Raw genomic sequence first — 72,089 nt, forward strand, 5'->3', positions numbered from 1 at the left:
CACCACGGCCTGAATACGATTAGAAACCCATCCATGGGCCAGGATTCAGGCCCGCAGAAGGCCCAGTAGGCCCACAGGCATGTACAGAGAGGTTAGGCACGTAAGCCTGCTTTAGAGAGGAGCTCGACAGCTCAGGCGCACCGCACCTTATAAACAGGTGCGGCTCTCTCTCAGCTAGCGAGGTGGGACTAAACTCACCACCACGCCGCTGTGCAAGGCCATTGGTCCCGGTTGGTGGCACGAACCGGGACCAATTCCACCCTTTGGTCCCTGTTGGTGCCACGAACCGGTACTAATGAGGCTGTGGCCCCACGAGCACCTTTAGTACCGGTTCGTGGCACGAACCGGTACTAGAGTTTCTTACTAAGCAGTTTTTTAGTCCCACCTCACTAGCTGAGAGGCACTAGGAGCGGTTTATAAGCCCTGAGTGCAGAGAAGATGAAGAAGAGGCGCAATGCTCACGTTGCTTAGCTTCAAGCCTTGAGGAATAAGGTAGACTGCATGGAGCTATGTGTTGTGCAGTCTACACTATTCCGAAAGGCTTGAAGCAAATCAACGAGCATTGCGCCTCTTTTTTATTTTTAATAACTTATTACAACTCCGGACTTCTTGTGTTCCGACAAAATAAAATAAACTTTAATAAAATTTATGAAACTAAAATTAACAAAGTATTTTCTGTTCAAAACATTATAAGAAACCTCTATTATTATTGAAACTAAAATCATATAAAATTGATGCAACTAAAATTATCGAAGTATTTTCTGTTCAATATCATTAAAAGCAAAAAGAATTTTCATAAAGAACTTTTTTTGATAGAAACTTTAATAGCAAAAAGAATTATCATAAAGTAAAATAAATAAGTAATTAGAAACAAAATAAAATAAAATAAATAAGTTTTTTGTTGTAAGTAGAAACAAAACAAAATAAATAAAGCAAAAAAGAAAACAAAAAAACAGGCAAAAAATAAAAAATATGCCATCTACTGGGCCACCACGGCCTGAATACGACTAGAAACCCACCAATGGGCCAGGATTCAGGCCCGCAGAAGGCCCAGTAGGCCCATCAGGCATAGCAGTAACAATTAGGCCCGTAAGCCTGCAATGGAGAGGAGCTCGAGAGTGGTGCGGCAGTGGGGCTTATAAACCACTGCGCGCCCCTCTCGAGCTCCTCTCAACTAGCGAGGTGGGACTAAACTCCCACCACCACCCCGCTGTGCAAGGCCTTTGGTCCCGGTTGGTGGCACCAACCGGGACCAATGCCCCCCTTTTAGTCCTGGTTGGTGCCACCAACCGGGACCAAAGGCCGCCGCTTCCCGCCCTTTGCGCTCCTGAAAAGAGGGCTTTGGTCCCGGTTGGTGGCACCAACCGGGACTAATGCCTACCTTTAGTCCCGGTTGGTGCCACGAACCGGGACTAAAGGCTTTGCTATATAAGCAAACACTTAGGAAATTTTTCAGAGTTCATCTGCAGTTTGCCCCGACGACGCCGACGCCGCCAGGCTGCCCCGACGCCGCCCGCCGCCCCGACGCCGCCAGCCGCCCCCGCCGTCGCCCGTGCCCGTCGTCGCCGTCGCCGTTGCCCGCGCCCTTGCCATCAGCCGCGCCCCCGCCCCGACGCGCGCCGCCCCGGCCCGTCCCCGTCGTCGCCGTCGCCCTGCCCCACCCTTCGCCGCCGTCGCCCCCTACCCCGAGCGCGCGCCCACTGCCCCGTCGCCATCCTCGCCGCCGACCCCGCGGTCCTCCTCACCTTGGTCCGGCCGGCGCCCTTTTTTCATATATATGCTTGTTTTTTTCATATATATGCTTGTTTTTTCATATATATGATGATATGTTCATGTATGAGTATATGCATGTATATATGTTCTCTGTGTATATATATGTTCATGTATATATGCAAAAGATAGATTTTTAGAAAAGTTAGGATTTTTTTCTATTCATAGATTTTTTTGGTGATATTAATTATTGTAGAATATGCAAATGTTTGTATATTCATATGAACAATGCATTAGGCAAAACCTTTACTTTTTTTTTGAAATTTTCTATTTGAACATTTTTTATGAATGAGAGGAAAAAGGAAAATAAGAAGAGGAAGAAAGGAGAAGAAGAGGAGAAATAAATAAGAAGAGGAAAAAAGAAGAAAAAGAAGTGGAGAAGAAGAAAGGAATAGAAGAGAAGAAGAAAAAATAGAAAAAATTCTATTTTTTCTTCTTCTCTCCTCTATTCCTTTCTTCTTCTCCTCTTTTTTTTCTTCTTTTTTTTCTTCGATCTTCTCCTCTATTCCTTTTCTTCTTCTCCTCTTTTTATTTCTTCTTCGTTTTCTTATGTTTTATCGGGTCTGTCGTTGTCGATATACTCCTCTCCCGATAACTTCAACACGAGGGGGGGTCGATATACCCCCTCCCCGATAATATTATTTTCCCATGTACGTATGTCGTCGTTGTCGATATAACCCCCTCCCGATAACTTCAACACGTGGGGGGGGGTCGATATACCCCCTCCCCGATAACATTATTTTCCCATGTATGTATGTCGTCGTTGTCGATATATATAACTCCCTCCCAGATAACTTCGACATGATGGACGGTCGATATTTATACCCCCTCTCGACCGTGATAACTTATACCACGGGAGCACCCCCCGGCCCTCTCGCTCGACCAAAACTCTCGAGGACACCCAAACCCTAGAAAAAACGATGTCGGTCTCCTACCCCCTCCCACCGCGCCCCTACCCTTGAAGCGTTGCCGAGGCCACCCCAAACCCGGAATAAGCTAGGTCTACGTTTGCACTAATATATCCACCTGCTGTCATGTTTGTGTAATAATTGCCATGTTGTAATATTTGCAGAAACAATGGAGCACGGACGAGACGAGCAAGCAGAAGAGGTGTTGGGGGACATAATCTTAGCCGTAGGTGATATCTTGTCGTATCTTAACGACAATGATGGTCTGGAAGAACAGGGTGAAGAAGCAGGCTACGGTGATCAAAGAGTGGAGGAGGAAAGACATGATTATGATGGCTCCGGTGACCCAATGCTGGTGCAAGAAGGAGCCCGTGGTGACGGCTCCGGTGACCAAACAGAGTCCGGCCAGGTAAATATATTAGTTAAGCCTGTGCTGACTAGCTAATTGATGCATTCATTGTTTTGGTATGTACACATATTAATTAACACTCGTCTTTCTTCTTTTTTCTAGCCCTCCGGATCGAGCACAACTGCGGTAAAGAGACGAGGCCCGAAGAGAAAGTTGCGCTCGGATGAAAGGTTTGAGATCACAGCAATCGCGCGCGATGGCCAACCGATTGAACCCATCCGGACAAAGGATGCATTTGCTGCTCAGTGTGGGGTTCTAGTTAGGGACAAGATCCCGATCAGCATCCACCAATGGTATAAGCCTAAGAAGGAAGACCCTAAGGTGTCTTATGTCAATGATATGCAGAAAGATGGTCTTTGGACTGAGCTGAAGGCAAATTTCACCCTACCGCCAGAGGAGGATCCGGAGAAGCCAGTTAAAGAGCAATTAATCAAGTCTCATGCTCTTAAGAAGATGGCAGACCTATTCAGGAGGTGGAAGAATGAGCTGAAAACGTTTGTCGACAAAGAAGAGACACCAGAATTCATCGGCCGGTATGAGAAGATCAGAGATCACTGGCCCACATTTGTGGCCCACAAGACATCGGAAAAGAGTAAGAAGATGTGAGCGACAAACAAGAAGAATGCTGCGAAGAAGAAGCTTCACCATCGCACGGGGTCAGGTGGCTACCTCAAAGCCCGACCTAAGTGGGCCAAGGCTGAGAATGATCTGCTTGAAAAAGGGATCGAACCACAGACAATGAACTGGACAGACCGTTGCCGGACTTGGTTCTTCGGGGCTGGCGGAACCTTGGACCCTGTATCAGGGAGGTGCGTTTGGACGAACGAGCTTTTGAGAATACCAGTCAAGAAGATTCAGCAATATATCGATGCAGCGCAGGAAGGGACGTTCGTTCCAGACAGAGAGAACGACGAGCTCACAATGGCCCTCGGGAATCCTGAGCACCCTGGACGGACACGAGGCACGCCAGGCTCCGTTCCATGGAAGGCTGGTTTTTCGGACGCGGGCGGTTACAAAATCCAGGAGAGGAGGAAAAAAGTGGAGCAGATCCAAATTCAGAAGCTGCACGAAAGGGTTCAAGCGCTAGAGGAACGAGACGGCAATCGACATGCCGAAACTGCCCCCGAAGCTACACCGCCATCTCAGCGGAGAAGCAGCGTGGCTTCCACCGAGCTGCTTCAGCTGGAGCATGCGGCTCCTGGTAGCTACCCCGTGGATGCTATCACGGAGTCTCAACATTGCCACCTTATGGCGGAATGGCAGAACTTCAAAGTCAAGGCGGCTGTTGGCTCTGTTTTACCTCCTGAACCCGGCGCAACCTACCACTGCCGGCCGATTCCAGAAGGATATGCTAGGGTGATGGTGGATGAAATAACGGAGGGATTTGAGGAGCTCCAGCTTGACCACCCTACCGGTGAAGGGGAGACTCGGCTGGGTTCTGCTCTGAAGACTCCATGCCTATGGCGAAAGGAGCTCATCAAGCTTCCGAACTGGACGGCTCCGGCGAGTAAGGGCACTCCGCCTCCTCCTCCGCCTCCTCCTCCGGCGAGTGATCAGGGCACTCAGCCTCCTTCTCCGGCGCGTGGCGGCACTCCGCCTCCTCCTCCGCATCCTCCTCCGGCGAGTGATCAGGGCACTCAGCCTCCTTCTCGGGCGCGTGGCGGCACTCCGCCTCCTTCTCCGCCTGCGCCGGCGCGCCAGAGCAGCCAGCCTCCTCCTTCTCCGCCTTGTCAGCAAGGGCGGAAGAGACCCACCGCCGCTGCGGCTGCTCCGGCGCGTCGTAGTCCTTCTCCTCCGCCTCGTAAGCAAGGAAAGAAGACAGCCGCAGCCGCTCCGTCTGCTCTGCCGGCGTCTAGCAGTACAGCTGCCAGAGGCGGGAGGCAATACAGATTCGGTCCTTCTCTGAAGACTCCAGAGAAGTTACCATACGAGAGGACCGAGGAGGAAACCAGGAAGATCATGCGAGCCGAAGTGACAAACTTCTTTGAAGGGGTGAAAGCAAAGAAACATCCACCTCCGGAGGAGAAGGTAGATCCGGTGAAAGCAAAGCGCACACTGGCTGCCCTGACAAAACCACCAAAGTCTCCGCCGAGAGGCAACTATGAGCGCATTCTTGCAAAGACATATGCCGAAGCGGAGCGGTCGGGAAGTACTGTCAGTGATCAAAGGTTAAAAGAACGACGAGCTGGGAAAAAAATTGCCCAGCTCGGCGAACAAGCGAACCAATCGTGCCCCCCGCTCAAGGTGTCAAAAGACATCGTCGCTAATGATCCGAGGATGGTGCCCGGTTATAGCAATCTTGGAGATTACCTGCCCGACGATGTACATTATGAAATCATGGAGGTGGACGAACACAAATACCATTACGGGAATCCTCTCGTCAAAGATGAAAGATCTCTAACAACGATGATGCGAAGATTACATGATTGGTACATGAAAACCTGCAGAGAGTCTGATGGGACGAGTACTTTGACGCTGAGAGTTAAACCGGAGCATGACCTCGTTGGAATTGAACTGCTGAATGTTCCATTTGAGGATTTCTTCCAGTTTTACAATCAAAAGGCCCTCGATAAAACAACGATCACTTGCTACTGTCTGTAAGTAGTACTACTTCTGTCATTAAGTCTCTCTATATAGGTCAACTCTTTCATTGCATGTATTTATAATTACCCTCACTATATTATGCAGATTGAAGATCGCCGAATTGAAGAAAAGACAAATCTGTGATATTGGGTTCATTAACACAAATCTCATAGATGCATATACGGTTGAAAAACATCCCAAAGAAGCCAAGGCCAACTTGCTACAATTGTTGGTATTAAATCAAAACAAAGATATAATACTCTTTCCTTACAACTTCAAGTGAGTGTTACTGTCTTGTGCATATTCGGTTTCCCTTATTAGTCCAGGTTATGGTAATGTAATTGATGACTTATGCATGCATGCGCAGCTTCCACTATATTCTCCTAGAGATTAAGCTTGAGCAGGGAGTAGTAACCGTCTTAGACTCGAGACGAAAAGATCCCCAGGACTATGCGAACATGACTCAAATGCTCGAGAAGTTAAATCGATCATTATCCACCATATCAGCAACTTTGTTCATTTCCTGATATCAAGTAATTGTTTTCTTTGTCTGGCAGGGTTTGGAGAAAATTCACCACAAAAGCTCCGGGACTGCCGAAGAAGCTGCAATTTAAACACCCGAAAGTAAGTACTATAGTAGCATGTTCCGCGCATCTCCTAGTGATTCAAGCGCTAGTTTCATCAATACCATTTAGCATGCTTGCTTATCAGTTTGATTGACCTCTATTTCTTGTAAAGTGGTTGTGGCAGGAACCCGGGAATAATTACTGTGGATACTACGTTTGCGAGTCCATCCGCTACACGACCTGTGAGCGGGGCTACACTGAAGAACAATATGAAGTGCGTAAGCAATAATATTCACAATTTTATTTTATTACCATCATTTGTGTTGAGTTTCATTTATTCATATATATATGTATTGACCCCCTTCTTCAAATTAGATGTTTCGGAAGCGGGATGAACTCCTAACACCAGATCGTATGCGAGGAATTCAAGAGGAATTAGCGGCATTCTTCCTTGACCATGTGATCGCTGAAAATGGAGAATACTATGTGGACCCTGTGTTCTTACAATTTAATTAGGAGATTCTATTGTAAAAGATAATTATTGTATATATGTAGCCGGTAGTGTCGGATAGATATACGAGAACTTGTTGTTCGACCAATCTCTCGGAGAAGGAGAGGTGGTCGATATCACTTCTCTCTGTATGCATATGTTCATGACGATCTTCTGTTTCCTTCATTTGATTACTAGCTAGCGTGTCTAGTCCTCTCCATACGTATATAGTACGTAGCGTCGACCAAGCACGGAGATAAGAAAGGACACTTCTCTCTATTAATTAGCTAGCTAACACAATATATGAAACACCTAAATTAACCCCCCAAAACCCCTAAACCACCCCCTTTCAAAAAAACAAAAACCTCAGCTCCTGCCAGCTGCTGACGCGTGGATTCCTATTGGCCCCGGTTGGTGACACCAACCGGGACAAAAGGCCCTGCTGGCAGCAGCGGCCACATGGAGGACCTTCTGTCCCGGTTCGTGTAAGAACCGGGACTAAAGGGTTAGGGCTTTAGTAACGACCCTTTAGTCCCGGTTCAAAAACCGGGACAAAAGGCCCTTACAAACCGGGGTAAAAGCCCCTTTTCCTACTAGTGATTGATCATGGGGCAGATGTGTTGACTACTGAAGCTTTGGCAATGCGTGATGGGCTTGTATTTGCAAACTCCCTAGGGTTATATCGAGTAGAGGCGGAATCGGAATGTTATGAATTTATGTGATGGTCAATTCAGATCTAATTTTTTTTAAATAATACTTTTTTATTAAATTACAGAAATATTACGCTGAAAAAAGAATTTTCAAAAATAATACACCGTCGGCCCACTGCAGGCCGACTGAGCCCAGTCAGCCCACAGCAGGCCGACTGGTGGCCCATCAGCTTGCTGCTGGCCGATTGGGCTGTCGGCCACCAGATGAAGCCCAGTCGGCCTGCAGTTGGCCGACGGGGTCCAGTCGGCCTGCAGTGGGCCGACTATGCTCAGTTGGCCTGCTGTGGGCCGACTGGTGCATGCCTATTTTTAATAATACATAATGATATTTTTTAAAAGTATATATTTTAACACGTTATGAATACATGGTAACATTTCTTCAAATACATTTTTAACGGAAATACCATTTTTTTAAACCACACAACATTTTTTAAAATTGTATAGCTTTTCTGAAATTTTCACAAACTTTTTTTAGAAACACGCGAATATTTTCTTAAAATGTCATGATCTATCTAAACATTTTTTAACCCACGTGATATGTGAGTATATTGATTGTAATATCATCTTATATTATGGGATGAAGGGAGTACCATTTTTTACAATGTCATGGATATTTTTTGGAAAGACGAGAATATTTCGAGCAAAGGTGACGTACATTCTTTTAGTGGCACGAACCATTTCTTTTACATTATGCAAACATTGTTTAACATTCTTTTCATATTTTCCAAAAAAATTGCATGCATTTTTTGAAAGGCGGGAACCTTTTTCCATTGTGATGAACATTTGTTTTGAAAGTTATCGACATTTCCAAACTGCGCTTTTCCCACCACCCATTTCCCGCCAACCCTTTCCCGCCACCCATTTCCCGCCACCCATTTCCCGCCAACCCTTTCCCGCCACCCGATTCCCGCCACCCGTTTCCCTCCTCCCATTTCCCGCCAACCTTTCCCGCCATACCGCAGTCGTTCTTTCCCGCCATTTTCTCCTCTCTGCCTATAAAACCCCCTTCAGACAGAGGTGGATAAGCATTGCAGTGTAGTGTAGTTGAGATGTCCCATTATCCTTTCGATCGTAGTTTTCACCCTGGGATGAGCAGGACTCTTCTGAGGCTAGCTACCGATTTCAGGATGGATAATAGGATAGTTCCATGGGACGAACTCACCGGTAGTGACACCATAATGAATGAGTTGGCTCACCAATTACGTAGGTCTGGTGGCCTGAAAGGACCTATGAGGAGGTACGTAAAGAACTTCTTAGGTTGCATGACAGGTGGAAGAAGGTAGTGGTGCCGAAGAGTGAAACTTTTAGAAGGATTGCAGCAAATAATCCATGTTTATGGACTGAGGAGAGCGAGGACGAAGATGATATCTTCATGCCGCCGCTTCCGGGTTCTGCATCGTCGAAGAGCAAGAGTTCTTCATCATCGAAGGGCAAGGTTTCTGCATCGTCGAAGGGCAAGAGTTCTTCATCATCGAAGGGCAAGGTTTGTGCATCGTCGAAGGGCAAGAGTTCTTCATCGTCGAAGGGCAAGAGTTCTGCATCGATCGAGGATGACGATGATGACTTCATGTAGTTTTTATGTTGTATGTTGTGAGTTCAGTTACGTGCCATTTAATTTAGATGTAGTTCTATCTAGTTGTTTGTAATGTCTCGTTGTATGAATATTATGTTCTATCTAAATATGATCTTGTAGTTCCGATAACAGAGTACTAAAATAGAGTAGGCATATGTCTCGTACATAAGTACATAGTCATTTGTCTCATACATAGAATAGACATAAGTCTCACACGGAAATAGATGGTAATGTCTCTACTGATAGATAGGAGCGTCAATGACGACGTCTGGCCTGCCGGGGAGGCGGATCTCGAATGACAAATTCATCACATATAACTCGGTTTCCTGTAGCAATGCAACTCAACAACCCTTTTCCATTCCCATTCGCTCAGCATTTCTTGAATCTTGCCATCATCAGTTATGTCAATCAATTTTCTTTCCCCAGGGCCATCTGACTGCTTCCTGCTGACGTAGTACACAAAATCGTCTTCCTTCAACCCTTGCTTCAACATGAATTTAGTCTTCAACCAATCAAAAGTGAGGCCCACTTCATTAACTTGCACAACACTTGGAGAAAAGCCTTGGACATGAACAATAGGGCTAAGCACCCACTGAGTACCCTCAGCCATCTGCAACACACAAATCGCATTGAGTACCTAACCTACCCCTTAATATCCCCACTAATTAGTTGACATCTAAATATATTAACAAATACTACCGGAGCACCTACGAAAAATAAAATGTGGGCTGAAATATACCCTTGAAGCGTGCGTGTGAAGGAAGAACGACGAACGGCGGCCACCAAACTGCCGGTGCTCCGGCTCCAACGAAGAACGACGAACAACAGCTTCACCTCCACCACAGTGCCCCAACTTCACCAGCAGCACACTGCAATACTTATCCAGCTCCGTCTGAAGGGGGTTTTAGAGGTAGAGAGGAGAAAATGGCGGGAAAGAACGGCTGCGGTATGGCGGGAAAGGGTTGGCGGGAAACGGGTGGCGGGAAACGGGTGGCGGGAAACGGGGCGGGAAATGGGAGGAGGGAAACGGGTGGCGGGAAATGGGTGGCGGGAAAAAGTTGGCGCGAACATATGGTGGGAAAAAGTTGGCGCGAACATATGACGATGATGACTTCATGTAGTTTTTATGCTGTATGTTGTGAGTTCAGTTACGTACCATTTAATTTAGATGTAGTTCTATCTAATTGTTTGCAATGTCTCGTTGTATGAATATTATGTTCTATCTAAATATGATCTTGTAGTTCCGATAACAGAGTACTAAAATAGAGTAGGCATATGTCTCGTACATAAGTACATAGTCATTTGTCTCATACATAGAATAGACATAGGTCTTACACAGAAATAGATGGTAATGTCTCTACTGATAGATAGAAGCGTCAGTGACGACGTCTGGCCTGGCGGGGAGGCGGATCTGGAATCGGGGACCATCCCAACCTGTCGGGTGCCCTAATGTGACGAGGAGGAATCTCAGACTCTCCCTGGTCATGCTGTGTATCCTGTGTGGGGCCTGGTGGAGGAGTCGAAAACATGTTCATCCACTGGGTGTGCTGCGACATCTGAGCCTGTATGTTGTCCTCGGGATGTTGATCACTCCCCCACGTATCATGTGATGCCGACATAGACGCCTGATATCCATAGGCTCCTACGCGATGGAACGTTTCATCATGAAGAATGAGGTCGCGTCAATTAATATTGAAAACAATAAATATGAAGACACATACCTGCTGGGTGTGACGTCTGCTCTGGCTGAAACACGAAACTGGACGAGGGACCGTGCTGCTGTGGCTGTGGAGATAACACGAAGCTCGACGAGGGACCGTGTTGCTGTGGCTGTGGAGAAAACACGAAGCTCGACGTGGGACCATAGTGCTGCGGGTGCCATGTAGAACTGCCAGGTTGGTCAGGATGGGGTGGCCTGGTTGTCGGCTGCTGTGCTAGACGTGGACGTGGTTGATGTCGGTGCATGGAGTGACGCGGCTGCTCCTGCTGGTGCTGAACAACATCGGTTCTCCGGGTGCACGTGATAGCCTCGTACACAGTCCGTATCTTATTCTGAATTCTTTCCAAGAAGGGCTGTACCACTGGACGATGATGAAGAAGAGGTCCAGACGATAGTGATCGTCCAAAGGTGGTCACGTCGTCGTAGAGTTCGCGTGTCAAGGTAGCCTGCAAATTTCCATGACGATTAATAATGTCTGTCTCTTGCACGTCAAAGTATGTGACAACATTACGTAAAGAAAATATATCTTACCGCGTACTGCCTAGAGCCGGAAGTATCATAGCTCGGGTACATATCCGACGGAGTAGGATCCGGTATCTCCTCTGGGTGGGAGTACTCAACAATGCGTAACCGTGTTCCAGTCATGTAGCGCCGCAAATAGAGATTGAATTCATCGAGATCGAAATTGTGATTCTCGTGCCATAGATTTGTGTTTGCTGTCTCCCATTCTATAACATACGGCTCTAGTCTAACTAGCCAGTCAGCAGTTGTCCTGTTCATGCCCTTCCTTGTCGTCCTAAAATTGTGGTGTGTGTTCAAAAATTACCTAAAGCTTCGAATGGAGTACTATGAAAGATAATGCAACATTGAAAAACTGGTTAATACCTGTGGATGTGTGCTGGCACCGGGTTCTCTATAGGGGGAGGTAGCTCCAATTGCAGAAGACCAAATTGCCTCATAACCCTCTATTGTGCCATCTCCTCGACGAAGACATCGAAGATGATCTTAGATTTTGTCATCCAGTAATCTCGGTCCCTTGTGCATAGCACAGACAAACCAGCAGGGTATCTCGCTTGTATGGCTGCTTCCGTGTAGGGCTGCCAGATGACCCCGGTGTATGCATCGAACTGCTCGTTCAATGCTGTGTATACCTTCCTGGTCTGATCACTAGCAAAGCGTCTCTGCAGAGAAGAAAAGTTAGTAGCCGCTAGCATCGAACTATCTCTTGTGCAGAAAAAGTTGCATTAAACTACAACACGGTGCATACCTCGCGACGAGTCCAACACAGACCGAAAGTAGGCATGTCGATGCCGTCAACATCAAACATGGCGTCTATAGGCTCATGAACACGTACATCTGGTCGCCCTATAGAGAACCTCTCCCACGACCACAGCTGTAGGAATAGAGGGCATCCAAGAAGGGCTGGCTTTCTCGATGTAAGCTGGCAACCGTTGCACATACCTCGGTATGTAGCCGCTAAGACCGCCGAACCCCAACTCCTCTGTCTGATCTGATCCACCGTCTAAGCGCTCGCTATCTCGAGTGCCATAGGGATGTAGAGGGCGCTAATAGTGGTGACATGGTTCTCCGTGAACATCACCTTGCCGAAAAGCCACAGTAAGTAGGCCTCCAGCCTCCGAGTGATCTGTTCCGCAGTCAACGGCGCCCGGAAGTTCTGGATCTGCATTAAGCGAAGAGAAAGTTTTAGTAAGCCGCAATTATTTTCTGTAAAACTTTATGCACGATCACTTGAAGATAATAGGTAGGGGAAATTACCCGGAAATTTAGCAACCACTCATACTTAGGTCCGTGATGCTCCCATACCGGATCCGGAGCATCCGGAAAAACACCATGAAAACGTTCTGTAAGAGCTCGCTCCCAACCAGCCGGTGCGTCCAATGGTCCTACGGCATGACCTGCCAACGGTAGTCCGAGCAAAAGTGACACATCCTCCAGAGTAGGAGCCATCTCTCCCCATCTGAAGTGAAACGAGTGGGTCTCTGGCCTCCAACGGTCCACTAAGCAGCTCAGCAAAGACCCATCGATGGCGAGGCGTTTCTCACCCGGGATAGACTCAACCAGACGCGCGAAAGGTAAAAGGCCGGCCCATTTCAACCTTCATCAGAGAACTTTTCAGTTAGTGTCTCCCATTTCAACCATTAATATGCATGTCAGTGTGCAAATTAATAAAGCACGTACCGCTGAAGCCATCCTGAGTGTATCTTCCAGTTTTCCTTAGGAGTGCGAGTGACCAGAGGCTCAAGCTTGCGCTCATACCATATCGCAGCACGATGACCCCTATCAATGTCCCCATTCAGCAACCACAATCCCGACATTCCTGCACATACAAAATTCAGAACATAGTGTCACACTTAATAAAAATTCAGAACATAGTGCCACACTTAATAAAAATTCAGAACATAGTGCCACACTTAATAAAAATTCAGAACATAGTGCCACACTTAATAAAAATTCAGAACATAGTGTCACACTTATTACAAATTCAGAACATAGTGCCACACTTAATAAAAATTCAGAACATAGTGCCACACTTAATACAAATTCAGAACATAGTGCCACACCACACTTAATACAAATTCAGAAGAAACTAGTGCTAGCTTAGCTTCTTCCTCTCGCCCTTACTCCTCTACTGCCTCTACCTCCTCTTCTTCCCCGGTTGCCTCGTCCACGCCCAGTGACGAAAGTGGGACAATTAGTGTCCCTATGGCCAAATTCATTGCATAGAATGCATTGCCTAGTCGGACCTCCTGCTTCAGATTCATCCATATCATTTCGGATGCGCTGACACTGCCGTCTGCCTCTACTTGTACGCATATGCTCTGGGTTTGGAATGTAACGCCTTTCGGCGGGGTTGACGCTGTTGAAATTACCCATTGATCGAAAACCCATCGGCTCACCTGTCCAGGTATTGAGGACAGCCTCTTTCAGAAAATATGGAGACACAAACGATATTGCGTCCATTCCAAGCTGCCCGCAAGTAGCAAGTACATGTGAGCAAGGTAGGTGAAGCAATTTCGGTTTATTGCATGTGCACTCACACGTTGGCCAGGCTTCATTGCCAATTTTCACCTCATGCGTCCTCAACTCATTTGCACATCCGAATTTGTTGTTGGCTAAGCGGACCTCAAACCTTCTTTCTTGATTACCGATGGCGACTACAGTGTGTGACCTAGCTTTTTGCATCTTGTTGTCCATGTACTTCGTGACTCTTTCACAGTACCGTGTATTTGGGTTGTTCAAGATATGCTGCTCTGCTATTTGACGTCTGTCTCTGAAATACTTGACGGTGCCATAGAAAATACCCTCAACGATGGCTGTAAGTGGCAATGCCCGGTTTCCTCTGAGGACAAAGTTGTATGTTTCCGCGAGGTTCGTTGTCATGACACCGTACCTTGCTCCATGTGTGTCATGTAGCAAAGACCACCTCTCCAGAGGCTCATGCTCTATCCACTGCTCGAAGGTTTTAATGGACCTCCCGAGCCTTTTCCTAGTACCAGGTGGGTCAAAGCCTGGCAGGTCACATAGCCCAACAGCCTCCTCCTCCACGGCCGCTGTTCCTGTTGCCAACTGTGCAGCTACTGCTTCAACATGTGCCCTCACCGCTGCATCTCTTGCAGCTTTCCTGTCCCTCACGTGTCTCTGCGTGCACACATTAAGTCTGTCGCGTATCAAATTGTACTTCCATAACTGGTTCTGCTTGCAGAGTTTTTTGAACAGATTCATCAGGTTCTTATTTCTAAACTGCGAGAAGAAATTAGCCCCGAGATGGCGCATGCACCAACGGCTCTGCAAGTCCTGCCATGGAACTTGTTCCTCAGGGCCTAGGTTTGTTAGTGTCCTTATCGCACTGAGTATACCTGCATGCCTCTCATGAAGGATGCACACATTGGGCTTCTCCTTCACAACTGATATTTTCAACTGCCTGAAGAACCATGTCCAACTTTCAATGTTCTCACTCTCCACAAAAGCAAATGCCAGTGGGACGACTTGATTTTGGCCGTCTTGACCTATGGCTGTCAGGATCTGACCCTTGTACTTGCCTATGAGAAAAGTACCGTCAACACATATCACCGGTCGGCAATGCCTGAAAGCTTCGATGCATACACCGAAAGAGAAGAAGAGACGATGCAACACCCTCACAGTTGGGAACTCTGGCATCAACATGTCTTGGATATCGATATAGGTGCCTGGATTCCGCTGCTGCAGGGTGTGGAGGAGGTGGACAACAGAGTCATATGCATCAAAATAAGAACCAAATCTCCTCTCAAGCGCTGCATGCTTAGCCCTCCAAGCCTTGCTATAAGAAATTTTGTACTTCAACCTCGCGAAGACTTTTGTCTGGACTGCCTTCACTTCCATAGCTTTGCCTTGCACTATCTCATCGTAAAACAATCGAGCAATAAGCGTGGATGAAAGGTTGGCATGATCTTGAGGGATGCTGGGAATAAGACAAGTGTGATTAACTAAGTCACTTATCACCCAACTTGTGCCATACTTAGGGAGAAAGCCGTGCACCCTTGCGGGACAATCTGCGTTCTTGCATACCATTGTCAGGAATTTCTGACTGGACACCTCAGTTTTGAAAACCCTTTGCGTGGACATTGCCCAATTAATTATTGCATCCTTCAGGGCTTGCTTGTTCGGATACATAGCACCCGTCGCAATATTGTTCTGGTGATATTGCCAGGCTGAATCATGTCCATCATTCACGGTCATTGCAGATGAGAAGTCATGATTCCACCATGCAGGATTCGGGACCTCCTCTGCATTTTCTTCTTCATCTGACTCGTCAGAATCATCGGCATGACCCCTTTCAACATCGGTGTCTTCTTCTTCCATCTGGTTCTGCATGTGCCCATCTACCTCGTCAGCGTCCACCTCGCCATTGTAATCACCATCGGCATTTCCTCCTTCTACCTGACTACTCTGCCCTGGTTCATAACCATAAGCATTTCCTCCTTCTACCTGACTGCTCTGTCCTTGTTCGTAACCATAAGCATTTCCTCCTTCTACCTGACTGCTCTGTCCTTCGTAGCCACCCTCGCCTTCATGTGCAGTGACCTCCTTCACGACGGGAAGCACTAAAGCAACAGGATTGCATCCCCTTCGTTCACAACCTTGTAACCACCGCACCCAATCGGAGTCTCCCTCTATTGGCCTCAAATAAAAGTAAATTTTTGAACTTGACCGTGTCCACAATGCATGAACACCGACGGTGTGTGTTTCAGTATCAAGACCTAAACTTGTCGCAATCCATTCTTTCAACTGACTAACAGACCATGTTTGTGGTGTGCTGATTGCCACCTCTATGTGAGTAAATTCACCCAGATCTGATCCCAACTCATTTGTTTGGACAGTACCAGGACCATAGTAAAATCTCAACTTCACTACATCGGACATCTCGACTCACCTATTTTTTTTCAACAACGAAATACAAGTATTAGACATGTCTATATATTACCAGGACCATAGTAAATTTCACGATCAATGTAATTTAATCTATGTGGACGATTGTGATGAGTTGCTTGACTCTTGTTTTAATAATAATATAATAAATAGGCCCATGTTTACTAATAATAAATAGGCCTCAAATAATAATAATAATATAACCGACAAATATGATAATTCAGTTTATTTGAATTATATGGCCCATGTTGATGTATTTTTAATTTTAATCAATTTTAAAAAAAATTGTCTCTTCTTTCGAACTTTTTATTCATGTTTCCAACTTCTTATCACGCACCTGTGTACGTGTCAACTATTAAGCAACAACTTATTATCCCCACTAACAACTAATACAATTCACACACCTAAAACTATATTACGAAAATTTGCCGTAGCAACTACAAATATTTACGTATACTACCGGGGCAAATAACAATAATCGCACACAAATTTAATTTCACATCGAACGAAGCGTGTGTGCAAACGAATAATATTTACGTATACTACCGGGGCAAATAACAATATTTACGTATACTACCGGGCCAAATAAAAATATTTACGTATACTACCGGGTCAAATAACAATAATCGCACACAAATATTTACTTATACTACCGGGGCAAAAGACAATATTTACGTATACTACCGGAGCACCTACAAAAAAAATGTGGGCTGAAATATACCCTTGAAGCGTGCGTGCGAACGAAGAACGACGAATGACGAACGACGAACGACGAACGAAAAACTGCCGGTGCTCCGGCTCCAACGAAGAACGACGAACAACAGCTTCACCTCGACCACACTGCCCCAACTTCACCACCACCACACTGCCCCAACTTCACCACCATCACCTCCACCAAAATGCTCACCACGACCACCACGAGCTACCCCGTCAGTAGATCGACACCTCTTTTGGCTGCCCTAAATGAGTTGAACCCATTCACGGTGCCAAAATCGCGAAAATGTTGCTCATTTAGGTGCACAAATGGGTGCCATTTTTCTGTAGAGAGAGGAGAAGGAAGAACACAGAAGAAAGGAGCAACGTGAGAAGAAGAATGGAGGAAGGAGAGAAAGGAAGGAGAGGATAAGGCCGGGCCGGCCAGCGTGTCAGGTGGCAGCCCCCTGTCGGCCAACAGCTGGCCGATCGGCGGGCGGTAGGCCGACAGGGGCGCACAAGCCGACAGCCCACTGCCTCCCCCTCGCGCGACGTGGCCCGACCAACCACAGGCCGCCGCGTGCCAGCCGGGCCTGCAGTCGGCCTGCTGCTAGCCGATCGGCCTTCTGTGGGCCGATTAGGCCTGCTGCTAGCCGATCGGCCTGCAGCGGGCCGACGGTGTATTATTTTTGAAATTTCTTTTTCCCGCGTAATATTTCTGTAATTTAAAAAAATGTATTATTTAAAAAAAATTAGCCAATTCAGATAGTGGGATGCATCAGCGGCAATATTCGTGGAGTCCGTGGATGTTGTGTCTTCAATTGGAAACGTTGTCTTCAAACATTGTTTTGGTTCTAGTAACAAGGGGGCGCTTGTGCTAGCCAATTTTAGTTTTTGTAATAAGATTTCTTTTAGCTAGTCAGACAACCCTTGTGGACGATGTAGTTCCTTCTAAGTAATAGAACTAGCCATGATGACCTTCCCTAAAAAAGGGATTCTTTCTTAAATAACACTTCGATTTTTGAATGAATTGAAATCTCGCATATAGAAAACTTAAGATGGAATAAGGTTCTCTTCGCCTAGCCCCCGTTTTGATGGTGCGTCTAGCATCGTCGGTGGATGTGTGGAGGTGTGTCTTTGATGGATCTGTACTTAGTGGATTTGCTCGGATCTGGTCGTAGTTCATCTACGTTCGTGTATTTTCAAGTTGGATTCTTTTGATATACGCTACTCTTCAACGGCGGCAGTTGATGTCCTGGCATGATAGTCCTATGGGGTCTTAGCAAAATGACTTCCTGACTCTCTACTACAACAAGTTTTGCCTAGGTAGTCGTTGCTAGGTTGTCTACAGATTTGGATGTAATTTTTATTATTTCTGGTTTTCATTGTACTGCATGATTGAAAAGAAATAGGTCAGAAGTTTTTCGGTAAAAAGATATATAATTTATTTTAAAGTACAAATTGCCATATTTGATACTACTACTCCAAAAGTTTTCCACGAAATTTACTACACACCAGCTAGTTTGATCTTTGTTCTTAGAGGGGAGATCAAATAATTGGGAACATCATCTGTCTGGGATCCGTGCGGTCAAAGGTGGGGCCATAGAGAATCGGGCAGACAAACGGCCCCCGTGGTTGGCCGTGCACCACAGCCGCACACCATCCAGCGTCACGTGCATCGCCAGCTTCACGCGCTCTCTCCGCCGCCGCTGGCTCTGCATGCGGTCGTACAGCTCGTTGGGCAGCCCCAGCCCCTCGCTGGTGGCGACGATGGGCACCGAGCTGATGACCTCCCCCGGCACGGTGAACTCGGCAAGGTCAGCGTGGGCGAGCGGCACGCCCGCGTACGCCACCACGACGCGGCCCGGCCCCTTGAAGTGCCAGGGCTCGCTGTCTCGGTTGTTGACGCGGAGGGTGATGTTGAAGGTGGGGGGCCGCGACGCGCCGGTGCCCCGTTCGAGCCCCTCAACGGCGGGCAGTTTCACCCAGAACTCCGGCAAGTATTCGGGCCGTTTCATGTCGTGCATTGTGAAGCCGAAGAGCAATAGGCACAGAATCGCCGCGAACGCCACCACGCATGGATGCTCCTCCAGATTGCCGTATTCCTTGTCGATGGCTCCCATGGATATTAGCGCTTGATGATAAGACGGCCGCTATCGATGAAATAGCTAGCGAATTAACGACGGGTTTCCCCGACTTTGTTTTCCGCAGCCAGTTCTGATCGCATCGCTCGCGTGCGACTGTTGGATATATATACCTGCCTCGTGGACTAGATTTCAGAGAGGAAATCGATCCATATATATATAGATACAGAACTTAGGGTCCTTGTTAGAATCTGAACGATATTAGAATCCAAGACAGTTTAGAATCTGAACTTTGGAGAAGGATAAGGACTCTCCTTATAAGTTCGAACAAGAAAAGGCCTCGTTTTTTTCCTTCTCAAATTCCGTGTCCTCTTTCTCCCATGTCTACTTGTTGTTCCAGGGAGTTGTCTTGACTATCTAGAAGCTGGGGCATATGGGTCAAGTCAGCGACGATCTAGAAGCTGGGGCGGCCGCCAAACCCTACCGTCGCAGCGAGGAGTCGTCTTTCGTCACGCTCCTAGTATCTGCACTGATTTCTGTCTTGTTGATGGTAGCATTGTCCACGGTCATGGACCGTCGAATCCCCTCCGTCGTCTCCGTCCACCTCACGGGCTACGACGGCATCGACCCTGGCGCCGCCGGCCGCGTGGTCTCGCCGGCTTTCAACATCACGCTCCGTCTGAACGGCACCTGCGTCCACCGCGCGGACGTGGCCGTCATGTACTCCGGCGTCGCGCTCGGCTGGGCGCGCGTGGACCCGCGGGACTGCGCCAAGAGGCGGTGGGCCAAGGACGTGGAGGTGGCGGCCCGGGGAGCCGGGGTGGGGCTGTCGCAGCGCCTCCGCGACCGCATGGCGTCGGACTGGCGCTCGGGCGCGGTGGAGCTCGACGTCGACGTCACGACGTACATGGAAGACCCGCCCTCTACTGACACTGAGTTTCCCCAACACATGATCGTGAAGAAGGTAAGGATTTTTAACGAGAAAGAAGAACAGGCTACAGCCGACGCCTCCTCTCGCAAATGTTCTGGTCCGCGTGATTACAGATTTGAGTATCTCTTAGGCTGTTGCCGATGCAAGAAAGTTTGCAACTGCTGTATATCTATGCAAAAGTTTGTACAAGTTGAACTCTAACCTTGTTTTTCCTACGTGTAATGGTACAATCTTGTTTATTTACTTTTTTGAGCGGGATTTTGTTTATCTATTACTTTTTTAAACACAATAATAGACGCAATCGTTCATACTCCATATTGCACAATAATGGATGGTGAGCAAGCCCAAACATGCCTTGCAGTAAAAAAATCATCGTAACCATGCCACAACGTCTGACCACTTCTATTTGTATCTAATTTGGACTCCGGTGCGGCGGATCTTGGTGCTTCTTCTTCGTTGATGGGCAGCTCCGATGGTGGTGCTGGTTGGTGGGCTTGCCGATGCCGGTGCGGGATGATGTGCGACTGAGGTGGTGTGGGAGCTTGGGTGCAGACTCTATCTCGACTTTGTGTCGTGATCAACGATGGCGGCGGCTATGGCCACCGTTTACCTTCTTGGAGGCATCGTTGCTTTGCTGTCGCACCCCTCCCGCATGGATCCGGCCATCTCGGCCTCTCCAGGGGAAGCCCTTGACCTGTGACCGGACGATGGCGGCGCCTCAGTGTCGTATTCCCTCTTAGGGGCTTCATCTTGGGAGCTCTGCATCGGCTAGCGGGGCCGTTGGATGACAGTGGGTTGTGATGTCCAGGCTTTTGTGGCAACAATGATGGTGGGGGCAATGTGCCGGCGACGCGGCAATGGTTGAGGTAGTCAGCTCTTCTCTAGTGTGTCCACGAGTTTGCCTCGGTTTGTCTGTTGCTGTGAAGTCGAAATTGCGGCGGCGGGGCCCTGTGGTGTATGATGACTGGCTGTAGGTGGCCCGTCCGGCGATCTTCTATGGCGCCACCCGTGCCTGATTTCGTCCTTTGTAGCTCTACATCAGAGTCTGAGCTGCGTTGTTTGATCGTGGGTGGCTGAGTTTTGGCGCTGATCTTCATGCAACCCCTCACGACTGTTGGGGATCGTAGCAGAAATTAAAAAATTTCTACGCATCACCAAGATCAATCTATGGAGTAACTAGCAACGAGAGAGAGGAGAGTGCATCTTCATACCGTTGAAGATCGCGAGACGGAAGCGTTGCAAGAACGCGGATGAGGGAGTCGTACTCGTAGCGATTCAGATCGCGGTAGATTCCGATCCTAGCGCCAAACAACGGCACCTCCGCGTTCAACACACGTGCAGCCCGGTGACGTCTCCCGCGCCTTGATCCAGTAAGGAGGAGGGAGAGGTTGAGGAAGAAGGCTCCAACAGCAGCACGACGACGTGGTGGTGGTGGAGTGACAGTTCTCCGGCAGGGCTTCGCAAAGCACACGCGAAGGAGGAGAGGTGTTGGGGAGGGGAGGGGTTGTGCCTTGGATGTGTGTTGCAGCCCTCCCCTCAGCCCTCTATTTATAGGGGCAAGGGAGAGGGGGCCGGCCCCTCCAGATGGATCTAGAGGGGGGCGGCGGCCAAAGGGGGAGGCTTGCCCCCCAAGCCAAGGGGGGCGCCCCCTCCAGGGTTTCCCCCAACCCTAGGTGCATGGGCCCAGGGGGGGTTTAGCGCCCAGCCCACCTAGGGGCTGGTTCCCCTCTATATTCAGCCCATAGGGCCCTCCGGGGAAGGTGGACCCCCGGAACCCTTTCGGTGGTCCCGGTACAATACAGATATACCCCCGAACACTTCCGGTGACCGAATAAGGACTTCCCATATATGAATCTTCGTCTCCGGACCATTCCAGAACTCCTCGTGTCGTCCGGGGTCTCATCCGGGACTCCGAACAACATTCGGTAATCACATACAAACCTTCCTTATAACCCTAGCGTCATCAAACCTTAAGTGTGTAGACCCCACGGGTTCGGGAATCATGCAGACATGACCGAGACACCTCTCTAGCCAATAACCAACAACGGGATCTGGATACCCATGTTGGCTCCCACATGTTCCACGATGATCTCATCGGATGAACCACGATGTCGAGGATTCAAGCAATCCCGTATACAATTCCCTTTATCAATCGGTACGTTACTTGCCCGAGATTCGATCGTCGGTATCCCAATACCTCGTTCAATCTCGTTACCGGCAAGTCACTTTACTCGTTCTGTAATGCATGATCCCTTGACTAACTACTTAGTCACATATTGAGCTCATTATGATGATGCATTACCGAGTGGGCCCAGAGATACCTCTCCGTCATACGGAGTGACAAATCCCAGTCTCGATCCGTGCCAACCCAACAGACACTTTCAGAGATGCCTGTAGTGCACCTTTATAGCCACCCAGTTACGTTGTGACGTTTGGTACACCCAAAGCATTCCTACGGTATCCGGGAGTTGCACGATCTCATGGTCTAAGGAAATGATACTTGACATTAGAAAAGCTTTAGCAAACGAACTACACGATCTAGTGCTATGCTTAGGATTGGGTCTTGTCCATCACATCATTCTCCTAATGATGTGATCCCGTTATCAATGACATCCAATGTCCATGGTCAGGAAATCGTAACCATCTATTGATCAACAAGCTAGTCAACTAGAGGCTCACTAGGGACATGTTATGGTCTATGTGTTCACACATGTATTACGATTTCCGGATAACACAATTATAGCATGAACAATAGACAATTATCATGAACAAGGAAATATAATAATAACCATTTTATTATTGCCTCTAGGGCATATTTCCAACAGTCTCCCACTTGCACTAGAGTCAATAATCTAGTTACATTGTGATGAATCGTACACCCATAGAGTTCTGGTGTTGATCATGTTTCGCCCGCGGAAGAGGTTTAGTCAACGGATCTACGACATTCAAATCTGTATGCACTTTACAAATATCTATGTCTCCATTTTGAAGATTCTCATGAATGAAGTTGAAGCGACGCTCGATGTGCCTGGTCTTCTTGTGAAACCTGGGCTCCTTGGCAAGGGCAATAGCTCCAGTGTTGTCACAGAAGAGAGTCATCGGCCCCGATGCATTGGGAATAACTCCTAGGTCGGCAATGAACTCCTTCATCCAGATTGCTTCATGTGCTGCCTCCGAGGCTGCCATGTACTCCACTTCACATGTAGATCCTGCCACAACGCTTTGCTTGCAACTTCACCAGCTGACTGCCCCACCATTCAAAATATACACGTATCCGTTTTGTGACTTAGAGTCATCCAGATCTGTGTCGAAGCTAGCATCGACGTAACCCTTTACGACGAGATCTTCGTCACCTCCATAAACGAGAAACATATCCTTAGTCCTTTTCAGGTACTTCAGGATGTTCTTGACCGTTGTCCAGTGTTCCATGCCGGGATTACTTTGGTACCTTCCTACCATACTTACGGCAAGGTCTACATCAGGTCTGGTACACAGCATGGCATACATGATAGACCCTGTGGCCGAGGCATAGGGGACGACACTCATGTTTTCTCTATCTTCTGCCGTGGTCGGGCATTGAGCCGTGCTCAATTTCACACCTTGCAATACAGGCAAGAACCCCTTCTTGGACTGATCCATATTGAACTTCTTCAATATCTTGTCAAGGTATGTGCTTTGTGAAAGACCTATGAGGCGTCTCGATCTATCTCTATAGATCTTGATGCCTAATATGTAAGCAGCTTCTCCAAGGTCCTTCATTGAAAAACACTTATTCAAGTAGGCCTTTATGCTTTCCAAGAATTCTATATCATTTCCCATCAATAGTATGGCATCCACATATAATATGAGAAATGCTACAGAGCTCCCACTCACTTTCTTGTAAACACAGGCTTCTCCATAAGTCTGTGTAAACCCAAACGCTTTGATCATCTCATCAAAGCGAATGTTCCAACTCCGAGATGCCTGCACCAGCCCATAGATTGAGCGCTGGAGCTTGCATACCTTGCCAGCATTCTTAGGATCGACAAAACCTTCCAGCTGCATCATATACAATTCTTCCTTAAGGAAGCCATTAAGGAATGCCGTTTTGACGTCCATTTGCCATATTTCATAATCGTAGAATGCGGCAATTGCTAACATGATTCAGACGGACTTCAGCTTCGCTACGGGTGAGAAGGTCTCATCATAGTCAACTCCTTGAACTGGTCGATAACCCTTAGCGACGAGTCAAGCTTTATAGATGGTAACATTTCCATCCGCGTCCGTCTTCTTCTTAAAGATCCATTTATTTTCTATCGCTCGCCGATCATCAGGCAAGTCTGTCAAAGTCCATACTTTGTTTTCATACATGGATCCTATCTCGGATTGCATGGCTTCAAGCCATTTGTTGGAATCTAGGCCCGCCATTGCTTCTTCATAGTTCGAAGGTTCACCGTTGTCCAACAACATGATTTCCAGGACAGGGTTGCCGTACCACTCTGGTGCGGAACGTGTCCTTGTGGACCTACGAATTTCAGTGGTAACTTGATCATGATCGTCATCATTAACTTCCTCTCTAGTCGGTGCAGGCACCACAGAAACATTTTCTTGTGCCGCGCTACTTTTTGGTTCGAGAGGGGTCATCTCATCAAGTTCCACTTTCCTCCCACTTACTTCTTTCGAGAGAAACTCTTTCTCCAGAAAGGACCCGTTCTTAGCAACGAATATCTTGCCTTCAGATCTGAGATAGAAGGTATACCCAATGGTTTCCTTAGGGTATCCTATGAATACGCATTTTTCCGACTTGGGTTCGAGCTTTTCAGGTTGAAGTTTCTTGACATAAGCATCGCATCCCCAAACTTTAAGAAACGACAGCTTAGGTTTCTTTCCAACCCATAATTCATACGGTGTCGTCTCAATGGATTTCGACGGAGCCCTATTTAAAGTGAATGCGGCAGTCTCTAAAGCATAACCCCAAAATGATAGCGGTAGATCGGTAAGAGACATGATAGATCGCATCATATCCAATAGAGTGCGATTACGACGTTCGGACACACCATTATGCTGAGGTGTTCCAGGCGGCGTGAGTTGTGAAACAATTCCACATTTCCTTAAGTGTGTGCCAAATTCGTGACTCAAATATTCCCCTCCACGATCTGATCGTAAGAACTTTATTTTCCTGTCACGTTGATTTTCAACCTCACTCTGAAATTCCTTGAACTTCTCAAAGGTCTCAGACTTGTGTTTCATTAAGTAGACATACCCATATCTACTCAAGTCATCAGTGAGGGTGAGAACATAACGATAGCCACCGGGAGCCTCAATGCTCATTGGACCGCACACATCAGTATGTATGATTTCCAATAAGTTGGTTGCTCGCTCCATTGTTCCGGAGAACGGAGTCTTGGTCATTTTGCCCATGAGGCATGGTTCGCACATGTCAAATGATTCATAATCAAGAGACTCCAAAAGTCCATCTGCATGGAGTTTCTTCATGCGTTTGACACCAATGTGACCAAGGCGGCAGTGCCACAAGTATGTGGGACTATCATTATCAACCTTACATTTCTTGGCATTCACACTATGAATATGTGTAACATCACGTTCGAGATTCATTAAGAATAAACCATTGACCAGCGGGGCATGACCATAAAACATATCTCTCATATAAATAGAACAACCATTATTCTCGAATTTAAATGAGTAGCCATCTCGCATCAAACGAGATCCAGATACAATGTTCATGCTCAAAGCTGGCACTAAATAACAATTATTGAGGTTTAAAACTAATCCCATAGGTAAATGTAGAGGTAGCGTGCCGACGGCGATCACATCGACCTTGGAACCATTCCCGACGCGCATCGTCACCTCGTCCTTCGCCAGTCTCCGCTTATTCCGCAGCTCCTACTTTGAGTTACAAATATGAGCAACCGCACCGGTATCAAATACCTAGGAGCTACTACGAGCGCTGGTTAGGTACACATCAATAACATGTATATCACATATACCTTTGGTATTGCCGGCCTTTTTATCCGCTAAGTACTTGGGGCAGTTCCACTTCCAGTGACCGTTTCCCTTGCAATAAAAGCACTCAGTCTCAGGCTTGGGTCCATTCTTTGTCTTCTTCCCAGCAGCTTGCTTACCGGGCGCGGCAACTCCCTTGCCGTCTTTCTTGAAGTTCTTCTTACCCTTGCCTTTCTTGAACTTAGTGGTTTTATTCACCATCAACACTTGATGTTCCTTTTTGATCTCCACCTCCGCTGATTTCAGCATTGAATATACCTCAGGAATGGTCTTTTCCATCCCCTGCATGTTGAAGTTCATCACAAAGCTCTTGTAGCTAGGTGGGAGCGACTGAAGGATTCTGTCAACGACCGCGTCATCCGGGAGATTAACTCCCAGCTGAGACAAGCGGTTGTGTAACCCAGACATTTGGAGTATGTGCTCGCTGACAGAACTATTCTCCTCCATCTTACAACTGTAGAACTTGTCGGAGACTTCATATCTCTCGACCCGGGCATGAGCTTGGAAAACCATTTTCAGCTCTTGGAACATCTCATATGCTCCGTGTTGCTCGAAACGCTTTTGGAGCCCCGGTTCTAAGCTGTAAAGCATGCCGCACTGAACCAGGGAGTAATCATCAACATGTGTTTGCCAAGCGTTCATAACGTCTTGGTTTGCTGGGACGGGTGCTTCACCTAGCGGTACTTCAAGGACATATGCTTTCTTGGCAGCTATGAGGATGATCCTCAAGTTCCGGACCCAGTCCGTATAGTTGCTACCATCGTCTTTCGGCTTGGTTTTCTCTAGGAACGCGTTGAAGTTGAGGTTGACATTAGCGTGGGCCCTTTAATCTACAAGACATATTGTAAAGATTTTAGACTAAGTTCATGATAATTAAGTCCATCTAATCAAATTATTAATGAACTCCCACTCAGACAGACATCCCTCTAGTCATCTAAGTGATACATGATCTGAGTCAACTAGGCCGTGTCCGATCATCACGTGAGACGGACTAGTCATCATCGGTGAAATCTTCATGTTGATCGTATCTTCTATACGACTCATGTTCGACCTTTCGGTCTTCCGTGTTCCGAGGACATGTATGTACATGATAGGCTCGTCAATTCAACCTAAGTGTATTGCGTGTGTAAATCTGGCTTACACCCGTTGTATGCGAACGTTAGGACCTATCACACCCGATCATCACGTGGTGCTTCAGAACAACGGACTTTAGCAACGGTGCACGGTTAGGGGGAACACAATTCTTGAAATTTTAGTGAGAGATCATCTTATTTATGCTACCGTCGTTCTAAGCAAATAAGATGTAAAACATGATAAACATCACATGCAATCAAATAGTGACATGATATGGCCAATATCATTTTACTCCTTTTGATCTCCATCTTCGGGCGCCATGATCATCATCGTCACCGGCATGACACCATGATCTCCATCATCGTGTCTTCATGAAGTTGTCTCGCCAACTATTACTTCTACTACTATGGCTAACAGTTAGCAATAAAGAAAAGTGATTACATGACGTTTCAGTTGACACGCAGGTCATAAATAAATTAAGACAACTCCTATGGCTCCTGCCGGTTGTCATACTCATCGACATGCAAGTCGTGATTCCTATTACAAGAACATGACCAATCTCATACATCACATATATCATTCATCACATCCTTCTGGCCATATCACATCACATGACACTCGCTGCAAAAACAAGTTAGACGTCCTCTAATTGTTGTTGCAAATTTTTACGTGGCTGCTATAGGTTTCTAGCAAGAACATTTCTTACCTACGCCAAAACCACAACGTGATATGCCAATTTCTATTTACCCTTCATAAGGACCCTTTTCATCGAATCCGATCCGACTAAAGTGGGAGAGACAGACACCCGCTAGCCACCTTATGCAACTAGTGCATGTCAGTCGGTGGAACCTGTCTCACGTAAGCGTACGTGTAAGGTCGGTCCGGGCCGCTTCATCCCACGATGCCGCCGAATCAAGATAAGACTAGTAACAGCAAGTAAATTGACAAAATCGACGCCCACAACAACTTGTGTTCTACTCGTGCATAGAAACTACGCATAGACCTAGCTCATGATGCCACTGTTGGGGATCGTAGCAGAAATTAAAATTTTTCTACGCATCACCAAGATCAATCTATGGAGTAACTAGCAACGAGAGAGAGGAGAGTGCATCTTCATACCGTTGAAGATCGCGAGACGGAAGCGTTGCAAGAACGCGGATGAGGGAGTCGTACTCATAGAGATTCAGATCGCGGTAGATTCCGATCCTAGCGCCGAACAACGGCATCTCCGCGTTCAACACACGTGCAGCCCGGTGACGTCTCCCGCGTCTTGATCCAGCAAGGAGGAGGGAGAGGTTGAGGAAGAAAGCTCCAACAACAGCACGACGGCGTGGTGGTGGTGGAGTGACAGTTCTCCGGCAGGGCTTCGCCAAGCACACGCGGAGGAGGAGAGGTGTTGGGGAGGGGAGGGGCTGCGCCTTGGATGTGGTGCTGCAGCCCTCCCCTCAACCCTCTATTTATAGGGGCAAGGGAGAGGGGGCCGGCCCCCTCCAGATGGATCTAGAGGGGGCGGGGGGGGGCCAAAGGGGGAGGCTTGCCCCCCCAAGCCAAGGGGGGCGCCCCCTCCAGGGTTTCCCCCAACCCTAGGCGCATGGGCCCTAGGGGGGTTTGGCGCCCAGCCCACCTAGGGGTTGGTTCCCCTCTATATTCAGCCCATAGGGCCCTCCGGGGAAGGTGGACCCTCCCGGTGGACCCCCAGAACCCTTTCGGTGGTCCTGGTACAATACCGATATACCCCCGAACACTTGCGGCGACCGAATAAGGACTTACCATATATAAATCTTCGTCTCCGGACCATTCCGGAACTCCTCGGGACGTCCGGGATCTCATCCGGGACTCCGAACAACATTCGGTAATCACATACAAACCTTCTTTATAACCCTAGCGTCATCGAACCTTAAGTGTCTAGACCCTACGGGTTCGGGAATCATGCAGACATGACCGAGACACCTCTCTAGCCAATAACCAACAGCGGGATCTGGATACCATGTTGGCTCCCACATGTTCCACGATGATCTCATCGGATGAACCACGATGTCGAGGATTCAAGCAATCCCGTATACAATTCCCTTTATCAATCGGTCGTTACTTGCCCGAGATTCGATCGTCGGTATCCCAATACCTCGTTCAATCTCGTTACCGGCAAGTCACTTTACTCGTTCTGTAATGCATGATCCCGTGACTAACTACTTAGTCACATATTGAGCTCATTATGATGATGCATTACCGAGTGGGCCCAGAGATACCTCTCTGTCATACGGAGTGACAAATTCCAGTCTCGATCTGTGCCAACCCAACAGACACTTTCAGAGATACCTGTAGTGCACCTTTATAGCCACCCAGTTACGTTGTGACGTTTGGTACACCCAAAGCATTCCTACGGTATCCGGGAGTTGCACGATCTCATGATCTAAGGAAATGATACTTGACATTAGAAAAGCTTTAGCAAACGAACTACACGATCTAGTGCTATGCTTAGGATTGGGTCTTGTCCATCACATCATTCTCCTAATGATGTGATCCCGTTATCAATGACATCCAATGTCCATGGTCAGGAAACCGTAACCATCTATTGATCAACGAGCTAGTCAACTAGAGGCTCACTAGGGACATGTTATGGTCTATGTGTTCACACATGTATTACGATTTCCGGATAACACAATTATAGCATGAACAATAGACAATTATCATGAATAAGGAAATATAATAATAACCATTTTATTATTGCCTCTAGGGCATATTTCCAACAATGACCTCTGGAGTGTGGGTTGAGTCGACGATCAGAATCGTTTGCTCCGAGTGTAAGGATGGCGATGACACCTCTAGGAGAGGAGTGATGATGATGACACTTGCGTGCTGTCTCGCCAAGGCTCTCTTTGGAGCGGTGTGTGGGGTTTCTTATGTGTGCCGCTCAGCGGTTGTGATGTTTTTCACCCGGTTCTCCATAATTAACTGGGCAATCTGGTTTTCGCCCGGTTTTCCCTAACTAACTGAGCAACTCTTTTCTTTTTAATGAATACATGATAACCTATTTTGAAAGAAAAAAATTGAACCTGGAAAATTTGGGACCGTAAGAGCAACTCCAATAACTCCTGTTTACGGGAAGTTGAGGGTAAAATAGGCCCCCAACAGCTCATGTAAACCCGTTTTTTATGGGATCCCGTATAATCGTCTCCCTCGCGTCTCATTTACGGGAAGATGGTACACGTCGCACGAGCCCCCCCCTCCCGGTCCCCGTCATCAAATAAAAATCAACAAGTGCCAAGTAAAAATGGCTGATAAAAGGTCCAACTTTTGCACCATAAAAACTAGGCCTTAAAAAGCTAATATTTTGCACCCAACTTAATTAGGTAAAAATCATACAAAAGTTGCCATTCTTTTTGAAATAAAACTACCATGCAACCCGGGATTCAAAAATACACATAATGTGTAATTTGGCATGTTTATGATAAAAATACCCGGTCTTACATTTGTTTACAGAGGGAGTAATAAACTACCATGTATTCATGATTTTATCATGCATATAAAAAGCATATGTGGTTCCAGAAATCATGCCATGTTGTACATACTCATTTTTCCATGGCTCGTAAACTTTCATTTGCCAAAGCTCTGAAATATGCCATGGATGTAAAACTAGCCCATGGTACAGCAAAGCAATTTGCCATGGCCCGAAAAAACTTGTCATGTTCTAGGAAAGTATTTTGCTATGGTTCTGAAATTAAATTTGCCATGGGATCTGAATTTTAGTAAGAAGGACATTTTCACAACTTGTCATGTCCAGCACAACACATGCTCACAAAAATTGCCATGTGACTTATTTTTTTCTATTTTTTGCCATGGTGTAAGAAACGAAATAATTCAAAAAATTGCCATGTTGTGACCCCCCCCCCCCCCCCCCCCGAACTGCCATGTGATCAATCCAAACATATTCACAACTTGCCATGCAAACTTGGACCAAATTTATATTAATGAATATCAACATCTACAATACTGAAGTTATACAATATGAAATTAATTTCATACGCATCTAATGATATTGATTTCATATTGTGAATGTTGTTTTTTGTTGGTCAAACTGTATAAAAATTGACTTCAGATAAATTTTATAGGCAAAGTAAAGAAAAAAAAAGGGATTACGTGACACGGATCTTTGGAACATGGAGGCCTATGCACCCGAAATGGAAAACGTTTTTTTAAATAAAAAGTGTCAAGAATTTCTTTTTTTTAACATATATGGTCTAGCGTAATACTCGGGTGAAAGGTTTCACGGAGAAATGACTCCCATGGTATTCTGTGCGAAGAAAAACAAAACCGGCACCATATTAGAGTTACTATTCACTTCTTCTTTTTTGTAATCTCAAATTTGTTTTCTTGGCCCTGGAGTCGGTCGACGATATTCCTTCGTCAAACTTTTCACACCGGTGGAATGCCTAATCATGTTTGATTTCAAAAAGTTTCAGACTTTTTTACTTTTTTTCTATTCTCTAAATTATTTTTTCAAGTCGGGTACAGTGAGACCCGAGACCCATTGGCTATTTCCGAGGGTGTACCTGTTTATTTTACGGTCCAATTTTTAGACATGAAAGAAGCTTCCTCGGGGAAACCCTTGCGCCGCATGGTCGTTGGTCAAATCTGGAATTAGGCGAGCACACGCAAGTACGCAACCGCCGTCCACCGGCCCGCCCGGGCATGATACTCGTGCCGCCGCCCGTACCGATCATCCGACGGCACAGCCTCGACGAGTCTTCGCCAGCTCCGACGTTTTCTTTTCTTTTCTGGTCGCGCCAGATCTTAGGCACCAACCACAGCCAGCCACGCATCCCCCCACCCCACGCGCGCCCGCCCGCCCCGCTGTCCTCCCTCCCCATACCGCCCGCTCCACCTCTCCCCAAATCCGATTGCCCCCGCAACCTAGGAGCTCCGCTCCCCCACGCCTCTCGCCCCACCTCCGATCCCTCCACGGCCTCCTCCGGCGACGCCGCCAACCGCACCACCGGTCCCCGAATCTAGGGTTCCCCCGCGGCCGGATCACGCCTGGAGGCCTCCGACGATGCTGCCGTGCGCGCGGTCGGTGCTGCGGAGGAGGGGGCTGGCCCTCCTGCGCGGGTTCGCCGAGGGCGACTGCGGCAGGGGGGAGGCGCTCGCCAATGCCAGGTGCGCGGCCACGCTGGCCGGGCTAGGTGGCAGGGTCGGGCGCTGGGCCGATCCGCCGGCGCGCGGCGAGCCGCGCCGGTTGGGCGCGGGCTGGCCCGCGGGCGCGCAGACGAGGAGCTTCCTCGGGTGCGGCGACGGGGAGGAGGGGAGCGTCCTCTCCAAGGTCTACGAGGAGAGGCGCGTGATGGGGTAATATATCAACGATGGCCCGCTTGCTCGGGGTGCTCTCCAGGTGACTTGACTTCTGAAATGGGAATGATTGATTGTGGTGGCTGTGTCGTCCTAGGTACTCGCCGGAGCAGATGTATGCCGTCGTCGCGGCTGTGGACCTCTACGAGGATTTTGTGCCCTGGTGCCAGCGGTCCAGGGTTATTAGGCGGTATGACGACGGCTCGTTTGACGCCGAGCTCGAAATTGGATTCAAGTTCTTTGTCGAAAGCTATGTCTCTCATGTGGAGATGGAGAAGCCCAAATATATCAAGGTGAGACTTGTGTAATGCACCAGTCACCCCTCTCATGGGGTAATGTAGTATGATATGAAGGCAGACAATTCAATTCGTATCACCTAATTAGATCATTGGTTCACAAAATATTCTAGAATAAGAAACCTATCAGGGATGAAAGTTGTTCTAGAATGAGCTGTATTGCAAATTCAATCATATTCATGACATATGCGGTAGCTATTTATTCCTTTTGTAATTGCAAAACCACCATCATGATTTATATCATTCATCACAGTGAGCTGCAAATGGATGTACTATTCCAAGGGAGTATTGTTGTCACTTGTAAAAATTTGATTCATCGCTTTCTTCGATGGTTTATTGTTGGATCTGCTGATTATAACACTTTAACCTGGTTTAGTATCGGCAGTATTATTTTTTCCATGAGCTTATCCTAGGTTATTTGTTTATATTCATATTGTTAATACGCCCAGATTCTTATGTGGCCGGACATGATATTATTGTAGCTGAACTATAAGTAGCGAACACTTATTATGTTGGAGATAGTGTTGGTAGGTTCTTCAAATACAGTTTCCCCAACACGACACAATTGCCGCATACCTTCAAATACGATATCTAACTAGCTTTAGCGCTTGGATCCCAGGCAGAGAAAGAAAATGAACTATCTGCTGTTTGCCGGTTTTGGTTGGGATAGAATTAACCTGCTTTTGAGAAAACTTAAGCATTTCTGAGTTATTACTAAATTCACACTTGGAACTAACCAATATGAGCAGATATTGTTCTCGACTCATATCATAGATATTCTGTTCACCTTGTCATTATATATTGTGTGAAAGTATCATCACAGTGTCATAAACCTGAAAACGTATCATCCATTTAAAATCAACCAAGACAGAACATAACAAGAGTATGCACCAAAGTTTCATCATGAGCCTTTTTTAAACTGAAACTTTGATGGCTTCTGTAAATACGGATGTTTCTCTATGGATTGATTTCTTTGATAAGCACAACTGTAGAAGTACTTTGCCTGAAAACTCGGAGGTGCAATTGATTTTGAGGTCATGACATTTGATCAGCTCTTGGATGACAGACTTCCTTAAGATGTACACAAACTAGCCGAAACCCAGCTTACTTGCACGGCTAGATATTGCAATACATACATATGCGGTAATACCGATGAAGTGCCATACACTGGTTCTCATAGATCTGTAACAGTTCTAATACATGTTTTTTTAATCTTTTTTTGAATTTTCATGTTTTTTATCTGATTAATCAGCACTGTTATAGTCTGAACCCACCCTAATATGCAGTTTAGATCTGTCTCTTCGCTTTTTCTAATTAATGTGCGAACTTCTAGCCTTCCAGAGCAAGCGTGATAGCTTCTTTTCACTTTGTTCTAATAAATACATTGGTCAATGGATGAAAGTCTATTTATCAATTTGGATAGTTGGTCAATAGCTAGGGTACCTCTTTAACTTTCTGTATTTATCACAGTGATAGTCAATTCTCTGTAGCAACACTAACACTTTGTTTGTCCTACTTCTTACCTGAATTGAGTAGTTGCATTGTTTTTTGCTTCTGACTCTATTGCTCTGGTGCAGACGACTGCGTCTCAAAGTGGACTTTTCGATCATTTGATAAACGTTTGGGAATTCAAGCCTGGTCCTGTTCCTGGAACCTGTGACCTTTACTTCTTAGTCGATTTTAAGTTTCAGTCACCCCTATATCGGCAGGTAAAACTTGTTTGCTATGAGTATGTATACATATCAAGTGGCTTCATTTTGTTATTTTCCTCAGTCCTTATCAAGCTTTTCACCGCAGGTTGCTTCCATGTTCTTCAAGGAAGTTGTTTCCAAGCTCGTGGGCTCATTTAGCGATCGATGTTTTAGAATTTATGGACCTGCCGTTCCTGTGCTGGAAAAGCCTTACGGGCATGGAAGATAAACACAAATAATCCAATTTTGAAGAATCTCTTCATGGTAACTTGTCTCAACTACAACAGAGGATGACCATGCATATAGTCCTCCATTTGTGATGTCACGGTACCATTAGGCAAGTGGGTCTCGAGGGAAATTGGCCAGAATTTTCACTCTTTGGCTATTTCTACGGAGAGATTTTTTATGTACGACTAGTTTACTATCCATGTGTAACAGCAAAATGGCCACACACACATACGATTGTTTGCCTGGTCAATCGGAAAGTGTAATTGGCCCTGAACTATGGGCACAAAGCGTATAAGCATGATGTATGCTTCTGATGTTATGCGAACGGCAGCCTTGTGACTTCCTCGCTCGTCTTTTGAGCCATCTTCTATTCATTTTTGTTACATTATGTTCCTTCTTCCTGTAGCTAAAAAACAAGGGTTTTGCTCTCCTCTGTCGGTAAGTCCCGCTGTAGCAGACAATGAATTCAGAGACGCTCCACACACGACAGTATGGATTGGCTCGTTTTGTAATCTGTGTGGCTTCAAAATCCTGTTGTGCACACATCGTGTATGAAAGATTGTGTGCTCATCAATTTCGTTTTCTGTCCACCACCGACTGCCTCTGATCCTCCCTTCCTCTCTAATGATTCGACTGATCCAGGGGTTCCTTTGTGCAACCTTCCTGACCTTGGTTGACAGTGAACATGGGATCTAGGGCTTCTTATTGCATTGAATGCAAGCGGGTCGCAAAACGGGAAGCCAAAGGAGAAGATGGAGGATCTTATTGATCGTTTGAGTCTGAAAAAGGAAGAGGATGATAAATTTATGTTGGGAGAAGTCCAGGAATCGATTGAACTGGCGAAGTGGCTTGCTCTGGCAAGAGTGCACACACCCAGAGGCGATTCTATGTACAAGCTGTGGGGTCAGCTTAAGCCCCAACTTTTTTAGGAAAAATAGACTAAAATTATTGTACAGTTATTGTACACTATTAAGAAAGGAATAATCCAAAAAAATAGGAATAACCCCACAAGTTCTTGCAGTTGGCTTTGCCACTGCATACACCAAAGAAAGTCATGGAGCTCTCTTCGCCAAATTGTTTGGAGGTGGATCAGTGACAACTTATTCACGGTCCAAATTCAATTGCTTGGTGGATTGGAACAAAGCCATGCACGAGGGGTAGAGATGTAAACCGATCAAGTTTAAGACCACTTATCGGTCTTTTTTTTTGCGGGAAAGGGAGTTTCATTTATCAGGTAATATGATTACAATCAGCAGCAACAATGCTTGCAATCTCGTTAGGAGGCGTGCACAACCAGCATGCAGTCCGCTGTTGCGTTCGTCCCATTTGAGCAAGAGTATGACTAGCTATGTTTACATTACGCCTGATCTTGATTATATGAATCCTCCTTTCTTGAGCCAGTAGCGATCTGATCTCCATTACTCTATGAGTATGTGCTGATCGATCTTGCCCAGATGCTGAGATCATTTGTACAGCTTCGGCACAATCGGTCTCCACCACAATGTCCAGTTTAGTCCAATTGAGGGCCAAAATAATACCTTCATGAATTAGACTACTTGTCGGTCTAACAATTTAATAAGAAAATTGTTGGGAAAAATGAACTATCGAGCAAAGTAAAGCTAACTAGCGTCGTTTATTGCGTCATTTACATCCCTAACGAGGGGCATAGCTATTCTGATGGCATGACCTGAATCTGTGGAACTCACAAAATTAGCGGTCTGGTCGCACAAATACATAAGCTTCCAGATAATTACTTGTAGGTTTCGTGGGAGCATTTGTTTGTGTTAATTCATGTCACCACCACGATCAAGAGTCTGGTGTATGCTCCTTATCCTCATTGAGCCTTGCCGATCGCGGCGGGCCTCAGCCCTCAGGTGAACACCATAAAGCAGCTGGGTTTGGTGGCTTGTTCTCTTCCTCGTCGTCCGTGTTCCATCGGCGGCGGGATGTGGCGAGCGTTGAAGACGGTGCTTCCAAGATCTTAAAGGGCCTTGTTATTGTTGTTGCGCCACCATCCGCCCAAGCGCCACGCCCGCGAGGACTAAAAAACCCTAACCCAAACTAGTAATCGGTGCGGAGGCACCGAGATGTGTTGATCTAATGAGCACGTTTGATATTTTAAAAAAGGACTGACGTATGTGTCGAAGGGTGGGTTAATGTTTACTACCAAGTTAAGTATGGAAGCTCCCAGTTCATTGTAAACATAGTGGAGAGTTTGGACACCAGCACGGAGAGTGTGGTAATGGAGAACTTTTTTTTTTGCGTAAAGTGGTAATAGAGAACATGACAATTCAAAATTTTAGTGGAGTGATTTCATTCAAGTTGAAAGGATGAGAGGCCGATCGTGGACGTGCTAGACAAGGCTCTGTAGATGGTAACAGAGGAGGAGAAAAAAACAGAGGAGGAGGAAGGAGAGGTCTTGGATCAGGTTCACGCGGCAGTGGGAAAGTGTTGGGGAGAATTCTTTCCCTGCTGGTAGTTGGCGTTGGAACATTGTGTATAATGCCCAAGGAAAGGAGGGCAATGAAGCTTTGGACAGATTGGCAGGTAATAAGGGAAGTAGACAAGATACTTAGATGGATGAACTGAATGTGCTTGGGAAGAGGCTGACATATGACTCAGGTGCAGCGGTAAATCAGAAGTTAGGTGTAATTGTGCCTATTGGTGCTATTGTCTCGTCGAAAGTTGCTCATATTGTGGACTAATCTGTGGATGTCTGGATGGTGATGAAGTTAAAACCACAAATAATGGATTGTGGGAGCACCACAGAAAAATGCCAACAAAAGGAAGCTCAAAGGAAGTGATGGATTTCCAACTGACAATAACACGTCGGAGATATCGACAACATCCTAGGTGGAGGATCATCGGGAGCAATGAAAACCCTCGCTTGGAACATCGTGGTATGCTATCAACCATGATAGTTCCGGAGCTCTTGGATCTCCAAGGGCGGATTCGGGCAGCTGCTATTTTTCTTTCAGAGTCAAATTTAAATAAACGAAGGGGCATGAGCTTTGTTGCAAGTTGGGTTTTGATTTCATTTTTGTATGGAGAGTGACGGTCGCTCTAGCAACATTATTTTATTTTATCAAGATAATAAAGCGGAGTTGAATACTTTGGTCATTATTTCATCGATGTGTTGATTAGAAAGGCGATTAAGTTGATTGGAGGTTGTCTGGATTTTATGGTCACCCGACATGGAGCGAGAAGCTTGTGTCTTTGGCCGGTATATTAGAGATTTACATAGCAAGTGCTCTCACCCATGGGTTGTCATCAGAGATTTTAATGAAATATTGTTTGCTAGTGAGAACGGAGGGAAAACATGAGACCACAATGAATCAGTTTAGAGATTGTTTAAGTGATTGTGGCCTCGAAGACATGGGTTGTTTGGATAATCCGTTCACATGGAAAAGAGGAGTCATTCGCGAAAGATTGAACTTTGTTGTTTCTAACGCAGAGTGCTCAATAAAATTCCCACAAGCAACTCTTATCAATGAGTTCTATGCTCACGCCGACCATTGGTCTTTGATGTTGGATACATGGTACTATGATCTTGTTTTACTTAGGCAGACGGGTGGAGAAGGCAAGAAATTTGAGGCAAAGTGATTCCAAGAAGAGACAATAACGAAAAATTTACAGCTTGGGAAAGGGAAAAGCAACCCAGTGTTGGCCTTTCTCATGTAGCTAGAGTAAAAGCAGTACATAAATTAACAGTATGCATCATATGTTGGTGACATCGATTAACATTGACCATCTTTCATTCGGGGCCACTTATATGTGAAGAGTGATGTGTATGGCTCCGACATCGTGTTGCTCGAGATGCTCTGCGTCTGAGGATGTTGGACCCAAGCCACACTAGGGAGAAGGGCAACTTGGTTAACGGGGTAAAGCCACTCTCGTCTTACTAGAGAAGGCTCAGTCAGCTGATGGACAACCGGCTTGAGGGGCAGTACCATGCATGAGGGGCCTTCCACGCAGCTCAATTCACTCTCAAGTGCATGCCCGGTGAACCCAAGAACCGACTGTCCATAAAGGAGGTTGTAGAGATGACCGAGTAGATCGAGTCGATGAAGGGCAAGTTGAAATCAAGGGAGACTAGACAAGACACTCGTTGATGGTGTGTGCCGAGGTAATTCCCCGATGAGTGTCATAAAGCCGCCGAGGCAACAAGCATATAATTACATAGGCACGACGCAACGTGCAAAGAGGTAGGAACGCCACGAGGAGACGTCCTCCTTTTCACATGTTGCCATGAGACGATGTGACCATAGGTCCAAGTCAGAGATAAGAGCCCTAAGGGTTATTACAGAACGTTGATCAATATTCTTAAACAGCATGTCATTGCGCGCAGCCCAGATCTTCCATAGGAGAGACATGAGAACCAGTGGCCATGTCTTGTGCGGGAGGTGCTGGGGTATAAAAATATCCCAAAGGTCGTTGATGTCGTCCTACTGAGGCAGGATACCCACGCGCTGCCAGACCCGGCTAGCAAGTGGGCAGGTGATGAAGAGGTGCATGGAGTCTTCAGGTGACATAGCACAGCGAGGGCATATGTCAGTGGAGATGATTTGCTTGTGGGCGAGGTTGGCCCTGGTGTTGAGACGGTCCTTAAAAAGGAGCCAAGCAAAAATTTTGATCTTGCGTGGAACCTTGGAGCGCCAGATGAGGGGAGCAAGGGGATCGTTATCAGGCCTTGGCATGAGGGCGCCGTACGCGTCCTTGGTGGAGAAGTCAAGTCCTCGATGTAGAAACCTTTGGTCTTCCTCAGCCGATGGAACGAAGTCCTGCAAAATAGCCAACAACGCAACAAGCTCTTGCTCTGCCAGAAGGGAGAGACTGTTATGGAGGTTAGCTTCTAAACCGTAGCGCAGAACATTAGCCACCTTAACCAGCTGAAGAGTGGAGCGTGAGAAGAGGTGGGGGAAGGAGGAAGCTAGAGGTGTTGGGGTTAGCCAGGTATCAAGCCAGAAGTAAGAGGAATGAGATTGACTGCAAGGTGGGGATTTGCTGAGCAATGGTGCGGCAGAGGAAAGAGGTTTGCGGTATAGGGGAAACTAGTGCATTTGGGTGTTGAAGATCTAACCATTCTAGCCAAGGGGTGGAAGCAGAGGTCAAAGCCTCGGCAGCAAATTTCATGAGCAGGCAATTGTTCTGAATATGCAGGTCTTTTAGCCCTAGACCACCATATTTCTTCGGAATACACATGTTTTTCCATGCAATAAGGCATTGAGCTCCTGAACATGAATCCTCTCCTGCCCAGAAGAAAGCCCTACTTAGGGAGTCAAGGTTTTTCAGGACCTTTTTCGGAATGCAGAAAACCGACATGAAGTAAGTGAGGAGGGAGTCGAGGACCGCAGAGATGAGAATGAGACGATCACCTTTGTCTAGCAATTTGGTCCGCCACCCTATCAACATTTGCGAGAGCGTTCTAAAAGAGGATCGAAGGCATTGGGTGGAGGCTTTTAGGGGAGAGAGGAAGGCTGAGGTAAGTTTGGGGAAAGGGGGCGCGTGAGCAGCCATGGCAAGGGCGGTGGCGTTAGCAATGGTGTCATCTGTGTGTAGTGTGGCTAGAGTGGTTTTGGAGAAGTTGATGGTCAGGCCTATAGCAGATGCAAAGTTGTTTAAGATTACTTTTAGAGCTGCGGCGGCAATGGGGGAGGCAGCAGCAACGATGAGTGTATCGTCGGTGTACTGCGGTGGGAGGTAGATGTGAGAAAATGGGGTGGTGGAGAGCAGCCTCCGTGTTCTTGAAGATATGGGGGGCGTGGCTGCGGGTGACTGTGGGCGTGGGGGGGGGAGAGCATCTCGATATGGGATCGTCGTGGTGCTGTTGGACCGCATGGGCGGCGTATCTTGTGTTAGCAGGACGTGATCTCTTGCGTGTTGCAGCACTTGAGGCGACCGGGGCATTTGGCGTGGTGATCGAGCGGACGGGTTAGGCTGCAGGGCTGGTTTAGGCACGATGATGATGGCTAGATGCTGGCCAGGAGTAGCTTGAGGGGTCGGCGTGGGTGAGCGAGTGCATGACTGCGCGGAGTCGTTGGTTCCCAATGCAGAGTTCTGACAGGGAGCGGCAATAGTAGCCAGGCGGGGGGAGACAGAGGGCAGCGCAACGCCGTCCGGATTAGACGCAGGTGGGGGGAGTGGGGTATCCAGATTTGGCACAGACAGAGAGACAAAAGGGGATGCCTCGGTTCTTGCGCGAGCCTCGCACGCACGCGCAGCCCCGCATGGTGCGTACAGATCTTTTTGCGGATTTGGTCCGCCTAACGCCGCCGCGCAGCCATCATTGTGCATGGGGTGGGCCCGGGGATTGTGCATGGCTGAATGGACGTGCGGCGAGTCCGTGAGGGCGGGTGGGTGTGGAGCATGCATGTGCGATTTGGGTGGCATGAAGGGGCCAAGGATGGAAACGGTTCGTGGCTGCAGAGGGGAGTAAGAAAACGATTTATATAGCGCGAGGTGCCGGCTGCAGTGAGAAACAGCCGAGTCGAGCTGGTCAAAGAGAAAGAGACGAAAGCCTGAGAAGTCAAGAGACCTAGACTTCAGGATTTGAAATTTTGCTGAGCGGGAGAAGATGCCAGTTTTGAAAATGAGCTCATCAACCTTGACTGCATGGAAATCTTGTTTGACTGGAAAACAGTGGTTTAAAGTCGACTCAACCAGAACTTCATTAGGTTTAACACTAATTGGCATAAAGGCAACCCAGAAAATGTGAATGTGTGAGGTGTAATGCAGATGGGGTGGGAGCTTGATTATCCCCAAATGCAGGGAATCATCGTAGCGATTTCCAAAGGTGGAAGTGATAAGTATGGAGTGTCGAATCCACAAGGAGCTAAAGGTAAGATCAATATTCTCTCAAGTCCTATCTGCCACTGATACGACTCTACGTACACCGAGCGTTTGCTTCCAAATAGAAGCGAGAAATAAAACTACGTTGTGGGTATGAAGAGGATAACTTTGCATTATATCGGAGAGCTAAAATATAAAAGTAGGTGCTGTTAACATAAAGTTAGAATATATTACTAAATATTATAAATAGCGAGTATGGAATAAGGATGGATTGGTATGCGGAATTATCCTAAGCAATTGTTAACAAGATCGGTAATCACTATTGCAATTTCATATGAGGGAGAGGCATAAGCCAACATACTTTCCCGTCTTGGATGGGGATATCGCTTATCGGGAACTTATCGGTCGACCCATGATAAGGGGTAAATCGGTTAATTTATCGGCATATCGGCTAATCTATCGCCATATCGGCTGATTTATCGGCTGGTTTATCTTATCGGTCAGACAACGGTAAGCGATAAATCGGCCGATTTATCGGAATATCGGAAGATATCTTGAACAGTGTATGCACTTATGATTGGAACTCTAGCAAGCATCCGCAACTACTAAAGATCATTAAGGTAAAACCCAACCATAGCATTAAAGCATCAAGTCCCCTTTTATCACATACACAACAACCCCCTTACTCAGGTTTAAGCTTATGTCACTCTAGCAACCCACTATAAGCGAATCATGAACGTATTGCAACACCCTACAGCGGGAATCCCTCACGCTTGCGCGACACGGAGGGCACAATAGGACAGCACCAAAATAAAACATACAACTCATACCAATCTAGATCATCAATCAACCCAAAGACAAAGGATATCTACTCAAAACATCATAGGATGGCCACACATCATTGTATCATAATATGTGGCATAAAGCACCATGTTCAAGTAGGGATTACAGCGGGGTGCGGGAGAGTGGACCGCGTAAAATAGATGAGGATGGTGATGATGATGGTGATGTTGATGAAGGCGATCACCGCGGCGATGATTTCCCTCCCGATGGCACTCCAGCGCCACCGAGAGAGAGGAGGAGAGGTTCTCCCCCTTGTGCTTCCTCCTTCATGGCCTCCCCCCCGGATAGGAAGAGGTTCTCCCTATGGTCCTTGGCCTTCATAGCGATGATGGCCCCTCCGGGATCCTCCTCCATGGCCACCGGTGATGATGGCCCCCTCCGGCAGGGTGCCAGAGAGGGCCTAGATTGATTTCTCGTGGCTACAGAGACTTGCGGCGGCGGGACTTCCGATCTAGGTTATTTCCCGAAGGTTTCTGTATTTACAGGAGAAGTTGGCGTTGATTTCACGTCAGGGGGGCTCTCGAGGAGTCCACGAGGCACAAGGGCGCGCCCAGGGGGTGGGCGCGCCCCCACCCTCGTGGGCCCCCCGGAACTTGTCACATCCCTAGCTTCTGACATTGCACTAGGCTAACTTCATGTGTGCATCATGTTTAAACTTTGAAAGAAACTTGAAATGGGGATTGCCTAAACCCTAGCATTAAAGGAATTCACTAGGTTCAACCAAAATATTTCCAGTAAATCCAAATGGCTTTCAAAAATGTTCATCATTCTTGGAAAATGCTGGAAACAGTAACCAGAGGTGATGCACATTTTTCCATGACATATTTGGGCTCTGGATTAAATCATACTCTATTTGCATTTGGGCATTTAAATGCTATTAAATATTTTAAATGCTCAAATAATCATAAACTAAAATGTTTACTGTAGGATATATTCCCAACAGTGATCATGAGTAGTTTCATGATTTTTGGAAGTGTCTAAGTATTTTTAATAAAGCCCTAAAGACTACAGAATATTAGAAAACAGAAACAAATAAAAAAAAAGAGAAAGGAAACCTACCTGGCCTCACCTGTCGCAGCCCAGCTGGCCAGCCTAGCTGGCCGGCCCAGCCCAGCGCCGCTGCCAGTCATCTCCCACCTCTCGCCAGTAGGACGAGAGGCGTGTGGCCGCCGTGCGCGCCCACGCGCCCCGGCCACCTCCTGCTTGCCGCTTCCCCCTGGACGTCCCCGGAGACGCCACGCGCTCCCCTCGACCCCTCCCGCTCTCCCCCGTGCTCATTCCCTCCCCTGGACCTCTCTCTCTCACCCACCCGAACGGGTTCGTCGCCGCCGCTCGCCACCACCGCAGCCACCGTACTCCCCTCGCCTTCCCGTGCTGTCCAGCAGCTCCGTCTCGACGCCCTCGTCCTCTCAGCCGAGTCAGGCAACACCAAACGGCCTGCATCGCCCCCTGCACCCTCGACTTCGCCGCCTCTGCTCCGAGATCGCCGGCGTCCTCCCGACGTCATCAGCCCGTCCCCGACCGCGCCGTTTGCTTCTACGTGACCGCAGTGAGCTCCGCTACCTTCTCCCCCTTCTCGATCTCGCTCTCGAGCTCCGTAGCAACTGCACCTAGCTCACCCGCACGCGCCGCCGCTGAGCTCGTCGCCGGCGCCACTCCGGCCACTCCCCGGCCGCGCCACCCCCACGGTTGGATGCGGACGAGCGTCCGCATCCCGTAGCTGTTCTCCGCGCGCCAAACGGTGCCCCGTAGGGCAAACCCGTGGCTCGCCGCCGCGTCTGGCCTCGCCGGCGGCTAAACGCCGGCGAGTTGACCCCGTTTGACCCAGGCTGACCCCCTCCCCTGAGTCAATGACAAGTGGGGCCTGCCTGCTAATTAACCTGGATTAACTTTTAATTAATTCTAAATTAGTTAGTTTACTAACAGTGACACTGACGTGTGGACCCCACACGTCAGGTTTGACCTGGACGACCCCGCTGACCAGCTGACGTCACCCTGACGCAATGCTGACGCATTAATTTAATTACTGGAATTATTTTTATACAGGAAATTCCAGAAAATGCCCAAAACTTCTAAAATTCATAGAAATTAATCCGTAACTCCAAATGAAACAAATTATATATGAAAAATTATCAGAAAAATGCAATCTATCCATCTGTATCACTTTCATGCATGTCAAACTAAGTTATACCTGCTGTATAGGTGAAAACATGATAATGACATTTTAAATGCTAAATGTGGAGTTTGCATATGAACCCTTAGTTCATATGGACTTCATTTAAACTGTTGTTAGATGCATTAATGTAAATCATAACATTCTTGACATGTCACGACCATGCATCATATTGTTGCATTGCATTGATTGTGTTTCCTCTCTGTTGCGGGTAATTGTCCCCTCTCGATAGCCGTGATTCCGACGATGAGTTCGATGACACCGATGAAGAACTATAATATCTTCAGAAGTGCCAGGCAAGCAAAACCCCCTTGTTCATTCCGATACAATCCCATTCTCTCGTTCCTGCTCTCTTCTACTGCATTAGGACAACATCGATTCAACTGTTACATGCTGCGGTAGTTGAACCCCTTTTCCTCTGCATGACCTGTCATTGCCACAGTAAATAGGTGAAACCCACTAGCATGAGTAGGAGTTGTTTGAGCCCTGATGTGCCTACTCATTCATGCTTGTTTGTCATGCCTGCTACTGCTTAGAGTTGAGTCGGGTCTGATTCATCGGGGATGAGTTGGAATGGTGATGAACATGTCCTACTGTGTGTGAGCTAAGTGTGTGAACACGATTTGGTAAAGGTAGCGGTGAGAGGCCATGTAGGAGTACATGGTGGGTTGTCTCATTGCAGCCGTCCTCAGGAACTGAGTTCTGTGTTTGTGATCCATGAAACAGTTACTACCACGCATTGGGCCCAAAACCAATGGACCCTCTCGGCTTCTTAATCACCCTTGTCCTCTGTCCAGGAGTTGCAAGTAGTTTCTGGTGTTTGTAGTATGCTGGAGGCCGTGGGCAGCGCTGACCCGAGGGGTGGGCTGTGATGCGGTAGGCACGTGGCACGGTGTATCGGGCGCCCGTTTGGTGTCTCGGGAACCCTGCACACATCGTTCGGGGCCGTATGTGGAAACCTCGGCCGGACTCCCTGCGGATGGAACCTGAATAGGCGATAAACCTGGACTAGAGACTTAAGTGTTTAGGTAGGCTGTGGCCGACACCCTCGCTGGGCTTCCGCTTGAAGGTTGCCGAGTACATGCTGTGTAAATGGCGGTAAGTGGTGAGAGCGTGTGTGACGAAGTACACCCCTGCAGGGTTAATATGATCTATTCGAATAGCCGTGTCCGCGGTAAAGGACTTCTGGGTTGCCTATAACAGTTCATAGACAAGTGAAAGTGGATACTCTAAAATGCACAAGATAAGCGTGAGTGCTATGGATGGCGTTCTCGTAGGGAGACGGGAGCGGATCCATAGTGGAGTATTGATATGGTGAATATGTGGACTCGTGTGCGCCACCTCAAAAGAGTTACTTGCAGTCGTAGTTAGGATAGCCACCGAGTCAAAGCTGGCTTGCTGCAGTTAAACTCCACCACCCCCTTTGTTGATACCGATGCATATGTAGATAGTTCTGATGTAAGTCTTGCTGGGTACATTTGTACTCATGTTTGCTTATTTTATGTTTTGCAGAGAGACGTCAGTCTCGCTAGTAGTTCCGTGTGGACTTCGACGTTTAGCTTGATACCTCAGCTACGATCTTGTGCCCTCGGCAGGATCTGGTAGATAGTCAGGCTTCTCAGCCTTTTTCATTTGTAGATGTCTGTACTCAGACATGTTAAGCTTCTGCATGTGTTTGACTTGTATGCTCTAAATGTTGGGTCATGAGACCCATGTTTGTAATATCTCGCTCCTCGGAGCCTAGTGAACAAATACTTGAGTCGTAGAGTTATGTTGTGATGCCATGTTGTATTTACACATATCGGGCATATTGTGTGTATGATTGAAATGCTTGGTATGTGTGGGATCCGACAACCTAGTTGTTTATCCTTGGTAGCCTCTCTTATGGGGAAATGTAGTCTTGTGCTTCCATGAGCCATAGTAGTCCGCTACAGCCCGGTTCACCGGAGTCCTGCTAGCCTAGCACTACTGCTCCGGAACACTTGACTGGCCGGCATGTGATTCACTTCGTTCCTGTGTCTGTCCCTTCGGGGAAATGTCACGCGGTGACATCCGGAGTCCTACCTAGCCTGCTACAGCCCGGGTTCCCGGAGTCCTGTTAGCCCAGTGCTACAGCCCGGATTCACACGCTGCTGACCGACATGCTCGATGTTGATTCACGTATGCCTGTCCCGTAAGTTAGTGCCACTTTGGGTTCACGACTAGTCATGTCGGCCCGGGTTCTTTGTCATATGGATGCTAGCGACATTATCATATACGTGAGCCAAAAGGCGCAAACGGTCCCGGGCCATGGTAAGGCGACACCCGTGGGAATACCGTGCGTGAGGCCGCAAAGTGATATGAGGTGTTACAGGCTAGATCGGTGTGACTTAGAATCGGGGTCCTGACAGCGTTGGTATCAGAGCCTGACTGCCTGTAGGATTACCAAGCCAAACTGGTCGAAGTTGTGTCTAGAAATGCTTTAGTTATATAAGGGAATTGATTGTGGGAGGGAACGTAAGGCTTTTTTTTACTCCTTTACCTTATGCCCTTCTGATCTGAGTCACCCTCTTCTCTTCTACGGGGATTAAGAACTAGGCTTCTCATCTTTCTATCAGGATCACGTGTTACTAATCCGTAGACTCATAGGATTGATGGATTTAAGCCTTAGTTCAGTTCCTGCTACTTCCGTATGTTGACCATTGATCCCGGAAGTTTATATTGTGATGTTGAGTGGTTATGCCACCATTTTGTAGGATGTCTCAAATTTGAGCATTTACAGCCGTTATGCTGTCCGAGTCATCCCAGGCTTCTAAATAATCTGATGCATTTGCAAATCCCTTCTTTCCGTTCTCGATGTTCCTTTGGGCCAGATTAACCACACTAATCGTTGAGTTGAGGTACTCTGTTGCCTTGACATATATGTTGGAGTTATTATTATGACCCTAGGTGTCTTAGAGAACCACTCAGTAATCTAGCAATGCTTTGTATCCCCAGTGTGATGATTCTGGCCATTATCCTCGAAGGCATCCCGTGATGCCATTTAGTTAGTAGGCATTCTATTTCTGGGTTCTTGAGCCCAAGATTCACTCCACTTACCTCCTGTTGATAGTGTTTGCTCGTTCCTTTAGGTTATTAGTAACCTTTGCATTAGTCCTCGAGGTCCGTGGTATTTCATTCTTCCAATACCATGAACCATCATGGCAGAAGTTCTTTTAACCAAAAGATCACAACCAGGGCGCTCTTGAGGAGTACTCCATTCATATTGTGACTCTGCCAATCCTTCCTCCTCTGCATGGGTTATCCGGAAGAAATATGTTGAATTTGTTCGACATACTAATCCATGCATCGACAACTCAGAAAAACATATGTTCCTTTGGGTTGTCCCTCTTTAGTTATTTTCTGGCCCTCGTCTATCAATTGATAGTCAGGAGTAATTGTGCATTTGTGTTATCGATGCCTATTATTCTTGTGGTCTGTCAAGCCATTCTAATCCGGAATGACTAGGAGAAACAAACTCCAGTACCTTATCCATTTATTGGATTGGTCAAAGTAGTTGTATTCCGCAGATCAAAATGCCAATCCAGCTTTTGTTCTGTTCTACCTCGGAGTATTACCCCCTTTATGTCAGAATTGTCATGAGAATTGCACCATCTCTCACGAATTCTTAACGCAGTGATACTTCTCGCCATCATTGCTCATTCCTCGGTTCCGTGTTGTCACAACCGGAATGCCGACAGGTGAACTATGATGTGTGAAATCTATACTCCTAGCAACTCCGTTGCTTGGTAGTTAAAGGACATTAATATCATTCTTAGCGTGTTGGTTATCGAATCACTATTCTAGGATTGATCGTGCTACCTTGTCCTTATTTCTGGTGCACTCTTCGATCTTTGAGTTAGGATTGAATCCCTTCCTCTTCTGATCATGTCGTCTTGCCTTGAAAATCAAGATCGTTCTCGAGCTTAGTAACATATCGGTGGTTCGTGATGTTCCGAATATCTTCTTGGATGTATTACCAGGTTGTCACCTGACCGCTATGTTGAGTTCGTGATCATGTTGGTTTTCCTCCAAACCACCCATTCTCCAAGAATCTGTGTTGGATACCCCTGAGCTAGTTGGTCAAGCTAAACAACAACTTGGAGAGTTGGAAGATAAAAACTTGTCTAACTTAGTTCATTTCCAAAGGGATATCTTGTGTTGTGTGTTGTAGAAAGATGATTTCTTCATCGATTGGTCCTCGTGATCAATTAATGGACCTATCATCTTAACCAAACTTTGATTTGAGTATGGCCTATCATCAAATCAAATCAGAACCAACGATGTTCGTAGTGTTGTCTTACTCGTGGTTGATTCCTCGAGCATACACCATTACATCTTTTGGTCTGACCAATGCTATCACCGTGTTCACTTAATTGTGGAATTCCATCTATATGGAAGCCTGGATGGTTTGTTGTTGAGCCCATCGACAACATCCTTATCTCCTCCATGATTTGGTTGAACATCTAAGTTAGCGTTGGAAACTTTTGAAAGCATCTTCCTCGTGTTAGCTCATGAAGTTTATGTTTTGATGGAAGAAGTGACTTCCTCTAGTTCACGTGCATATGATGCAAGTTGCCGCCGTGAACTTGAGAAAGTTTGTTTCGCTTCCTCTGGAATCATCCCAAGTCAGTCATGCATACGTGCGAAGTATTCTTTGGTCTGGAGACTTGCAACCTTCATTCTATATGAATCCCTAGCACACCAAGCCACTGATTGATTTGTTCAAGGAAAAGAAGTTCTTAAGTGCTATTCCTTAAGGACCCAAAGGTACATGCGCATGACTTCGCTCTCCGCAATGATGGTTCCTAATCAGAACTCGGTAGTGTTTTATTCTAAGACTACTATGTGTTCATGCTTGTCTGGGACAGCGTGTTCACATGTTGTAGCAGAACCAACTCATGTTTTGGAGCTTGCTATCGTAGTTCATCCCCTGAGAATCTCGCAACGTCATCTCGTCGATTTGTGTTGCAAACCTTCATTTTTCTTCCTAGACTCGATGAGTCTGGAATATCCTGCCACCAACCAGATCTGAATCTCGGGCAGATGTGATGGTTGGAACGTTTCCCAAGAGCTATAATATTGGTCTCTCGGTAACCGGTAGAGTGGATGTCGTGGCCAACACACCCAACCGGAAGACCTATTATTATAGTATCTTGATTAAGGAAGTTGGCCACCTCCCCATAAGGATTTCGTAGGATTTACTCCCTAGTTGTTCCTTATGGATTCTTGTGTTCCCGAAGTCCGACCTTTACTTGATGTTCTACGTACCAAACCATTTTAATAAATGGGTTGCACTAGCACATCAAGGAGAACATTAGAAGCGGAGTGCTAAATGTCTCTCGGTCGATCGTTCAGATTTCATCCCCTTGGCCTCGCTAAGGTGAAATCCTAGAAGGTGTTATCTTCCTTTGCATCTGCATCATCCATCACTATTCATCATGGTAGTATGTTGTGTTGCCAGGATCCTCGACACGGATATTGGTAAAACCTTGATGTATATGGAAATGCTCAAGTTCTTGAGAGCACACACAAGCACTAGGTGTTATCATCGGCACTAACAGGGATTGCTCCTAGTTTCTCCGGTTATGTTATAACTTTTCAAGAGTGGACTCACCCTCTACTGTTAAGCTTCTCCCAGTTACCAGAATCATTGCCAGCATTTGCAATCGTTCCGAGCTTGCACCGCCAATGTGCCATTCTACCATGGATTCCATCCATTTCCGGTGATAAGCAAATCATCCCTTGCGTTGTCTTCAACAAGGTAGTTCACATCATCCATTCTAGTCCGAGTATGCCATTCCTTCGAACTCCGCCAAACGATTGTTGTGATTTGCCTTAGGCTGATATAAAAAGTCTCAATGATCTCTATATCAAAAGTAATCCTTTTTGCCACTTAAGGTAATAATTCTACGAGTCACCTTCCCCAAGGTGCCCCGTTATCGAATCATGGCAATTTTCCTCGCTACTTTGAAACCCTCGTCAAATTGTTTCTTCCGTCCCTCCTGATGCATGTTTTGCCTCTTAGCTCCAGAGATGTTTCTATGTCTCATTCCGTGAATTGATCTTGTGATCATTAAGATGATCCTAAGTTGCTCGAATCTCAGGAAGATCGATTCTTCTTAAATTCTCCCTTTCTACTCGTTGTCATGTTGGATGTAGTTCTCAAAGCAAGACGTTGAGACGAAGATGATGATCGAATCAACGTTCTTATGAAGTGGAATCTGGATCGTGAAGATTGTGTTAGCTTGTGTCCCTCTGTCTTCTTAGCTCACGACTTGAATCTCGGGACGAGATTCTTGTTTAGTGGGGGTGAGTTGTCACATCCCTAGCTTCTGACATTGCACTAGGCTAACTTCATGTGTGCATCATGTTTAAACTTTGAAAGAAACTTGAAATGGGGATTGCCTAAACCCTAGCATTAAAGGAATTCACTAGGTTCAACCAAAATATTTCCAGTAAATCCAAATGGCTTTCAAAAATGTTCATCATTCTTGGAAAATGCTGGAAACAGTAACCAGAGGTGATGCACATTTTTCCATGACATATTTGGGCTCTGGATTAAATCATACTCTATTTGCATTTGGGCATTTAAATGCTATTAAATATTTTAAATGCTCAAATAATCATAAACTAAAATGTTTACTGTAGGATATATTCCCAACAGTGATCATGAGTAGTTTCATGATTTTTGGAAGTGTCTAAGTATTTTTAATAAAGCCCTAAAGACTACAGAATATTAGAAAACAGAAACAAATAAAAAAAAGAGAAAGGAAACCTACCTGGCCTCACCTGTCGCAGCCCAGCTGGCCAGCCCACCTGGCCGGCCCAGCACAGCGCCGCTGCCAGTCATCTCCCACCTCTCGCCAGTAGGACGAGAGGCGTGTGGCCGCCGTGCGCGCCCACGCGCCCTGGCCACCTCCTGCTTGCCGCTTCCCCCTGGACGTCCCCGGAGACGCCACGCGCTCCCCTCGACCCCTCCCGCTCTCCCCCGTGCTCATTCCCTCCCCTGGACCTCTCTCTCACCCACCCGAACGGGTTCGTCGCCGCCGCTCGCCACCACCGCAGCCACCGTACTCCCCTCGCCTTCCCGTGCTGTCCAGCAGCTCCGTCTCGACGCCCTCGTCCTCTCAGCCGAGTCAGGCAACGCCAAACGGCCTGCATCGCCCCCTGCACCCTCGACTTCGCCGCCTCTGCTCCGAGATCGCCGGCGACCTCCCGACGTCATCAGCCCGTCCCCGACCGCGCCGTTTGCTTCTACGTGACCGCAGTGAGCTCCGCTACCTTCTCCCCCTTCTCGATCTCGCTCTCGAGCTCCGTAGCAACTGCACCCGCACGCGCCGCCGCCGAGCTCGTCGCCGGCGCCACTTCGGCCACTCCCCGGCCGCGCCACCCCCACGGTTGGATGCGGACGAGCGTCCGCATCCCGTAGCTGTGCTCCGCGCGCCAAACGGTGCCCCGTAGGGCAAACCCGTGGCTCGCCGCCGCGTCTGGCCTCGCCGGCGGCTAAACACCGACGAGTTGACCCCGTTTGACCCAGGCTGACCCCCTCCCCTGAGTCAATGACAAGTGGGGCCCGCCTGCTAATTAACTTGGATTAACTTTTAATTAATTCTAAATTAGTTAGTTTACTAACAGTGACACTGACGTGTGGACCCCACACGTCAGGTTTGACCTGGACGACCCCGCTGACCAGCTGACGTCACCCTGACGCAATGCTGACGCATTAATTTAATTACTGGAATTATTTTTATACAGGAAATTCCAGAAAATGCCCAAAACTTCTAAAATTCATAGAAATTAATCCGTAACTCCAAATGAAACAAATTATATATGAAAAATTATCAGAAAAATGCAATCTATCCATCTGTATCACTTTCATGCATGTCAAACTAAGTTATACCTTCTGTATAGGTGAAAACATGATAATGACATTTTAAATGCTAAATGTGGAGTTTGCATATGAACCCTTAGTTCATATGGACTTCATTTAAAATGTTGTTAGATGCATTAATGTAAATCATAACATTCTTGACATGTCACGACCATGCATCATATTGTTGCATTGCATTGATTGTGTTTCCTCTCTGTTGCCGGTAATTGTCCCCTCTCGATAGCCGTGATTCCGACGATGAGTTTGATGACACCGATGAAGAACTATAATATCTTCAGAAGTGCCAGGCAAGCAAAACCCCCTTGTTCATTCCGATACAATCCCATTCTCTCGCTCCTGCTCTCTTCTACTGCATTAGGACAACATCGATTCAACTGTTACATGCTACGGTAGTTGAACCCCTTTTCCTCTGCATGACCTGTCATTGCCACAGTAAATAGATGAAACCCACTAGCATGAGTAGGAGTTGTTTGAGCCCTGATGTGCCTACTCAATCATGCTTGTTTGTCATGCCTGCTACTGCTTAGAGTTGAGTCGGGTCTGATTCATCGGGGATGAGTTGGAATGGTGATGAACATGTCCTACTGTGTGTGAGCTAAGTGTGTGAACACGATTTGGTAAAGGTAGCGGTGAGAGGCCATGTAGGAGTACATGGTGGGTTGTCTCATTGCAGCCGTCCTCAGGAACTGAGTTATGTGTTTGTGATCCATGAAACAGTTACTACCACGCATTGGGCCCGAAACCAATGGACCCTCTCGGCTTCTTAATCACCCTTGTCCTCTGTCCAGGAGTTGCAAGTAGTTTCTGGTGTTTGTAGTATGCTGGAGGCCGTGGGCAGCGCTGACCTGAGGGGTGGGCTGTGATGCGGTAGGCACGTGGCACGGTGTACCGGGCGCCCGTTTGGTGTCTCGGGAACCCTGCACACATCGTTCGGGGCCGTATGTGGAAACCTTGGCCGGACTCCCTTCGGATGGAACCTGAATAGGCGATAAACCTGGACTAGAGACTTAAGTGTTTAGGTAGGCTGTGGCTGAGACCCTCGCTGGGCTTTCGCTTGATGGTTGCCGAGTACATGCTGTGTAAACGGCGGTAAGTGGTGAGAGCGTGTGTGACGAAGTACACCCCTGCAGGGTTAATATGATCTATTCGAATAGCCGTGTCCGCGGTAAAGGACTTCTGGGTTGCCTATAACAGTTCATAGACAAGTGAAAGTGGATACTCTAAAATGCACAAGATAAGCGTGAGTGCTATGGATGGCGTTCTCGTAGGGAGACGAGAGCGGATCCATAGTGGAGTATTGATATGGTGAATATGTGGACTCGTGTGCGCCACCTCAAAAGAGTTACTTGCAGTCGTAGTTAGGATAGCCACCGAGTCAAAGCTGGCTTGCTGTAGTTAAACTCCACCACCCCCTTTGTTGATACCGATGCATATGTAGATAGTTCTGATGTAAGTCTTGCTGGGTACATTTGTACTCACGTTTGCTTATTTTATGTTTTGCAGAGAGACGTCAGTCTCGCTAGTAGTTCCGTGTGGACTTCGACGTTTAGCTTGATACCTCAGCTACGATCTTGTGCCCTCGGCAGGATCTGGTAGATAGTCAGGCTTCTCAGCCTTTTTCATTTGTAGATGTCTGTACTCAGACATGTTAAGCTTCCGCATGTGTTTGACTTGTATGCTCTGAATGTTGGGTCACGAGACCCATGTTTGTAATATCTTGCTCCTCGGAGCCTAGTGAATAAATACTTGAGTCGTAGAGTTATGTTGTGATGCCATGTTGTATTTACACATATCGGGCATATTGTGTGTATGATTGAAATGCTTGGTATGTGTGGGATCCGACAACCTAGTTGTTTATCCTTGGTAGCCTCTCTTATGGGGAAATGTAGTCTTGTGCTTCCATGAGCCATAGTAGTCCGCTACAGCCCGGTTCACCGGAGTCCTGCTAGCCCAGCACTACTGCTCCGGAACACTTGACTGGCCGGCATGTGATTCACTTCGTTCCTGTGTCTGTCCCTTCGGGGAAATGTCACGCGGTGACATCCGGAGTCCTACCTAGCCTGCTACAGCCCGGGTTCCCGGAGTCCTGTTAGCCCAGTGCTACAGCCCGGATTCGCACGCTGCTGACCGACATGCTCGATGTTGATTCACGTATGCCTGTCCCCGTAAGTTAGTGCCACTTTGGGTTCACGACTAGTCATGTCGGCCCGGGTTCTCTGTCATATGGATGCTAGTGACATTATCATATACGTGAGCCAAAAGGCGCAAACGGTCCCGGGCCATGGTAAGGCGACACCCGTGGGAATACCGTGCGTGAGGCCACAAAGTGATATGAGGTGTTACAGGCTAGATCGGTGTGACTTAGAATCGGGGTCCTGACAGAACTCCCCTCTGGTAGATTTTTGTTCCAGTATTTTTCATATTTTCCAGAAAAATTCTCCGTTGATTTTCGTCGCATTCCGAGAACTTTTATTTCTGCACAAAAACAACACCATAATAGTTCTGCTGAAAACAGCGTCAGTCCGGGTTAGTTCTAATCAAATCATACCAAAACCATAAAAAACTATTGTAAACATGGCATGAATACTTCATAAATTATAGATACGTCGGAGACGTATCAGAGCTGATTAAGGCAGTTAACATGAAGCATACGGTAAAAAAAGCTAATACCAGGCCGAGATCATCTCACCTGTGGCAGATCAAGAGCCATTGACGGTGAGGGCAGTGATGCAGTGACGTTCGCCATCGGAGAGGACGACGTGGCATAGTACAACAGAGCTTGACCTCGCCAGCGAGCGAGCGTCCGGCGCAACCCAGGAACGGTAGCTTGGGGAAAAGGATCAGCATGCCCTGTTTGTGGAAGTCACCCATGGAGGTAATGAGGTGGGCAACTGCTGGGTTGGCGACAGTGAACGAGAAGCAGGAGTCTCCGTCGTCCACGACATTGAAGTGGAGGTAGCAGCCGCCAAACAAGCGAGGGAGAGTAGGGCCATAGAGCTAGCAGAGAGGGCGAACGGGAATTGGATGACGCGCGCATACATGCGGCATCCATGGAGGTTGGAGCAAGGGTCGATGATGACTGTCGAACGGAGCTGCGTGAAGGCCACGCCTTCGAAGTGGAGGCATAGGTCTTCTGGAATTTGCATGAGTGTAGCAAGTGACATGCATGAGGCAGCCGCAAGGGGCGGTGGTGGAAGCGGTGGGAGGGTTCTAGCGAAGGAGAAGGCGTAGTTGCGGTGGCGGATCGTAGTTTGAGCTAGGATGATTTCCGCGACCCACGAGGAGGTCACATGGAAGCAGAAGACGAGGAGGGAGTACATGGCGATGAAGAAGTCCGCAGCACAGCCGCCGAGGGCAGCTTGGAGCAGAGCGGCGATGGTGATGGCGTTGAGGTGGCGGTTGGAGAACTCGAAAACAATGTAGAGGGGCGAAGCCAGGTGCATCTCCGGCGTAGTGACTGCAAGATGACAGTAGTAGCTGCAATCATCTTCAAACTCCAGGCCCATGGCGTTGCCACAGCCCAGGAAGCAGCAGAGAGCCACCTGGCCAGCTTTGACATAGGGGAGGTCAAAGAATGGCGATGGTGGTGGCGCAACTGATGGGAGCAGCGCATCCAGAGGGCTGGTGGTGAGTGTGTGGAAGGGGGTGGTTGTGTGCTCAAGCGGAGAGCTTGCGGTGGCCGGAGGTTGGTCGGGTGCGGAGGCCGGGGAGTGGTTGGGGGGGGGGGGGGGCGGAGGAGGGGGGGGTGCGGGGGAGAGGGGAGCCGCATTCTCCTGAGAGTCCTCAAGTCATAATAGTTTGTCCGTCAATGTACAGTCGTGACCGCCGTTGAGGATCCACTCTAGGGGCATTTATTCATGAACTCTGAGGTGTACCGGATATGTAAGTATGTACTCCCTCCGTTTCTAAATATAAGTCTTTTTAGAGATTTCAATATGGACTACATGCGGAGCAAAATGAGTAAATCTACACTATAAAGTACGTCTATACACATCCGTATGTAATATATATAGAAATCTTTAAAAAGACATATATTTAGGAACGAAGGGAGTAACTGATATTGTGGAGAATGTAAAGGTAAACCAACACCACACCACACCACTGTTTTCTATTGTCATGACGAAGTTTGTGCTGATCGTGGTGATCAATGTAATAGTGTAGCGATATTCAGAGATTTTTTAGCGGTTGGCATACCCATACTCATTCAATGATTTTTCCATTGAAATGTCATGGGCTCTTTCGACCTGTGGCGAGCTCGTATACAGTTTGTTGCATACACACAAGTGCTATATTGCGATGATTCTAGGCGCCCGCTAAATATTTTGATTCATGACGCGAAGGTGTTTTTGTGTTGTTGCGTGCAATGTTATTTTTTATTCTGCAATTTAATTTTCCATATGTTGTAAATCTTATGATTCGTTGCCTATATAGCTTTGTGTTGAATGTTGTGCCAAAAATGTGACTTTTTTCTGCACATCTTTTTTGTCATACCTTGGAGAAAATATTGCAACAATTTAAGCACATAATATTTATCAAAGTACTAAACAAGAAGAGTTGTGCTATGCGCACCTCGCGTACGATTTTTATACGATACACCAGATCGAACAATTAGTAAATATTTTTTTTTTTAAAGTAAAAAACCACTTAAAATGAGTGGTTATAGCTATAGCTATCTAAAAAACAATTAGTAAACATAACTGGTGAACATTCGCTGAGAAGGAACTCCCAGCGAACTCCTACACATGTCGGACCATTGCGACTTGGCAGCAGGCCTGCAAAGCAACTTTTTACTACTGTATTTGTGTTAGCGTACAGCGAGCCACGTGTACTATAATATTTGTGTTTTCGTACTCGATGCTCAATGCGCCCTCACGGTCCGGCCCCGACAAGGCCGGCCATCAAGCTCGCCAGCCTCTGTCCCGCCTCGCCCTGCCTGACAACGTCAATGTCGCCGCCGACGGAGCACTCCTCGCCCGCTGCCTGCTCGTCGCTGCCGGCGCACCACCGTCCCGGCGTGACGCCGTCAAGCGGTCGCCTGAGCAGCTCCTCGTCTATCCTCTGCAGCAGCGCCTCGTCGCCGTCGTCACCGAACCGGCCGGCGAAGGCCGCGCCGCTGCTCACCACGGCGTCGTACCGCGACCGGTGAGGCGGCGCGGTCTCCGGGACGGCGATCCGGAAGGTGTGGTTGACGGTGCTGTTCTTGAAGTGCGCCGAGTTGGCCATGACCGTCTGGAAGTAGAACTCCATGGGGTTCAGGGCGTTGCTGAAGTACATGAGCATCGTCCTCGGGAGGTTGTCGGGCGCCACCACGCAGTGCTCCGCGAAGGCCCGGCTCAGTACCGTCCAGGGAGAACCTTTGAAGAGCTCGAACGCATCAGGCTTTGGACGGTGCCCCGACGAGAAGGAGATCTCGGCGTTGGTGTTCTGCAGGAGATTCTGGTCCAGCACGACCACCGGCGCGGTCTCGGAGTCCATCCTGTGGTCGATGAAGTTGAGGTCCCTCGGCACGGTGGAGAAGGCGTAGAGAAGGTCTGCGCGGCGCACGCCACCATTGGTTTTGTCAGTGACATGAAGAATCATCAATCGGAGTAGGGAAAATGACGAGACGTCACGGATTGCAGCTCACCGTCCTGCGATACGAGCGGGTAGTCCGTGGCGGCGAGCGTGACGAGCCAGTCCCAGTCGGCGCCAAGCCTCATGAGAACGGAGGCGCCGCGGAGCACGGCGGCGACGACGGACGCGCCGCGGCCGTCGACGGGGCTCCCCTTGCCGACGACGTGCACGTTCCCGTACTCGAGGAACGGCTGTTCCGACCTGACGTAGCCGGCTAGCCGCGCCCGCTCGTAGGCTCCCGCGCCGGCGTCCAGGTGCAGCAGGTACCGGTTCCTCGGGTGGTACACGGCCTTGAGCAGCCGCGTCATCCTGACGGAGTCGCCGTGCCCGCCGGAGATGTAGTACGCGAGCACCGGCGGGTACCCGGCCCCGCGCCTCGGGACGGTCGCCGGCGGTGCCGTCGACGCAGCGTCGGCGGCGTCCGGGCTGTAGGGGTCGTCGTACCCATACGCCGGATCCCTGAGGAAGGAGCTCGACGCGTAGCCGAGGACCAGCAGGCCGGTGGTGAGCGCGGCTAGCAACGCGAGCCCGGCGCACGGGGAGCACGCCAGGAGCCAAGAAGCGCGAGACATTGCGTGTACTCGATCAGACCCTCTCGCGGCCGTGCGTGTGCCGGTGGAATGGTCACCGGCGGTCCGGTACTAGTAGTAGCCCTCTTCAGCTTCTGGGTGTCAACGCTTGTGTTAGGTTGGGATCGATCATGGAGAGGCAGCACATAAGCACTGACGCCACCGCGAGGTGCCGATAAATAATAAAAATGGTCATGGAAGGAGAAGATATCTCCTCTCTTGATTTCTTGTTTTCTATTTGTTCCCTTGGTTTCATGTTCTATATTGTTGTGACATATGGTATGGATTTTTTTTTAGTTTTGAGGATCATATGGTATGGAAATTATAACATGAACTGTATCTGTATGTATACATGTATAACAAAGGAGAGGACGTGCTTCCAAGGAGGCGCGAGCCGGCAGGCCGGGGCGGGCATGTCGCCAATCGTCCCAGCATCTCAATCATTGATAGCTGATGCATGGAGGATAGGCATGTCAACGTCTAGCGGCCGGCCGTCGCGCGTGCACGATCAGGGTGTGCTTTGTGGCCGCGGGTGCACCGAAACTACTTTGGGCACGGTAGTCGTTCGAGAAGTGGCAGCGCTTACGTGCTCAGGGTATACATTCCGTATAAACCCAAAATTCGATTTCTACCGTTCAGTATTATTTTTTAATTCGGTTAACAAAATTAAAAACCAAAAATTAGAGTTTCAAATAGTTAACGGGAAATACGGCGTGGGTTTAGGTTTATACTGCTATAATGAACATTGAGGTCGACTCCCAAACCCCCAAATGCTAATTTCGAGATGGCGACCAGCGCACTCCTAGGCGACTCGCGGGGCAGCTCCCCTCCAGTGACCCTGCTGTCGGTTTTATATCCGGCATATCTTGTAGTAGGAGTTCTAAGCAAGGCGTCTTGGAGCGATGGTAACACAGACACATGATTTTACCCAGGTTCGGGCTCTCTCGAAGAGATAATACCCTACGTCCTGCTATTGATTGTATTGATATGGGTGTACTATAGGGTACATATATCTACCACGAGATTGTTCTTATGAATATGAGATCATCTATTGACTAGTCTGGCCTAGGTTTATATAATGCAGCAGAGGTCTAGGATTTAGAGGAGTCCTCGTCTTGTGCGCCAAGTTTTGTGAAAACCTCCTTCTATACGGCATGAGCTGCCCGAAGTGGCCCATGAGTGAACCGGCATGGGGGTCCTCGGCCCGATCCACCTGGTCGGGAGACAACGTGATGAGTACCCCCCTAGTTCAGGACACCGTCAGTAGCCCCCTGAACCGGTCTTCAAGTTGGGGACGCTCCTCGGTTTTTTCGAACTGTTCTTCGTTTTCGGTTGTTGGTCTTGAAAACTGGTTCAACAAATCTTTTCATTTTTGATCTTGAGGATTGCCGAGCTAAATCTGAAGTGTTCACACGGCGGGCATCCGAGGAGCCATTTAAGTCTTCGTCCTTTATCAATGCCTTGTTATTTTTTACACCACACCTCGGGTTTGAAGTGTTTCCCGTGCGGCGGTGTCCTCTGGCTTCCGAGCTCCAACGCCAGACTGCATCCTAGGTGTCTTTTCTAGCCGAGCTCCAACGCCGAACTACATCCGAGATGTCTTTTTGCAGCCGAGCTCCAACGCCGATCTGCATCCGATCTGCATCCGAGGTGTCATAAATTATCTCATTCTTGAAAAACTTTGAAGGAGTTCACCCGAGCTTAATGCCGGAAAACATCCTATATGGATATAGCCAGTTGCATCCAAGCTTTATGTGGGACTGCTTCCGAGGTAGTGCACCACCTCGGCCATGGGCTGATTTTTTGTGGAATTTATTTCCGATTAGTGCAATTTATTTGCTGATGAGATGTATAGCCAGTAGCTCTCAAGGTGTGTGTCGGCCTAAAATCCGAAATGCACCTGGATGAAAACATGAAATTGCTGATCCCAGTAGCCCCTGAGACTCAGGTCGATTGGCGAAATCAGCCTCAGGATCAACTCCTAGCTCGGCAGCGTACATAAGAATGGAAACGCGGTGCACAATTGTTCCCGAGACTCAGGTTGGGTGCGGCCGACCAACCTAAGGATTGTAATCTCCTCGAAAATTGTTTTGCATTTTGTAAATTGTCTGCATGAATCGGCAATGCAGTAGCCCCCGAGCCGCTGGTCGGGTGGAAACGCCAGATCAGGGCATCGGTGTAACCCATTAATGGCTTTTAAGTAAGGAGCGCGAAGCCCAGTAGCCCCCGAGCCTTAATGTGGGCACGGGTGGCCGAATTAAGGATCGATATCCGCTTGATTTTTTTGTTTAACACAGACTTCTCGAAAAGAGAATAAATGTCTCCTTAAAGGAGCTAGAGCTAGCGAAGGCCGAGTTCGCCAAGGTCGGCACCAAGGGGCTTCATAAACAGGAAATCAACGCCAATAGGGAATTATGAGAGTGTTATGTCAGCTGCTCGGTTGTCTCAGCGAGATTGTGCCCTTGACTCTTTAAAAGATGGGCTGCAATAAATTGACTTTACTCACAATTTATGTGTAATGATTCTATGTATCCAAGTACTTTACATCATTAATGCTCGGATCCGCATTGTACAAAACTTTGTCGACCGACCATCGGCTTCAACCTCCTCGGCCAGTAGTCGGGGAGTGTTTGTCCCACTTTATAAAGCCTTTATGAGGGTAAAGATTTACGGCAAAAAAGGCAATCTGGCCATATGGTTTTATAAACAAAGGTACGTGAAGAGATATGTTACATTACTTTTTAATGTAAGAAACATCTTTTGGGAAAAATAGTTTCTTTATAAGTTCCTTTTCCTAGGCTATCATGTTAACCATGATCGTGAAACCTCAACTCCGATCAATGTGGGAGGAAAATATTGAGGATTTAGTTTGTGGAAAGCTCCCGAACTCTGTGGTCTTTAGTGAACCTAAATTTTCACTTCCGTCGTTGCCGACCAATTATATTCTTAAGATGGTTACACTAAAAAAAAAATACACTTCCGTGATGATACGTGTTTGTCACAGTAGGTCGCATTTTCTGTCATGCATGTACATCCATGACGATTTTATGACAGAATCAAGATAGTCATACCTGTGCTGTCGTAGAAGTGTTCGATGACATTACCAAAATTATCATCACGGAAGTGTCCACTTCCATGACGATAAATCCCGCGTCACAGAAGTGCTTTCGTCAAGGGTGACCGACACGTGGCATCCACCGTAATGGAACACCGTTAAGCTATCGGGTCGGGTTTTGGATCCGATAACCCGTTAACAGCCCCGACCAATGGGGATTTTTCACGTGTAAAATCATCATTGGCTGGAGGAAACACGTGTCGGCTCATCGTTGGGACAGATGTCATCCACTCATTGGACAGAAGGCGCCTATGATACGTCGACACGTGGCACGGCCCAACAGAGGCCCATTCCTGTGAAAAGGCCGGCCCGTTTGACTTGGTCAAAAGGTGGCGGGCCGGCCCATGTAAAGCCTGTTAACGGTCTATTCGCATATAGCCCATTTACAGCCCGCTAACCCAAGGCCGTTACGCCCTATCCGAATTAGGCCCAGTAGCGCCATCTGGGCCACCCAATATGATTCCAGCCCGTTTTCATTTCTGGCCCATGTATGGCCCATGACGTCTTTCGGCCCATATGAGGCCCTATGTAACTCTTGGCCTATTAACGACCCGTGGTGAAACTGGCCCGTAATGAACAGTGTATCACTTTACACCCATTAACGGCCCGTGGTGAAACTGGCCCGTAATGAACAATGTATCACTTTATACCCATTAACGGCCCGTTATTCCGTTGGGCCGTTTCCAGCCCATGTTATCTTTCGGCCTTCTCAGAGCCCATTTATTCTTGGGCTCATTTCCAGCATTCGTTTACTTACGGCCCGTTACTGTCATTTTCTGCTTGTGGGCCAAATTCAGCCCGTGGTTACAGTCGGCCCGTTTGTGGTCCGTTAATACGTTGGGCCGTTTTCATAGCGTCATCAAATACGGCCTATTAACGATGGCCCGTTATGGTCGGCCCATGAACGGACAATTCCAACTCTAGCCCGTTTACGGCCATAATGCGGCCTGTTATTGGCCCATGTTTGGCCAATCGATCATACTGCCCGTATAAGGCCCATTGATGATACAGCCCGTAGAAGGCCCATTATTTTTACGGCCCGTAGAAGGCCCATTGTTTCTACGGCCCGTAGAAGGCCCACTGTTTCTACGGCCCGTAGGAGGCCCAGTGTCACTACAGTAAATATTAGCCCATGGTTATTGTGGCCTAGTTTTAAAAAATAGGTTATTGCAGCCACTAGCAAACCGCGGAAAAAGAACTGCAATGACTACAAGCAAACAAATAAACAAGACAACAAGGAAATAAATAAGCAAGCAACTTACGCTAGGCTATCACGGCTATCACACATATTACATCCACTGGGCATCAAAGTTCGCCACCAGTGCAAATAAACGCGCCGACAAAAGAATATACAAAACTGAGAGCACTTCAGAAGGCACTAGGCTTGGCCACGTCGGCCCCCCAAAACAGCTGAAGAAGCTGAGTAGACCTCAGTTGTGTCAACGATAGATGCATCAACACTAGATTTAAGGCATGATGGTGCGCACGGCAGTCCTCTGACATCTTCATTGCATCTTTGACTTCAAGTCGGAGCTGAGCTGAAGCAAGCCTTTCCGCTTTAAGTTGAGACTGAAGAAGTCGAACTGATTGAGGCAGCGACTGCACAGAGGTTGTCTCACACCTGCTGGTGAGTAGCTTCAACTCACTGTCTTCATCAAGACAGGACCTTGGGGTCATCTCGCTGTCCTCAAGATGGTTTGGCTCACTATCTTCCCTAAAGTTCCGCCTGGTATAAGAGATACGAGTCTGAAAGAGAAACAAGGAGACACGTAACAGGTTTCACAATTATATAAGCAAATAAATGGATCTGTTCTGCATAAGGAACATGTTTTTACAACTACAATTTGAAACTGGTAGTTGTTGCAAACATCCAATCAGATGTAAACAGCAAAGCAAACAGCAGTGGAGGAAATGATGCCTATCCAAATCTATACTAGAACAAAGTTTGAAGGCTTGAGAAGGATGAACTTACATTACATGTTAACACGGGCTGGACAAAGCCCTTCTCCATGTTGATGGAAGGATAGTTCAATAAATTTCCCAAAGAAAATTCTTTATAAGCGTTGCCATTATTCTACATTTTGCAAAGAGTAAATATAGATCAAATAATATTGGAAGAAACAGAGGATAATGAAGCTCAGGTGCAGACTGATGATACATAATCAAATAGCAATTAATTAAGTACAACGTTACAAGGCAAAAGGGAGAGAGGTACTGACAAGAGCAGTGCAGAGCCCATTATTGTTTTGAGATCGTATGATCCTTTGAGCAAGGAGATTCATTTGAAATTAGTTTTCATACAAGAGAGAAGGTAAGGCACAAGTAGAAATTTAGGAGTTCAAATTTTGAATTGATATCATAGACAGTACCTGACGCTGGGCTCCCAGTAGTTCTAATAGGGGTTTGGCCACTGGAGTAGGGGTAAAGTGTGGTACAGTTGGGCCTGTGTTTTCTGTGGCTGCTGATCTATCTGATTTAACAGGTATCACTACCTTTTCCAAATACCTAGTTTGTACTCCTTGAGGATCTGCACTCACCCTCTTCCTTTTGGACATCTATTACGAAAGAACAACATTTGACTGGAAAAACATAGTGTGACGACACATGGAATAGGTACAGAAAATGGATAGGTATGGCATATACTCATATATGATGCTTAAACTAAGCAGATGGTGTAACAAAGTAGAAGTAATGCAAGAGGTCAGATGCAAAATATGTGCGACCAATACAACTTTGCAAAGTTAGAGCAAGCACCTTGATGGGTGAATAAGATAGGCCATCCTCCACCATGCCAAGTTTGTTAGCCAGTGGATCGTTCCGCAATATTCCTCTCGTGCGCCCATTCTCATATTCATTTTGATAATGTTCAATATCTGACATGCATGAAAACATAAAAACAAGTGAGATTTTCTTTGTAATGCAGAAGTGATTCTAATCCAATACTGCCTCCCTGTAAACCCCTTTGTGCTATCTCTGCAATTCTTTTAAAAGATGCCATGCATGCTGTAATTTGTTGTGTGCATTAATATAATGTGGCCTACTACTCAAAATATGAGAGCTCCAGAAGTGATGACACTTCGCAGATGATAGCTTCAACATATAGTAAAGAAGAACAAGTCGACCTGACCTGGCAGATTCAAAATATACTAAGGGAGAACAACTCGACCTGACCAGTCGACCGCAAGAGAAGAATATCTTCTTAAAGAAGAGCAGAAGAGTAAGCAGATTGAAGATATTACAAGTCTTTCAATACAATGTCGGTTGGCCACCCATGATGAACCAGAGCGCACAGAGAAATACTATTCTTTCCGGTCTCTCCATATGTGGCTCACATGCATTTCGAAACTAAAGTAGGAACATTTAGCTAACCAATTAAACATCTCCCAGTTTTACCAATATCAGCAATAATATCAGATATGAATTTGTACAACTAAGCTTGTTTAGCTCGATGGGTGGAGCAGTGCTATTACGACACGAACCACGTAGGCTGATTGTGGTCATCATAAAATGGGGGAAAACATAAGCATGATGAGTACAGTGTTGACCGTGGCTGTGGGATGGCAGATCTGAAGCTGCAAACCGCGCAAAGGGTAGTTAGCAACCGATGTTTGCTTTGAAATAACAAGTAAGATTTGGTATGGACAAGAAAGTACGGTCAACAAGTGACAAAGAAATGCAATTATGCTGTCTCTCTATATGTCGCGACATGCATTTGGAAACTCAAGTGGGACCTTTAGCTAACCAATTAAATGTGTCGGTTAACTAATGTCAGTATCATATCACAATCATATTTGAACAACTAAGCTTTTGAATTCTGAATGTTGTGTTGTTTAGCTTGAAGGGTGGAGTAATGCTAGTACGACAGAAAGCACCTACGCAGATCATAGTAGAGTAGATAAAAGGGGAAAACCCTAAGCATCAAGAGAAAAATCAGGAAAGTGGAACTAGCTGGACCAGTGGGTGGCGCACATGCTTTTCGAAACGAATATGGGAACATTAGGTGACCAATTAAACGCTCTATGTTTTAGTGATATGAGCATCATATCAGATTCGTATTTCAACACGTAAGCTTTGGTTGAGGTCTTGAGGAGAAGTGCTAGCACGACACGAAGCACCTACGATGATGGTAGTGAATATAAAGGGGGGAAACCATAAGCTTTACGAGTATAGTGCCCGTGCCATGGCGGATCTGAAGGTGCAAACCGGACAAAGCTACTTCGCAACCAATGTTTGCTTTCAACTATCCACTACGATTTGGTACAGACAAGAAAAGTACAGTAAAAAAATTACGATCTATTTTCCGGGTGAGATCAATAACTTAAGCACATATGGAAGAGTACCACCTCTCTTGCGACGCTGTGTAGGCCTATGCTGATACATTGAGGGTGCTGCGGGTGCGATGGCTGTCGGCGGCGGGGAAGAAGACTTTAGACGGCAGATGGCCGGGTCGGGGGATATATCCTGTTGCCGTGGACGAGGTGGTCGTAGGAGCGGCAACGGCAAGGTGGACGACGGCGCCGATGAAGCGAGAGGAGGTGATGAAAGGATCCTGGTCCAGCACCGTGGATGAGAGACGTCCATCTCTTGAAGTGGACGACGGGGTAGGGGTAGCGGCTCCGGCAAGGTGGAGGATGGGGTGGCGGACGGAGGAGGCTGGCCGCAGTGCGGAGGTTGTCGTGCCGCCGATGGTGTATGAATGGGGAAATGGAGGGGAGGGGGGGATCTCAAACTTTGGGACACGCTTCTCTGAAATGGGGGAAAGTTACGAACTTATCCCCCGTTTAAAATTTCGGACACCGCATCGGTTGGGGATAGGACGGTAATCTCGCATCTCCCAAATATTTGCCGATAACTATTTCGGGCGAGGATAGGGTGTTTTGCCGCCCACGGTTGGCGCCCACGGTGTATGAACGGGCCTGACAGGTAGGGCGGTTGTGTCACGTCTGATGGAAGTTACACATCTGCCCCTATTTAAAATATTAGCCTACATCAATTTCGGACGAGGAGAGTTTGTTTTGCCGCCCACCGTGTATGAATGGGGAAATGGAGGAAGAGACACATGTCTTTCAGACGAGCTTGAATCTAATGTGTTTTGCTGCCCATGTTTGGCACCCACCATGTCTGAATGGGCTCAGAGGCCGTCGTGTCACGTCTGATTGAAGTTACTAGTCTACCCCTATCGACAACAGTGTAAATCCGGTCGATAAGGATGTCAAGTGTCAGGGGTAGACAGTAATTTCCATCTCGCAAACACTTGCTTCGGGCAGCCCACAAATTATAGTGGGTGTTTAGCCGCTTCGTTCAAAACTTGGGAGAATTAGCATTCATGTTTGCCCTGGGACCTGGCAAACTAAATTCAAATCCAATTTGTATTCGATTACGAATATCCACAGATAATTATACGTTTTGTTATTTATTTCTTCAAAACCACAACAAAGATTTATTCCACCTTTATATATGATTATGATTTAGAAATGCCGTGATCTTCGAATTCAGTAGGTTGGATACACTGTGAGTCAAACAGTTATTTCATCCAATACAATATGCTCACACGAAAAACAGTTCACCTTATGTCAATCATACAAGTACTGAGGATTACGTCGTCTAAAAAATTCGGATCATTACAACACATGGACAACATAGGGGGTCTTGCAACATAATCCATTCAGAGACATGACACAACATGCAAGTACAATAATCTAATGACAATTTCAACTGGTATCTAAAGAAGAACCGGGATTACCTTGGGCTTCAGATAGCAGAAACAGCAGGACCTCCTCCATCTTCAAATGCAACATTCTTACTTCCTCCAATTCTTGGGTTGCTTGCATAATGTGTGCCGCTAATTCCGTAATTTCCAGCCTCAAGATAAAGATTACCTCATTCATGGCAGCCACACCACCTCTTTCTGCCTCTAGTAGAGCCTCAAGCACTATAATATCTGTGCTCAGACTGCTCTCCGGCGGTGTTGCCTCTGAACTGCTACCATCTGGTAACATGGATGGCGCACTGCTTCCACAAATAGATTCTGGGGTTGTACATTGTGTCCTAGTGTGAACGGCATCCTGAAAGGTTTCTGCTGGACATCAGTAAGAGATAGTTATCGTATGATCCAGGCAGTAAGCTTACATGGTAAACGACGGACGAATTATTGCCGAGCATGGCAAACTATATTTAAATGGTTCGAAGCAGCATCAGCCGAAAAGAAATTAAAATGGTAAGATGAAACTAGGGATGTAAGTGGCAAATACGCGACATCCGACAGTCCCATCTAGTTAGTTTTTGCTACCTCCCTAGTTCATTTTCCTCAAAAAACAAAAACTCTTTTGAACTATCATACCACTAGTGGACTTTAGTCGGGATTAAACGGGACCCAGTTGACATCCCTAGTTGAAAGGGAGTGTACAACCGCTATATTTAAGTTGCCAAGGCATCTAAGCAGTTGAAATAATCTGAGAAAGCACTTTACAGTGTGGCCTCATATAAACTACAAAGACTGTCTTGTGATGAAGTTGAGAGGAAAAGTTAAGGACTCAAATGAAATAGGCATGCATTTCTTTACGATAGTACAACAGGCACTGCTGACATATTGGCCAACTCAGGTATAGCGTAACAACAAATAAGCATTCGAATCAAGCAATACAGCAAAGTAGACAACTGAACTATTTGTAATTCGGTAGGATTACACGTTGAGGGCACAAGCCAAGAAAGCAGCCCACTCGCATTACATTTCACATGTACTAAAACACACTGGCTTACCATATGTTGTTGTGAAGCCTAGCTACTGTTGCAATGTTCTTTGAAGATATCGTCAGCACCCCGTGGTTGCAAATCTAGTTGTTGTAGTTTATTCTGCACCATCTATTTAGGTAAAATTAATTTTAATCGCATGCACTGGTTCGAATTGATCATCAATCGTTCATCTAAACTAATGAAAGAAGGGTGTGTGCATACATGACAATATATCTGCTTCCCTCTGTTTTTATGCTTGTTCGAGGTGCCAGCCCCAAAAGAACAAATATTTTGCTTGATGGGGTTGGCAGCTCCATAATTAATAGAAGCATCAAATTAGTCATGCAACTTGGGAAGATCAAGAACACACAAACAAGTAATGAACAAAGGCTCGGAGCAGTGATGTAATAGCTAGCATCAGAAAATGTAGGGTAAAACGAACAAAAAGCAGCGGAACCACATGCTAGTTTGCTGATGTGTAATTAAGCATAGAGAACATTAAGCAGTTTGATGGAACCAACAGGTGGCATCAGAACAAAACTAAAGCATATTAACTATATGTGCACTGGTATGTAATTTAGCACATGTAACATGTTCACTGCCAGAAGTATGGCCCTACAGGTGCAAGCAGAATAACGCGTCTCATGAAAAACTGAATGATGCCCTGAAGAAATTCAAAGGTGCGGTGCTTATTCTAGGAAGTGAACGTAGGCGCCGGCCATTGGATAATAGTACCTGATTCTCGGCGGCGTATGGGTATCGTTGTCATACTTGATAGCTAAGGATCGTCGATGGTGCTCGTGTTGCGGTTGAGTTTGGGCCGGCTGTCGCCGTCGCTGAAGCGGCTCCGGTGCTATGGTTGCAGCGCCTGTCGACATACAAGAAAGCTCATCTGTGGTAAGTGAACAGTTGCACGATAAAGAGAAAAACCGAAGGAGTACAAATCGAAATAACCTGATGAGGCTGCGGCATCGGTAAAGCAGAGCCGGTGGAGTTGAATATGGCGTCCGTGGAGCGGGTCCGGTGCAGTGGACGAAGGCTTCGGCGGGCGCGTTGTACAGTGCTTTCTGTGAGGCGGATCTGTTGCGGCGGACGAGGGCTTGTATGAAGGGCTAGCGAAGGGGCGGACGAGGGAGCCAGTGAAGGGCCTACGCTGTGGTGGACGAGGGCGCCGGTTAAGCAGATCCGGTGCAGTGGACCATGATGGCGGTCAAGTAGATCTGGAGCGGTGGACAAGCCAGTCGCTGAAGCGGCTCCGGTGAAGTGGTGAGTTGGCAGTTGGGGGTTCCAAGGTGCGGAAGGTAGATCCGGCGGGGTGTGAGGTCCACCGCTGCGAGGGAGGACTAGACTCGGCGGCTTGCCGTGGTTGGGGGGGGGTCGGGGAGGGGAAGGGGAGGGGCTCTGGGGAAGAATGTTGGGGGCAAAGAGGGGAAAACAATGGAGTTACCAAAGCAACCCTTTTCCGTTCATGTGGCAGGGGTAAAACAGGAATATCGCAGGGCTAAACTTTTGGGCGCGTGATATTTCGATGTGAGCAGGAAGTCTGAAAGCTTTTGGCGCCTAAAATAATAAGTATTCTGCTCTCGTACGGCCGACTATGATATCATGGCCGACAATTTGTTTGTTTTGCATGCAAAAAAAAGTGCAAGTTTTGAAAATCAATGTCTCCAACTCGAAACTTAGATTGTCCATTCAATTCAAATATGGATCATTGAGCTACTACAAGCAAATACCATCATACGGTCCAATTCAAATGAAATTCCAAATGTGTTTATCCTAAATATGATGACAAAAGCAAAAATGTGTATGTGTATGAATAAAGTAGATTATAAAGTTTGAACATGCCCGTATGTGTATATCTCTAGGTTTGATATATGAATTTGAAATCACGAAATCCCGGCTTAAAAAATGTACCTCCGTTTAAATGAATTACAAAAGCTAATGATGGAGTCGAATTCCAAAATTCCAATCTTAGGTTTGTAATTTTGGTACATCAAGGTATATCACGCACGTTCAAAAGTATCGTTATCTCATAGTACAAACTGTGAAACAAATTGATCAACCATGAGTGCACAATATCTGAATTACGCTAAAGTCCCTCAAATATAGACACCTCACTCTTTATCTGAAGTCAACCCCCCACCACACACACACACACACACACATAGAGAAGTCGTTCTCTCCCCCAAACACCAACAAACGAGCACATTAACACCCCTCTCTCTTGTAAAGTCCGGACCCCAACATAGGTCTCTATCACTTTGTCTCTCGGGCATGCACACATCTCTCCCCTCACTCTCTAGGTCTCCCGCTATCTCTCTTACCCAAGCACACGCACTATGTAGAGTGTATATTTCCCATACACACAAAACATCGCTCCCAAACGTCTATCTCCCTAGTCATGTGGTTCTCGCGCACTCACCTCACACACCACCCCCACTGCAAATAAGCACACTTTGTCTCCTTGTGCACCACTCTTCTCTTTCTATCTCTCCCAAATGCGGACCCGCCCCAGCTCCTTCCCTGTATACATATATGTCGTGACTCTTTGCATAGCTCCCTAATGTATAATCGTTCTCGAGTTCGCACATTGTTCTCTACACCATCTATTCTAGATCTCTCATGAAGTCCCTATCACACACACGATGACTCGCTTCCCTTGCGTCTCCGTTCATAGGCCAATTTCGGACAACATCAACATTGTCTCCCTATCTATACGCCATTTATGGACACAAACGACCCCTCTCGCCCCCTCTCTCTCTCTCTCTCCGTCGCTAGCTCTCTCTTTCTCTCGCTCTCACACCCCTCTCCCACACACACACTTGATGTCTCTTCCAAATAGTCTGCTCCCCCCGCCCGCACCCGTGCTATCTTGCTACTACACATGTCACACCATTCCCCGTTCCCTTATACTAGGTTTACATCATCAGTGGTCTCTCTGCTCCACATACACTCTCTCCCTCTCACACACAAACGCGTGCACAAACACACACAGCCACGCACAAACACCCATTTATCTGGATCCTCATCTCTCCTCATGTCCGCATGTGTATCTCACACACTCACTCTCTAATTATGTATATGTGTCTCCACGTTACACAACACAAAGCCCCATGTACATGTCTCTCTCTATCCTCCAAACACATAGACACAAAGAATCTGTTATCATTGCCTCAGTCTCTAACATATCACACACGCACTCTCTCTCTCTCTCTCTCTCTCTCTCTCTCTCTCTCGCAAACACGCTCAACAAGGGTTTCCCCATGAATAACTTACCGTCTATTCATCAACAGTCGTGGCAGTACGGCGAACACGAGACATGAAAAAGAATAAATCTACACGTGCTTATACCACCTAGTATGACTACTAGGACTAGAGCAAGCCAAAAAGCGCGCCGCCGTCACCCCCTCCTTGTCGGCGACGGGAAAATCTTTGTTTTACACAGTCGAGAAGTCATCGTGCTAAGGCCACATGCCGAGGCGTTGAATAGAATGTAGATGCTAGTTTACGGAAGCAAGTATCGATAATACGTTTGTATCTCCATACTTATATTTCTTCTCTTATAAAAAACCGAGTTGGTGATGATGGTACGTGTGCCATCTTGCAATATAGACCGTCCAATCTATATCTGACGGATGGAAATTAAACTAAAAGATACCCGCACCCCTCTCCACATTTCCAGACAGGGCCTTCCCTCGTTCATCCTTATCTCCAACAAACCTCATTGTTGAGAAATTAAGAAAGGAAGCCTCTGGAACAAACTGGACTGGTGGCCGCTGCCGGCGTCGTCAATCCCCATGCCTCCGCTCAGTCCGACCACCAACCACCACCACACCCCACTCCT

At 47.2% G+C, this 72,089-nt stretch overlaps 2 protein-coding genes and 1 long non-coding RNA gene across 3 annotated transcripts; 1 reads left to right on the top strand and 2 right to left on the bottom strand.

Moving 5' to 3' along the window:
- Positions 1–10,957: 10,957 nt before the first annotated feature.
- On the bottom strand, positions 10,958–11,659 carry LOC120975897 (uncharacterized). The gene is made up of 3 exons (XR_012181009.1): positions 11,615–11,659; positions 11,261–11,525; positions 10,958–11,175 (listed from the first exon to the last, which is right to left on the bottom strand). It is a non-coding gene; the product is annotated as an uncharacterized lncRNA (long non-coding RNA).
- A 19,967-nt stretch (positions 11,660–31,626) lies between these two features.
- Positions 31,627–34,887, top strand: LOC109739386 (uncharacterized). Its single transcript, XM_020298476.4, has 4 exons — positions 31,627–32,284; positions 32,382–32,577; positions 34,158–34,289; positions 34,378–34,887. The coding sequence occupies exons 1-4, from the start codon at positions 31,992–31,994 to the stop codon at positions 34,498–34,500; spliced, it is 744 nt and encodes a 247-aa protein (XP_020154065.1). The 5' UTR covers positions 31,627–31,991; the 3' UTR covers positions 34,501–34,887.
- A 21,695-nt stretch (positions 34,888–56,582) lies between these two features.
- Positions 56,583–58,540, bottom strand: LOC109777477 (beta-glucuronosyltransferase GlcAT14A). The gene is made up of 2 exons (XM_020336107.4): positions 57,843–58,540; positions 56,583–57,747 (listed from the first exon to the last, which is right to left on the bottom strand). Exons 1-2 carry the CDS (start codon positions 58,399–58,401, stop codon positions 57,086–57,088), a joined length of 1,221 nt encoding a protein of 406 aa, XP_020191696.1. The 5' UTR covers positions 58,402–58,540; the 3' UTR covers positions 56,583–57,085.
- Positions 58,541–72,089: the final 13,549 nt, after the last annotated feature.

This window comes from Aegilops tauschii, chromosome 3, assembly GCF_002575655.3.
Source record: "Aegilops tauschii subsp. strangulata cultivar AL8/78 chromosome 3, Aet v6.0, whole genome shotgun sequence".
Classification (NCBI taxonomy): domain Eukaryota; kingdom Viridiplantae; phylum Streptophyta; class Magnoliopsida; order Poales; family Poaceae; genus Aegilops; species Aegilops tauschii.

Excerpts from the sequence above, each read along its gene's own strand:
- LOC109739386 (XM_020298476.4), top strand. The coding sequence starts at position 31,992 with ATGCTGCCGTGCGCGCGGTCGGTGCTGCGGAGGAGGGGGCTGGCCCTC. Across the intron at positions 32,285-32,381 it reads GAGGAGAGGCGCGTGATGGG|GTACTCGCCGGAGCAGATGT; the intron begins GTAATATATCAA and ends GTGTCGTCCTAG. Across the intron at positions 32,578-34,157 it reads AGAAGCCCAAATATATCAAG|ACGACTGCGTCTCAAAGTGG; the intron begins GTGAGACTTGTG and ends GCTCTGGTGCAG.
- LOC109777477 (XM_020336107.4), bottom strand. The coding sequence starts at position 58,401 with ATGTCTCGCGCTTCTTGGCTCCTGGCGTGCTCCCCGTGCGCCGGGCTC. Across the intron at positions 57,748-57,842 it reads CCCGCTCGTATCGCAGGACG|ACCTTCTCTACGCCTTCTCC; the intron begins GTGAGCTGCAAT and ends TGCGCCGCGCAG.